Source organism: Adiantum capillus-veneris, chromosome 7, assembly GCF_014529385.1.
Source record: "Adiantum capillus-veneris isolate H3 chromosome 7, ASM1452938v2, whole genome shotgun sequence".
NCBI classification, from domain to species: Eukaryota; Viridiplantae; Streptophyta; class Polypodiopsida; order Polypodiales; family Pteridaceae; genus Adiantum; species Adiantum capillus-veneris.
In genome coordinates, this window is record NC_140937.1 from 135,194,010 (window position 1) to 135,266,098 (window position 72,089).

General features: G+C 42.8%; 1 protein-coding gene across 1 annotated transcript; it reads left to right on the top strand.

The window, feature by feature from the left end:
• Positions 1 to 7,094: 7,094 nt before the first annotated feature.
• Positions 7,095 to 38,393, top strand: LOC147454659 (GTP binding Elongation factor Tu family protein). Its single transcript, XM_086516533.1, has 12 exons — positions 7,095 to 7,370; positions 34,902 to 34,977; positions 35,218 to 35,310; positions 35,396 to 35,470; positions 35,701 to 35,805; positions 35,957 to 36,047; positions 36,135 to 36,340; positions 36,448 to 36,528; positions 36,605 to 36,667; positions 37,327 to 37,389; positions 37,502 to 37,742; positions 37,829 to 38,393. The coding sequence occupies exons 1-12, from the start codon at positions 7,183 to 7,185 to the stop codon at positions 37,897 to 37,899; spliced, it is 1,353 nt and encodes a 450-aa protein (XP_086372659.1). The 5' UTR covers positions 7,095 to 7,182; the 3' UTR covers positions 37,900 to 38,393.
• Positions 38,394 to 72,089: the final 33,696 nt, after the last annotated feature.

Genomic DNA, 72,089 nt, shown 5'->3' on the forward strand with positions numbered 1-72,089 from the left:
GGTACTAGAGCCTGCACATCCACTTGCCATTCAAGAAGCATGTACTTAATTAGCACATCATTAGGTCCCAATAGAGGTGGTTGTTGACCTAATACCGGCTGAGGTCTCTCCATAGCCATAGGTGGTTTCTATATTGGCCCCATGTTAGGCAGATACTTATACATAGGTTGTTCCTATTGTCTCATCAGTATGTACTAGACATTTTTATCATATTTAGGCTTGTAATATCACTTGTTTATTTCATGATTTGTCCATTTTTCCTCAATGGCACACCATTTCAACGATCTTGGTTGTCCCATAGGTTGTGGTGGACCCAGGCCCAGCCCTCACATCAACATCCTTTGCATGTTACTCATCATATCATTCATGCGTTTAAGCATGTCTTTGATAGCATTCATAGGAGCTTCCACAATTGGTCCAACTTGTGCTGGTACAGTTGATGTGGTCCGCTCACTCTGAGTATCCTTAACAGTGCACTCTTCATTGAAAAATTTACAATTATCCCCCAAGTCTATTGCATCCAGGTTGCACACTTCCCAAGTTGTATGTTTCTTGCTATACAGAACAACATGCAACTCCTTGTTGAGTAAACCTTCTAGGAATAATGAGAAGTCTTTCCTCGGTAGGAATTTTCAACTACGGGCATATGTCAATGTATTGCCACACAGTCTCTCACATTTTCTCCTTAATTCTATTTAAAGTAATAGATTTGTGCTACAGTGTTGTGTTTGAATCCCATTTTTTAACAAGCAGCTGCAAATCTTATAGCCAATGTTGATAGATCAGTGATTGATCCAGGAGGTATGGTCTAGAATCAAGTTAAGGCTTTACCTTCTAAAGTCATTCCAAAACCCTAAAATTGAGTATGGAAATCCATTATGTGCTCAACTCTTAAAACCTACCTGAAGCTTGTTAAATGGTCATCCGCTTTTTTTTAAAACCCATTTTCAAAAATCATATGGTTTGACTCTACAATTGTGCTATGCACCTGCCCTCTTGGCGGATGTTTCTCCCACTAAGCCTTCAAACCATTAGCTTGGTAGATGTGACTCATGTGGACCTCTTCTTGTCTTGATGTCACTCGTTCTTCTCCGATCAATGGTGGTTTCCGCATCTCTACCCCAATTCCCATCATTGAGGTGGCTACTTTGGGCCGTGCTTCCCCATTGATTGGACAAACTACCAAATGCTCTTTCTTTTGGCCCCAAATTATGTTCTTTTCCAAGTCTCATACCCATGATGATTTCTCGGATTGAGTATCCCTGGTACTTTGTCTATTCAACCTCCTTCGGAGTCATCATAACAAAGTTATTGCTATAATAGTCCCTAAAGAGATGCACGGGAAGGTCTGCTAGGCCTTTCTCCCTTATCTTGAAAATATACATAAGCTTCAAGTGTGTCTAATGCCCTAGTTTAGCATGAGCTATCCAAATCAAATCCGTAACATTGTTGTCCAATCTGTGGGTTGTCGGTAGGTATACACTTCATAGGTTTGATATCAATCACATCTCTTAACCTTTTAAGTTTAACACTAGAGGTCCCTCTTTAGTGGCCATGCTTGGAATTAGTGTATTGACTTCTAATACCCATCGATCTACAATGATCCCTAATCTTCAAGTATTGCACTCTGTCTCTGTCCATATAGAAGGTATCTTGTTTGTTAGCTCTAACCTCCTCTTTAAACTCAACACTATGGTCATCTACCCTTACCACATACTCCTCGTTGGGATCTAGATAGATATGAGCCCCATGCTTGTTAGTCTTATAGAAGGTCAAAATATGCTTAAGCTTGAGAGAGGTTCCAGTCCCCGATTGAGTTGAGAAGGAAGACATCTTGAAACTTGAGTCGAAGTAAGTGTCTGGCACTTCTTCCACTATAGTCTCTAAAGGATTCCCTTGGTTTACGCTCTCCTTTATAAATACTCTACTCTTAGTTTCTTTATTTTATCCTTGAATTGCGACAATATGGCATGACCTTACGTACATAAAGACTTGAACCACTCAATGGAAATGAATACATGGCCTTCAGTACCAATAGCAACCGGTTTTCGATGTTGTAAATCTAGTCTGGCAATTTCCCAAGATGATCTCAATCTCTCATGTGGAATCAAGAATAATTAAGTTAGTATAATGATCGGTAAGAATGTACAAGGATTCTTGGTGAAGATTTTGCTTCAATCATGTCAAAACAACCACAAGATCAATTTGCAACCTCCAATTCTAAAAATCTTGATTTCAAGTAGCAAACAGAATCCAAATGACTTCAAACTTGCTAGGGTAATTGCTTAAGGTTTCTACCAACTACATGGACCAAAAAATGTCAAAATGGAACTCTTTAGCTAGCATGAAATAATAAGCGTGCTTATTATCTATTGGGACAAAATTTGACAATTTTCACGTTTGTTGGTTCACACGTTTCAAGTATGTCTCCAATAAGCCCTAAATGAGGTTATTTCAAATTTTGGGTCAATTTGTTCTAAGTCCCCGGCAGTTTCCGTATCTGCCAGTTTCAACTACAAAACAAGTGATCATGCAAGTCAAACAATGTCCAAATTACTTGAAACTTCTTGTAAGCACTTTATTACTATCCTAGACCCAATTCCCTTTGAAAAAACTTGCAAAAGTTCAATTTTTAGTGCAAGAGATAATAAGCACGCTTATTATCTCCAAGTTCCAAATGAATATTTTTTTTAACTTTTCTAGCTTGCACTGGATGCACACTCTCTAATCAAGCCATAAATGAAGTCTTTCTATGTTTTTTTTGCTTGAAAAGTGCATCAATCCTTAGACTCCGACATTGTTCAAGTTGTCAACCACTTGAAAAGAACCTAATTTAAGCCTAAAGTCTCTCGATGAGTACGACTACTCCCAAGACACCTCTACACAATTGAAGCTGATAGACCTCAACCGTGTGGTTTCGAAAGGTTTTTTTTTGTACTCCATGTGAACCTAGAGGAAGTTTTTGGACAATTCTACTGAGCACTAAGGTTTTCCCTAGTTTAGGTCATTGGTCCCCTAGCAATGACACCAAAATGTGGGGCTCTTCAAATACCAAGCTTCGCTATCTTATTGTAGTGATAGTGAGAACCACGAACATACATGTCATACCATGGAGCGCAGTGGACTCGACTAGTGCATAGAGGCTACGAGAGGATATCAATATCTTGAAAAACACACTCAATCCTTATCTCACTAAAATATACACTCTACTACATGTCAGGCAGCATAAGCTATCTATGACACCGCAAGCAAATCTCATCGATTCATTAAGCAAATGTTTATCACAAGAAAGCCACAATGTCGCAAAGAGCTTTCATCTGTGAGCGCAAAGAAGCAGGCAACACTTCAAACGAACACTTCATGAGGGAGTTATGAGCTTGAGAAGAAAGCAAGAGAGTAACACAATGCTCTGAGAACTAGTTGTAACGCTTATTATAAAAAACCTCCCTTAGGTTTTACAAAAAATGGCTTTTGTACCTTAGCTAAATGTTATGGGTTCAAAAAGAGAAACTGTTCTAACCCTCTACAGCCTAGGATTTCCAATGATACAATCTGGAAGCATTTAGCCCCACTGTATCTGGTGCATAATCACATAATGGTTACAAATTATTTTTGAAAATAAAAGAATTACAAAGGCTTAAGGCTATGGGTGTCCAAAATGATTAAAAAAAATTGAAAATTCACATCATAGACTAGATATGTAGGCTCCAATGTTAGCTATGTGCTAACAACTCCAGAGAAAAGTACTTGGCTTCACCTAGAGGAGGAGGAAAAATGACAGGCTCCACCACCATAGACTCACCTTGCTTAAAAGATGGCAAATAGTCCGCTCCTCTATGGATGAAGATATGACCATGGCACAGATAGAGATGAAGAGTTGGAAAAAGAAGATGATGATGCTCTACAAAAAAATCTTGAAATAAGAACAAGGAAGAAAATGGATATAGCATCAGCCATGGGAGCCAAAAGCTAAAGTGGTAGAAATTGTGGCACAAAAGAAAGCTCGTTTAGACAAAGAGAAAGTCCATTCTCACGAAGCAAAGGGCTAGGAGATGAAAAGAAGAGAGTGAATAAAGTGGCTTATAATAAGAAAGCCGATGTGATGGTTGAGGCAATGAGACAAGAAGACAAGACTAAAGCATAGGAAGATTTGAGAAGATAAGAAAGAATCTTTTGAAGCTAGAAGAAGATTGGAAGAACAAACACAAAAAGAAGAGGAAGAAGTTCAATAAGAGCAACACAAAATAGCGGTTCAAAATATGGCAAGGCTGAAGAGGAAGCACCACTTAAGGTTGAGGAAGGATAGAGGCTGAGAGAGGAAAAAGAGGCAAGCAAAAGGGTTGAGGGGGAGGATCAACATACTAATGTGCCTATTCCATGACCTTCAAGATTGCAATCTCCTCCTCATACATGTAGCCTTCTTTAATGCCAATCTACTATGATATCATCAGGTCTGAGCATGGTCACACTTGCTGCACTTGTTTTGCTCTTAGCTCAAACTATACCAATTTGTACTCCTCTAATTCTTTGAATGCTGCATCACTTGATGGAGTGGCCATTATAGCTCCAAAATCTCAGACTTCCCTAATGCTTTTTAGCAAACCAGTCTATTGTTGAAGTCTCTCTTCCAATTGGGCCAATTGTGCATTTGGTACTCTACATGTGTATGTGTGCTTGGTTAATATAAACTAAAATACATAGAGCTAAACAAAGAAAACTACTACAAATGACAATTGAAAGTTAACTGCATCTGTGATTTTTTGCTTTGAAGGGTGGCTTGTTGTACCGCTCTTGCATTTCTTTTAATTGAGCATCTTGCTAGTCCAATCCTATTAGCAACATAGCAATAAACACAAGTAGCTTAGAATTATCCAAGTCCTAAATTGCCATGTTGCCTTGTCTGCTTTGGATCTCTTCTGTTAAAGCTTTCATAGATATCATTTCTTCCTTCAAGCTCTCTACCTCCTATACCTTGGTTTTTGCAATGCCTTGGCTTTCAAAAGTTTCCACTGTCTTGTAGTAGTGCATCTTCCAAGGCCTTCCTTATCTATCCATCCACTATTGCTAGTTTGAACTCTTACTGCAATGTTCCACATGCAAGATCTTTAATAACTTCTCTAGCCCTTTCCACTTGTGCTCATGGGTTATGGCATAGCATGAAAGTTCTGAATATCCATGGTAGTGGACCAATGGGTTTGTAAATCCTTAGTGGACGGCCCCAAGGTCTAGAAATTGTTGGCGGTGGACCAATAGGTTTGAGAACTCCTAGTGGTGGTTTGCCTAAAGAATCTGAGTGGAGGAGTCATATGCCTGAAGTATCTTTGCATTGGAAAAATTGGCTAAAGACCCTAAATGGTGGGAAGATAGGTCAAATAAATCTTGGATTGGGTAGAATGGTTTGAATAACCAACAAGGTGGGAAACAAGTCTTGAATAGTATGGGAGGTGACCGAAAAAGTGGTATGAGCATCCTTGACATCACCACTTATGTTGGCACTATAATGGAATCCCCTTGCTTTGATCTTGCCCTTGTCTTGATTCCACAGTTTAATTTGTATCTGAAACTTTGTCTTAATGCTCGGTGAGTATGAATGGAAGTCTTTATGGGGCAAGTGTGAAACCTATGGTGGTTTCAAATGATGTTATAGATCGGCCATTTCTTGATGCAGGTTTACAAGATGTAACTGATTAGGATAGATTAAAAAATGAGCAGGCTAGAGGTATGCCAAGATGGTTGGTGCAAACCTTGCATGATAGTAAATTGGGTTCATCTTAGTTTAGTTGTACTCATTTAAGTTTTTAGCATTTCTTTTATGCATGTTTACAAAATGTAACTGATTAGGATAGAATTGAAAATGAGCAGACTAGAGGTATGCCAAGATGGTTGCTACAAACCTTGCATGATAGTAAATTGGGTTCATCTAAGTCTAGTTGTACTCATTTAGGTTCTTAGCATATCTTTTATGCATTAGATTGTTATGTTTTGCATGTGCCTAGTATGTAAAAAATGGCACATGGTCTTTGTGTGACGCCTTCTAGAAAAAAGACCATTGGTACTACGTAGGGTTTCAAGTCAAAACATGAGTGTGGTGGGTACTATTGATTGCTATAAGTCTAGACTTGTAGCAAAAGGGTAAGCTCAAGAGAAGGGCATTAATTTTGATGAGACTTTTGATCCAACTTGTTCTATGGCTACCATTTATGGAATTTGTGCAGTGGCATCTCCCAATCATTGGAATGCACATCAACTAGAAATAAAGACTATGTTTTTTAATGGATTTTTATAAGGAAGGGTATGATGCCTTGTGGTTTAGGGCAAGGAAAACAAGGTGTGTACACTTAAGCAGGTTTTGTATGATTTAAAGCGAATGCCACTTGCTTGGTACAAAGAGGATCATGCTTGCTTGGCTACACATGGTTGATAGAGTTGTCCAGCATGTATTTCTAATCATTGTTCTCGCTCAACCAATTGAGGGAGATATTTGTATTTTTTATCATTGAACTTTAATATATTTTTAATGATTGTGCTCACTCGACCAAAAGAGGGACGTATTGCTGATTTGAATGCCTCTTTTGAGATGCTAGATTTGGGGACATGCTTTGCAAATTAGACAACGGAAACCTCTCCAAAGTGACAACCAAACCTTTACGACGATGATAAGGCCTCTATCAGACGAGGGCGGATGCCTTTCTCTGATGCGTCGTTGGACCAATCGGAGAAGCTGTCATAGCTTTCAACTGTCACACATGTCTGGAGGACATCTCCCTCAGTGCTGTGCTGGCGTGCCAGGTCATGGACAACAACCCATCACAGTTGGGTGACCCCCCCACTCCGCCTACGCGCGGCCAAGAAGGATTTCGACAGCTCTGATTCGTCAATTTCCTGCAGTGTCAATTCTTTTTATATAAATTCCGTCCGCCTTGTCTGACTGGGTACTCGGACATCCTTTTTCCACTGAAAATGGGCACCCGCCTCAAACGTGCCATGTCATGGATGGGTGCCGCCCGTGTGTGACACAGGCCTAAGTCATAAAGGTTCGTTAGTACTCTCTAAATTTTCATGTCTATGCATTTATGCATTTACACACTAGACAGACTAGTTGAAGTACCTAACTATGGTTTACTAAAACCTTGTAGTGCGGAGGAAGGGTTTTTCAGGGCGAACGAGTTTTGTAGAATAGCGATGGCAGCTGCTGCAATTGTGTATCGGTCATCTAGGGTCTCTCGGTGCTTTTCTCAGCCGCGACTCGCTTTTTGTGGGCTGTCCTCATTCGACTATCATGTCACCACTCAAAATGCCTGGTTGGAAGACGAGGTTTGTCTGCTGGGGCTCTACTCTTGGAGGCGGAATATGGCAACCTTCGCTCGCACGTAAGTCTCAAGCTGCATTTCTGGCTAGTTTTTGTGCTCATAGTGGCTGTCCTCTGTTGGGTTCTTGTTGGAAAAAAAGCGGAGGATCCATGGTTGATTCTCAACAGAAAACATCAACTAAGACATTACATCAAACGTTGTCCTCTTAATGACTTTCAATTGAGTGGGAGTGACTACATGCACCATCCGTGCTTAACTGAATTTATCTTTTCTTTCATCAGGCAAACAAGAAAGTCAATTTCACCCTGAGACTTTTGGTAATAAGCCTGCATATTAAAGTATTTCCAAATTATATAGATTCTAAATTCGTTTCTAGTTGACATTCCCGAAAGAAAAAGGTGTGAAATGGATACGTTAGTGGAGCTAGTGTGTATAGACAATCTCAGAGCAGGTATTAAGTTTCTCAAAGGTTTGGTTCTCTTTCCAATGCACACATAGGAAAAAAAGCAGCTCTTTTTCAAGGGCAGCTTAAATGTTTCCATAGAAACTTGGTTGTAGGCGGGACAACTTGTTCATAGATGGCTTGCAAGCAAGTTCATCTCATGGTATGAGCCTCTTGAGAATTAACTCTCATTCAATTGCTAGAACTTCATTGTAAAAGAAATTTTAAAAGGAATACAATCAATGTGAAGTCACATAACATGACTATGCAAGTATTTAATGTAAAAGCATGGGTTTGTCTATGCTATAAGTACTTTGAATTTTGCTTTCATCATAGTCATGGACGCCTTGTGTGTTGTTCTCTTCTTTTATGCCATTTATCCAACAATTGCTACATGTGACCTTCCAATGTTGGATATTCTTAAGAACTCATTCTCTTGAGATCACTAGTAAAGCCTCAAGAGTTGAGATTTAGGGTATAGCGGTTAAAACGTAGCTATCTTTGAAATTTGTTGTAGCAATTCTTCTACTTTATATTTGTGTATGAGTGTGGGTTAGGATAGCAAAAAAGAATTGGTCATTTTCGAAGTGTGTCTTAGGTATACTTAATTATCTATGTGGAGGCCTTGGTTTTCAACATGGGTTGAATGTGAAGCGCCCTCGAGGGCTGTCCGTACAGTTGCTGCCATGTGACCTGCTATGAACATAAAACGTGGAGAATGTCGTACAGTGCCATCACTGCCATGTTAGCGGTCAGCAGCGTAAAATGCGAAACTGCCATGTCATCATCTCTCATCGGAAAACACGGGCTGGGCAGTATTGGTTGCCACGTCATCATCAGATCTGGGCTAAAATTGCAAAACGCTAGCTGAGGTCTGCTGAATTTGAAAACGCTAGGCTGATCTGGTAGTAGATGGGGAATCTGGCAAGGATCTGCAACCAGAGGACGTGGGTTCTCGCGAGGCTAAGGCTAGGAACTGAAAACGCTGGTGGTAGTGGCTGAAGACGCTGATTGCTTGAGGCTGAAAACGTTGGGTTGATCTTGAGAAAACGCTGGGACCTATGGGTGCCTACTTGCTCTGTTGCGGGTGCCTGTTCTTTTGTTTCGTGCTTCTTCTCAGTGCCCAATGGTTTCTTTTATAGTTCTTTAGCAGTTTGCCCTACCTACTTTTCCAACAAAAGTCACTTATTAAAATATAAAAGTGAAAAATGTGTACTTTGGAAAACAGGGTTCTATGCTCTGAAAAATGCTCATGTTGAAATGATTGTACTGTGCAAGAGAGGGTATGCAACTATGACTGGTTTGGGCATGCACGTCCTGCTAGTGTCACAAACAGGAGCGCATAGCAATATAGAATATACTCGGATAAATAGAATTTCACTTAATTATGAAGCCAGAGGATATAGAGAGAAATAAATAGAGAGATATATAGAGAGAGAAGATCGACACGATACTGGGGACTAGAAGATGGGTTGGTCCCCCCGTAATAGTATCTTTATTATCGAGGAGAAGTCTATACAAGCACTTGATCTGAACGTATTACCACGTTCATTCTAGAATAAGACTTGATGGTTCCTGGAAGCCCCAACTTCCTATTCCTAAGGCAAAACCCTATTCCAAGGAACTTCCGTTCCTTATTCCAAATCCTTGAGAACCAAGGTTCTTGCCTCAAGATCTCACCTTCCAGACTCATGGCATGGCATCCGTGCAACTCTTTTCCGTACATAGAAAATCCTCTCTTCCAATCCTATACACAAAAGAGGTGTGTTCTTGGGTTCCTTCTCGTAAATCAGCCCAATGGTTTCGTACCCGAGTTTGGGAAGTAGATCCATGGATCCGAGAGTGGTAGACTCTCCAGATGTGATCCGGAAGTTGAAATTCCCTAGGGAAGGACTTTGTGTCCAGGAAAGCAGAGTTATTCTACAAGAAGAGGAATGTAACAAACTTGGACACTCCAAGTCAAGATTCCACCGCGACACAGCAAAGATTCACTTCAAAACAGTTCACAGTTCACAATTGATTCGACACGGCCCGGCGGAGTTCCGTGCTTAGAGATGTTGGCCCCAAAGATTGGCGCCCCTTTCGGTATTTCTTTTTGTATTAATCTGCAACTCAAAGTACAAGGAGTGGGAGGGGTCTCACTCTCAGACTCTGCATCCAGATGCTCTGTAGAGTGGGAGCCTTGTCAACTTATTTATAAGTTTACAAGGGATGCTAAAAGCAGAGCCCCAAAAGCTTCCATATTTTAAAAGCCTTTTTAAATAAAGCAAATAGCCCCAAAAGCTTCAAAACTGCCAAAATCAGCATTGCGTAGAATCTGCCCAGCTTTTGCGTGGAGAAAAGCTGTCCGTACAGCTGTCGCAATTTGTGCCGCTGAGCACGGAATTCCGTACAACATGCCACGTCAGCACTGAGCGTGAAATCCGAAAGTCTGCCACGTCACTTCCGCATTTCATAGGTGTGTGCCGGGTCTGTCTTCGCCACATGCCTAGGGCCATGCCACGTCACCTAGTTTGTGACATACCCCCCTCTTGAAAGCATCGTAATCGCTCTTGATTACGCTTGCAAAACAGACGGAGGCCATAAACTGTCTTAGTAGACACTGACTGTTGGTACCGACGCACTAGGAACAACACATCTAGCACATATACCAATCGACAGTCACATCACAGGACATCATAGGACATCACTTGACAAATCATATTCAAAATTCATTTGGATCTCAGACCATGATTAATGGGCAACGTATTTAGCAATCGCATCTAGATCCACTCGGGGGCTATGAGGCCCGATTAACTAATCCTTATTGCAATCACGTCTATCAAGATCTTTCAGACCGAAATGGTGCAGTCATTTCGTCTATTAGTTCGTGCACTTAGACAAGTCGAGAACAAATTAATATCATATTATCGGGAATTCCAGTTCATAAAGTCATACAGCAGAATATTGTCAGCTCACAGTATCCCTGAAACTTCAGTGACTTTAGTATCAAAAATTGCGGCAATCTGTTGACAAAGGAGTGGAGTGACTCCCCTCTTGTGCATACCCACTGCACCAAATTCCGCCCAGCTGAGTTTGGGATTCTATTTGGAATAGACTATGCTAAGCCAAAAGCTTCAAGGTAAAGGTTTACAAGTATCTGCCATGTCCTCCTGCTCCATCCACTTCGCATCCAATGCGGGATAGTTCTTGAATTTAACCAAGAACCGCCTTATCATTTTACCTTTTACCTTTCTATCTTTATGTGCCAGAATCTGTTATGGAACGAGTATCTCCTCGTCTTCCTCCACTTCGGATTGCTCATCAGGCTCTCCATCATCGGGCACATCGCCTTTAAAAGGCTTCAGGAGATTCACATGAAAAGCATCGTGAATCCTCCAAATATCGGGCAGCTTCAGTCGAAAGGAGACATCATTTATCTTTTCGAAAATCTGGAAAGGGCCATAGTATCTCATGCTAAGCTTTGGAAAAAGCCGCTCCTTTCCCTTTTTCTTTCTCAGGCATGCCTTCTCAAAACGTAAGAGCACCCAATCGTTCTCCTTTAATTTCAAATCGCGATGATGTCGATCTGCTGCCTTTTTGTGTCTTTCTTGCGATTTCTGCAAAGCCTCCCAGACCTTGGCAATAGGCGTGTCCAAGTCCCACGTGTACTCGTCGTCTTCAAAAATCTTATCTTTCGTGCTTAGGAAGAGTGGAACCTTCGTAGCACCTTCAATAATCTCAAATGGCGCCTTCCCCGTTGAAGAGTGAATTGTGTTATTGTAGGCAAATTCCACCAAAGGCAAATACTTTTCCCATCGAGTCTTTTGATCTGAGATGTAAGACTTCAATAAATCCAATATGACCGAATTTGCAATTTTCAATTGCCCATTTGTCTGCAGGTGAAAAGATGATGAGAACTTCAACCGCGTGCCAATGCTCTCCCAAATAAGCCTTCCAAAACAAACTCGTGAATCTGGGGTCTTTGTCGGAGACAATTGTCTCAGGCATGCCATGTAATCTGAAGATCTGGGCCACAAACAGTCTCCCTAAGTTGACTATTTTCTTCACTAGAATGAAATGAGCTTGCTTGCTAAATTTGTCAATAACAGTCTAGATACCGTCGTGCCCACTTTGTGTTCTCGGAAGATAAAAAATGAAATCCATTGCAATACTTTCCCAGGGGCGGGTGGGTATGGGTAAATGTTGTAACAATCCCTGTGCTTTATGCCTGCCAAACTTGACCTTCTGGCATACCAAGCATCTGCGTACAAGATCGTCCATGTCCTTCTTGAGTCTCAGCCAAAAGAAGTATCTCTCCACACCTTTCAAGGTGGTAGCAATGCCGCGGTGACCCGTAAATGGTGGACAGTGGCATTCGGTTATAACCTTTTCCCTCAACGGCCGTGCAACGCACAAAATGGTTTTCTTCAACAAGTAGCCATCCCGAATGGAATATCCCGCTACTACCTCCCCATTCCGTATCTGAGTGAAAATACCTGCAAAATCTGTATCTGTGGCATATTGATCGATCATATCCTCAAAGCTCCTATGATGTATCGCAGAGATAGTCAGAACCAATGGCTTCCGCGACAAAGCATCCGCCACTAAGTTCTTCTGTCCTTGCACATGGACAATCTGGAAGTGAAACTGTGACAAGATGTTGGCCTATCGCATCTGCTTTTCCAATAGCTGCTTCTGTGACAAGAAGTAGCGTAAACTCTGGTGATCTGTGAAGATCGTAAAATCAACTCGGAGTAGGTAATGTCGCCACTGAGTAAGAGCATGGATAACTGCCAAAATATCTGTGTTGTCAATTCCGGCCTTGAGAACAATCGGCTCTCGTAGGCAATGACATGGCCTTCTTGCATTAAGACCGTACCTAGACTACGACCACAAGCATCACAATATACTTCAAATGACTTCTGCAAATCCAGCAAAGTCAAAACTGGTCCTGTAGTCAATTTCTCTTTCAATTCTGAAATGCAGTCACCTCTGTGGGTCCCGACGAGAAAGGGACTTCTTTCTGTGTCAAGGTATGCAAAGGGGAAGCAACCTCTGCAAAGTTTCTAATGAACCGCCGGTAGTTAGAACATAAGCCCAAGAAGCTTCTAACTTCATGGACATTCTTCAAATCCTGCCAATCACGGATAGTCTCTATCTTGGCCGGGTCCATTTGCACTCCTGTCGCTAAGACAATGTGTCCGTGTATCTTTGGTAGGAAAAATCCACTCTTCTTTGCATTGATCACTAACTTGTGATCTCGCAATGCCGGAAAGACCTGTAGTATATGTGCTCTATAATGTCATCAAAGAAAGTGCCCACAAAAGATATGTACTCTCTGAAAATCCTGTCCATCGTTCGATTAAAAGTCGTCGGAGCATTGGTAAGCCCAAAAGTCATCACCAAAAACTCGAATAAACCGAAGGTCGTCCGAAAAGCTGTCTTGTAGACATCTTTTGGTGCGATTCGGATATGATGATATCCGCTCTTTAAATTGATCCTGCTGAAGCAAGAGGATCCTTGTAGTCAGTCTAGAATATCATCGATCCTAGGAATCAGAAATCTGTTCTTGATAGTGATTTTGTTGAGAGCTCTATAGTCAATGCACATTCTCCTAGATCCATCTTTTGTCAAAACCAACAACACCGGAGAGCAGTAAGGTGAAGTACTCGGCTGGATAAGACCCTTTTCCAAGAGGTCTTTCACTTGGTTCATAATCTCTTCATTTTGGGCTCGACTCACACGGTAAGGTGGCCGGTTCGATGGTGTGCTTCCAGGTATCATATCAATGGTATGATCCTCAGGACGAGTTGGTGGCAACTCGCGTGGCAGGCCCTTAGAAAAGCAATCGGCATGAGTGTGGAGAAAATCTTGGCGTTTTTTTTCTAGATCAAACATATTTGTCCTATGATCATCATTCAACTCTTTCAGAAAGATCGAGTAAACAAACAGATTGGATTTCATTAATTTTGAAACGGCCGAAGCCAATACAATAGGGACAGACTCGCCCTTAAGTTTCACATCAAGTATAATGGTTCGGCCTTTTTCTATAGTCAAAGTCGCTTTCTTTGCCCGATAATCGACCACGGCATTGTTCTTATGGTACCAAGGAATTCCCAGGAGGACATCACAACCTTCCAAGGGATTATGTAGAAGTCCTCGTCCCCCAAATACCCTTGACAATGCAACTGAAGTTTGCCAATGACATGTGTAATGGCTACGTCCTGTCGGGTGCTGCTAGAACTGCCTCTACTTGTGGCCCCATTGGATCGGGTGTAATTTCGAGCCGCGCCGCCAATTCAGGTGAAATGAAGTTGGCCTTGGCTCCTCCATCAAAGGAAATCAAGGCTTCTTGATCTTTCACTTTGCCCCAAGCTTGGCAAAGTTTTGTACTCTCATCAATCGTGCTTGGATCAATACCCATGCAATCTGGAACCAGTCGTGCTTTCATCTTGCCTTTCCGTCCACGTTCCTCAGTTGCTTTTGAACTCTCTGGCCTTTCTTCATCTTGTTCTTTATGTGCCTTTTTAGGGCACTTCACGGAGATGTGTCCTTGCTCCCGCATCCAAAACACTTCATCTCTTTGATGTAGTTGGCTCTCTCCCGCGGAGTGAGCCGCTGTTGTGCATCCTTATCTTTCTGATCTTGGGGGCTCTTCTTCTTTCTACTTTCATTTTTAGAAGTCTGTTTTGTTTTTTGTATCATGATCTTATTTGTGGGGTAAGTCAAACTGCCCGAGTGTATGGCAAAGCCCCGTTTCGCATGACTCATCAGTTCTTGAATAGAATCTGACTTTTGCTCTAAGCAGTGGTATCGGATCTCCGTAGGAAGTCCCAAGGTAAACCGCTCAATCTGTTCTTTAAACGAGATCTTCTTAAATGAAGAAGCGGGTAGAAAAGAGCTCCAAAATCTCTCGCAATATGCGTCCAAGGTATCTTTCTTGGTCATCCGGAGATGGTTCCAAGCAGTTCGTATGTCGCGTTCGTACTCCCGAGTCAACCAAGAAGAAACAAAAAGCCTTTTAAATTTTGGCCAATTAACTGGCGCTTTCTTCTTCAACAGAAGAGTGGACCACCATGTTCGAGCATTTCCCTTGAAGTAAGAGGTAGCCCTCCGAATCTTGGAGTGCTCTGAGTAATGCTCTCCAGAGAAAGCTACATCAAACTGTTGAATGAAGGCCAAAGCCCTCGAAGCATCTCCGAATCCAAAAAAAGTGTCAAATTTAATTGACTGTCCACCTTCTTTAAATTCTTGAACTTTCTTGCTTTTATCCTCCAAAAAGTCATACTGGTTGGATTTATAGAAATTCTTCTTCTTTGCATAAAATCTATGATCATCGGAGTCCGAACTATCTGAAGACGAGTCCTCTGTAGAACTATCAAAAACTGGGCGAAACTTAGCCTTTTTCTTGTCCTTTCCAAAGCTTTGCTTTTTGCTTCCTTTTTCCCTTTCCTGTCTTCTTTGCTCGAGTTAGAAGAGCTAGAAGAACTGTCAGAAGAAGAAGAAGAAGAAGAAGAAGAACTGAAAACTCCTTCAAATCTGACACGCTTCTTATGTTTTCTTGCCGAGGCAAAAGCAGATTGACGACCCAAACAACTCGGGAAGTCAGTTCCTTTCTTCTGCTTTTTGTTGTGCTTTTTGGCTTTGTTGGTTGCATCAAAAAGCTGGGTAATCCGTGTATCAACCACCTCTTTTAATTCTTGCTCTGTAAACATCCTCGGAGTAGGAGGTTTCTTGAGTGCCGGTTTGAGGGGTGGTTTTGTGGCCTTCCGCCATTGAGTGCGCACTTTGTCGAAAGATGTGTGTCAAAAATTTTGCAAATTTGGGATCCTTCGCAAGATTTATCATCATCTTTGTCGCATCGTCAACCAATCGTCGACGCTCCATCTCTTCAATCTCCGCCTGAATAGGCCGAGGCGGGCCATACTTGTGAGAATCTTCTTCGTGATCTCTTCTCGCATTCCCAGCTTCTGCAGAGGAATTGGTCTCTGTTTGAATCCATAAGTGTCGCGAGAAAAGGATCGGATATCTCGGTAGAAGAGAAATCGGCTACGCTTTGATACTACTGTAACAAACTTGGACACTCCAAGTCAGGATTCTACCGCGACACAACAGAGATTCTGTCACAAAGTGATGATATGGCTGCCAGAGTAACCCTAATCTGCAGAAACCTTAATTTTTGCCAGAGAAACCCTAATCTACAAAAACCCTAATTTTTGCCGGAGACCCTAATCTGCAAAAACCCCAATCCTAAATGCTGCGAGAAACCCTAACCCTAATTTTGGGGCATGACACGTGGCAGCAGTACGGACGCCCGCAGATTGCGGCGGAAATTGCGGGCTGATTTGCTGCGGCAGATTTGCTTTTTGACAGTTGTTTGGATATTGCTTTTTTTCTACGCAATCTGAAAGAGAGAACTCTTTTGCTTTTATTTTAGGGCAAGAGAGAGAGAGCTTTTGATTTTAAGCTTTTGGGGCTCTGCTTTTGGCATTCCTTGTAAATAAATAAGTGGTGTGGGCTCCCACTCTGCAGAGCATTTGGACGCAGAGTCTGAGAGTGAGACCCAACCACTCTTGTACCTTGAACTCAGATTAATACAAAAAGAAATACCGAAAGGGGCGCTAGTCTTTGGGGCCAATATCTCTAGGCACGGAACTTCGCCGGGCCAGTGTCAATCAATTGTGAACTGTGAACTGTTTTGAAGTGGTTATATGGTGCTGTCGCGGTAGATTCTTGACTTGGAGTGTCCAAGTCTGTTACAGTGGTATCAAATCAGTCGACTCCCTCTGCATCCAGAGATAGGGATCACAACGAAGATTCCGGCAAGGAGTATGGCCCGCCTCGGCCTACTCAGGCGGAGCGACGAGAGATGGAGGGCCGTCAATTGATCGGCGATGCAACAAAGATGATGCTCAATTTTGAGCGAGACTTCTTTTCAGGAAGTGCACGAGTAGTGGCAGAAAACCACAACACCATCCCCGAAACCCGCTCTCAAGAAACCTTCTGCTCACAAGAAATATTTAGAGAAGGAATTAGAAGAGGTGGTTGATGCTCGGATTGCTCATCTTTTTGACGCGCAAAACAAAGCCAAAAGCACGACAAAAAGCAGATGAAGGGCACTGACTTCCCGGGTTATTTGGGTCGTCAGTCGACATTTGAGAAGGCAAAGAAACAGAAGAAGTATCCAGTTCTTCTTCTTCTTCTTCTTCTTCTTCTTCTTCTTTTGATAGTTCTTCTAGCTCTTCTGACTCGAGCGAAGAAGACCGAAAAGGCAAAAAAGCGAAGCAAGAAACAACGCTTGAGAAAGGGCAAGAAAAAGGCAAAGAAGTCTAAATCTCGCCCAGTGAGTGACAGTTCTACAGAGCACTCGTCTACAGACAGTTCAGATTGTGACGACGACAACTTTTATGCAAAGAAGAAGAATTTTTACAAAGCCAACCTGTATGACTTTGTGGAAGACAAAAGCAAGAAAGTTCGAGAGTTTAAGGAAGGTGGACAGTCAATTAAATTTGACACATTTTCGGGATATAGAGATGCTTCGAAGGCTTTGTCTTTTGTACAGCAGTTTGACATCGCTTTCGCGGGAAGATGCTACTCAGAGCACTCTAAGATTTGGAGAGCTGCCTCTTACTTTAAGGGGAATGCTCGAACTTGGTGGCCCACGTTTCTTTTAAACAAGATTGCGCAAGTTAAATGGCTGAAATTTAAGAAGCTTTTTAGTTCTTCTTGGCTGACTCAAGAGTATGAACGTGATATACGAGCTGCTTGGAACCATCTTCGGATGACCAAGAAACATACAGTGGACGCTTATTGCGAGAGATTCTGGAGCTCTTTTCTACCCGCCTCTTCATTCAAGAAGATCTCGTTAAGAGAACAGATTGAGCGGTTTACCTTGGGTTTACCTACAGAGATCCGAGATCACTGCTTGAAACAGAAGTCAGCTTCTATTCAGGAGTTGATGAGTCATGCGAAACGGGGTTTTGCCATTCACTCTGGCAGTCTGACTTACCCCACCGATGAGGTCATGACACAACGAGCCGAACAGACTTCAGCGAATGAAAGTAGAAAGAGAAAGAGCAACCCAGAAAAGAAGGATGCACGATCCAAGCTTACTCCTCAGGAGCGAGCTCGCTTCATTAGGGAGGGGAAGTGCTTTGGATGTGGGGAACATGGACATATCTCCGCGAAGTGTCCCAAAAAGGCACAGAAACAGAATGACAAGGACGACAAAAGGCGTGAGAGTTCGAGAGCAATTGAGGAACGTGGAAGAAAAGGCAAGATGAAAACAGGACTGGTTCCAGATTGTGTGGTTACCGATCCCAACATCATGGACGAGAGTACAGAACTTTGCCGAGCTTGGGGCAAAGTGAAAGACCAAGAGGCCTTGATCTTCGTTGATGGAGGAGCCAAGGCCAACTTCATTTCACCGGAATTGGCAGCGCGGCTCGAGATCACTTCCGATCGGATGGGACCACTTGCAGAGGCTGTTTTAGCGGCACCCGACAGGGACGTAGCCATTACACCTGTCATTGGCAAACTTCGGTTGCATTGTCAAGGGTATTTGGGGCATGCGGACTTTTACATAATGCCTTTGGAAGGTTGTGATGTTCTCTTGGGAATTCCCTGGTACCACAAGAACAACGTTGTGGTCGATTATCGGGCGAGGAAAGCGGCATTGACTACAGAGAAGGGCAGAACCATTGTACTTGACATTAAATTGAAGGGCGAGTCTGTCCCTATTTTTTCGGCTTCGGCCATTACAAAATTAATGAAATCCTGTCTGTTTGTTTACTCGATCTTTATGAAAGAATTGAGTGATAAGGATAGGACAAATATGTCTAAACTTGATAAAGAACGCCAAGATTTTCTCCACTCTTACGCCGATTGCTGCTACTAGGCGAGTTACCACCTGCTCGTCTTGAAGATCATACCATTGATCTGATACCTGGAAGCACACCACTGAACCGGCCACCTTACCGTGTGAGGTGAGCACAGAATGAAGAGATTATGAACCAAGTGAAAGACTTCTTCGAAAAGGGTCTTGTCCCAGCCTAGTACTTCACCGTATTGCTCTCCAGTGTTGTTGGTTTCGAAGAAAGACGGATCTTGGAGAATGTGCATCGATTATAGAGCTCTCAACAAAATCACCATCAAGAATAGATGTCCGATTCCTAGGATCGATGATATGCTCGACAGATTACAGGGATTCTCGCGCTTTAACATGATTGATTTGAAGAGTGGATATCATTAGATCATAATCGCGTCGGGAGACGTCTACAAGACAGCTTTTCGGACGACTTTTGGGTTATTTGAGTTTTTGGTGATGCCTTTTGGCTTAACCAATGCATTTAACCGGATGATGGACATGATTTTTTGAGAGTACAGGCTATTTGTTGGCACTTTCTTTGACGATATCATTGTTTTCTCCAAGAATGAGGCAAAAAATAGAGATCATCTGCTTCAGGTTTTTCAGGCATTACGAGATCACAAGTTAGTGATTAATGCAAAGAAAAGTGAATTTTTCCTACCAGAGATACACTTTTTGGGACACATTGTCTCAGCAGCGGGAGTGCAAATGGATCCGGCCAAGCTAGAGACTATCCGTGATTGGCCCGATTTGAAGAATGTCCATGAAGTTAGAAGCTTCTTGGGACTGTGCTCGTACTACAGGCGGTTGATACGAAAGTTTGCAGAGGTTGCTTCTCCTTTGCATATCTTGACACAGAAAGGAGTCCCTTTCTCGTGGGGACCCACAGAGTTGACTGCCTTTCAGACATTGAAAGAGAAATTGACTACGGGACCAGTTTTGACTTTGCCGGACTTGTAGAAGTCATTTGAAGTATATTGTGATGCTTGTGGTCGTAGTCTGGGTGCGGTCTTAATGCAAGAAGGCCATGTCATTGCTTACGAGAGCCGATTGTTCTCAAGGTCGGAAATGACAGCATAGATTTATGAGAGAGCTTTTGGCGGTTATCCATGCTCTGACTCAGTGGCGGCACTACCTACTCGGAGCAGATTTTACTGTCTTTACAGACCATCTGTAAGGTGCAGCGGAATGAATGTTGAACTTTGCTCAAGATGAGTGCTCCAAACTGTGCTCAAGGGTTCTTTTTGTTCTTATGGAAGGGAGAGCCTTCCGTTCTTAATGAGAGAGTGCAATGAACACAAACAAAGTGAATGGACACTGTACGTGAAAGTGCATGAGACTGAGAGATAGAGAGAGAATACGACACCAGAGACGTAAAACCCTCCTCCGAAGGCCCCACGCTCTATGGCGAGAGCGGTCTACTTATGATTGCACAAATCTCTACAATGCTTGGACTTGCCGACGATGAGGACGACGACGAGACGGGCTGAAATCTGAAAACTCTAAGGGCTGAAATCTGCAAATCTTCTATCTGCTGAATTCTGACTCTATGTCGGTGACGATGTCGATGGCAACGATGCGACGACAACGCGCTGAAAACGCAGATGCTGAAATCTGCGTTTCCCAGGCTGAAACTGTAGACCTTGCGGAATCTGACCGTGCGGCGAGGAACTGCTGCAGGAAGGTAAGATCTGCGAGGTTCGGGGGTTCTTCTGCGAGTGCTAAGGGCTGAAAACTGAAAACGCTGGTGTTGCTTGAGGTTTTTTCACGGAGAATCTGCAAAACGTTGGGGTATGATGCAGATGCAAAAACGTTAGGGCTGAAAATCTATTGCTGTCGCCGGTTGTTCTGCAAAATGCAAAACGCTAGGCTGATCTGCTGTGTCGTGATGACGCAGGGGCTGATTTGCTGTGCACAAAACGCCAAGGCTGATCTGATGCAAAAACGCTAGGTCTTCTGTGGAGAAAATGCCAGAGTAGTCGCGGGGGTTGGTCTTGTTGAGAAGTTGCCTGTTGAGCAAGGTGCTCCTGCTACCTCTTCTGCCAAAAAGTGCTAACTCTGGTTTGCTTATATATTAACTTAGCCAAATTGCCCTACCTACTTTCCAACAAAAGTCACTTAAATTAATAAGTGAAAAATAGGAAAAATAGGTCAAATACACTGGAAAATTCCCCCGAAGGATTCTGATGGGAATGCTTATGATCATGCTGTGTGCAACCAGAGGATATGCATCTACACTAAGTGCCTGGGCATGCACGGTCTGCGAACAGACTCACAAAAGTGCCAGAACACTTCTAATCTAGACTGACTGGACTGACGGAACCCTTGTCGCGCTGTAGCTTGTCCACGGACATATAGGGTTGGATGTGTCACATGACACCATCAGAGTTTGCGCTACTTCTTGTCGTAGAAGCAGCTATCGGAAAAGCAGATGCGGTGGGCGAACATTTTGTCATAGTTTCACTTCCAGATTGTCCATGTGCAGGGACAAAAGAATGTAGTGGCAGATGCTTTGTCTCAAAAGCCGTTAGTTCTGGCTATTTCCGCGATACATCATAGGAGCTTCGAGGATATGGTCGACCAGTATGCCACATATACAGATTTTGCAAACGTTTTCACACGGATACGGGATGGGGAGAGAGTAGCAGGATATGCCATTCGGGATGGCTACTTGATGAGAAAAACCATGTTGTGCGTTACACAGCCGTTGAGGGAAAAGGATATGACTGAATGCCACTGTCCACCTTTTACGGGTTACTGTGGCATTGCTACCACCATGAAAGGGGTAGAGAGATACTTCTTTTGGCCGAAGGATGTGGAAGAGTTTGTGCACAGTTGCTTGGTATGCCAGAAGGTCAAGTTTGATAGGCATAACGCACAGGAATTGTTACAGCCTTTACCCATACCCACCCATGGGAAAGTATTGCAATGGTTTTCATTTTTGATCTCCCGAGAACACAGAGTGGTCGCGATGGTATCTGGACTGTTATTGACAGATTTAGCAAATAGGCTCATTTCATTCTAATGAAGAAAACAATCAAGCCGAATCACTTAGCGAGATTGTTTGTGGCCGAGATTTTCTGATTACATGCCCGAGAGGGACCCTAGATTTACGAGTTTGTTTTGGAAGGCAATTTGAGAGAACATTGGCACGCGGTTGCAGTTCTCGTCATCTTTCCACCCGCAGACTGACGGGCAATCTGAGATTGCCAATTCAGTGGTTTTAGATTTATTGAAGTCTTATATCTTGGATCAGACGACTCAATATGAAAAGTACTTACCTTTGGTGGAATTTGCCTACAATAACACGATACACTCTTCGACGGGGAAGGCGCCATTTGAGATTGTTGAAGGTGCTACGAAGGTTCCACCCTTCCTAAGCACGAAAGATAAGATTTTTGAAGCGGATGAGTATACGCGAGACTTAGACATGGCTTTTGCCAAGGTCGGCCAGGCTTTGTAGAAATCTCAAGAACGACAGAAAAAGGCAGCGGATCACCATCGTCGTAATTTGAAATTGAAGGAGGATGATTGGGCGCTCTTACGTTTTGAGAAGGCACGCCTGAGAAAGAAGAAGGGAAAGGAGAGGCTTTTCCAAAGCTTAGTATGCGATACTACGGACCTTTCTAGATCTCTGAAAAGATCAATGATGTCTCCTTCTGACTGAAACTGCCTGACACTTGGAGGATTCACAATGCATTCCAGAATCCATGTGAGTCTCTTGAAATCTTTTAAAGGTGATGTGCCTGATGATTGGGAGCCTGATGAGCATCCCGCAGTGGAAGAAAATGAGGAGATCCTTGTTCCTGAACAGATTTTGGCACATAAGGATACGAAGAATAAAGGTAAAGACCGAAGGCGGTTCTTGGTTAAGTTCAAGAACTATCCTACATTGGATGCGAAGTGGATGGAGGAGGAGGACCTAGCAGATACTCCTCAGATTGTGAAACTTTATCTCGAAGCTTTTGGTTTAGCATAGTCTACTCCAATGGAACCCAGAATTCAGCTTGGCCGGAGATTTGGTGCAGTGGGATGCACAAGAGGGGAGTTACTCTGTCACAAGGCGCGCACCACGTGCCAATAGAAAAGAACAGACTTAACAGACTTTTAGCACTTCAATAACAACTGAACTGAAAGAGAGAGAGACGACATGCGACACGGAGTGGCGGAATTTCACCCAGAGAGTATTGGCCCCAAACCTTGGCGCCCCTTTCGGTATTTCTTTATATTGCATCAACTCAGTACAAGCCAGTACTCCAGACTCTACACCTTCTCTAGGAAGCATGCTAGAGAATGAGCCCTAACCTCATATTTAAAGGCCCTTGGCTTGAAAAGCAATTACAGTAAAAAGCCTTTAAAACTCAAAAGCTTCTGGTCCAAAAGCAAAGCCAAAAAGTTGCCAGCGTAAATCACGGAAATCCGTACAGCATGCCACGTCATCAACCAGCGCAAAGCGCGGAAATCTCCCCTACTGTCCTTAGGGTTAGGGTTAGGGTTTTTGCAGTTTTAGGGTTTCCGGCAGCAGAATTAGGGTTTGCAGGTTTTAGGGTTAGGGTTTTCAGAATTAGAGTTTGCAAGTTTTAGGGTTAGGGTTCTAGAATTAGGGTTTCAACAGTTAGGGTTTCTGACAAAAATTAGGGTTATGGTTTCTGCACTCGGGCAGCCACGTCATCACTTTGTGACAGTTTAGGCCCCTCGGCCACATCTGTAAGTTGGCTCCATTCTTTAGGCTTTGACACTTCAGTAGTTTGTTACATACTCAGCTCCTTTGTCAACAGATGCCTCGATTTTGATACTAGAGTCATTGATGTCTCTTTGAGCTTCAGGGATACTGAGAGCTGACAGTATTCTGTTGTATGACTTTATGAAATGGAATTCTTGAATATGAAACTAATTTGTTCTTGACTTTATTTTAAGTGCAGGAACTGATAGACGAAATGACTGTAGCATTTGGGTCTACTTGATCTCGAATAGACATGGTTGCAATAGGGGTTAGTCAATCGGACAACGATGAGGTCCCGCTTGGATGTAGATGCGATTGCTAGCTACATTGTTGATAAATCATGGTCTAAGATCCGAATGAATGTTGAATGTCATGTGATGTCCTGTGATGTTTAGTGATGTCCTGTGATGTCGTGTGATGTGACTGTCGACTGGTACATGTACTAGATGTGTGTTCCTAGTACATAGGTACTAACAGTCGGTGTCTGCTAAGACAGTTTATGGCCTCTGTCTGTTTTGTAGGCGTAATCGAGGGCAATTACAATGCTTTCAAGAGGGGGGTATGTCACAAAGTGATGACGTGGCTGCCAGAGAAACCCTAATCTACAAAAACCCTCATTTCTGCCAGAGAAACCCTAATCTGCAAAAACTCTAAATGCTGCCAAAAATCCTAACCCTAAATGTTGCCAGAAACCCTAACCCTAATTTTGGGGCATGACACATGGCAGCAGTACGGACGTCCGTAGATTGCGGCGGAAATTGCGGGCTCATTTGCTGCGGCAGATTTGCTTTTTGATAGTTTTCTGGATATTGCTTTTGTCTACGCAATTTGAAAGAGAGAACTCTTTTGCTTTTATTTTAGGGCAAGAGAGAGAGAGCTTTTGATTTTAAGCTTTTGGGGCTCTGCTTTTGGCATCCCTTGTAAATAAATAAGTGATTTGGGCTCCCACTCTGCAAAGCATCTATAACAGACTTGGACACTCCAAGTCAAGAATCAATCGCGACAGCACCAAATAACCACTGCAAAACAATTCACTGATCACAATAGATTTGCACTGGCCCGGCGGAGTTCCGTACCTAGAGTTATTGGCCCCAAAGACTGGCGTCCCTTTCGGTATTTCTTTATGTATTAAATCAATGTCAAAGTATAAAGAGCGGTTAGGGTTTCACTCTCAGACTCTGTGTCCAGATGCTCTAAGAAGTGAGCCCTAAACCACTAATATAAAGGTTACAAGGGATGCCCAAAAGTAGAGCCCCAAAAGCTTCAGAACAAAAGCAGTTTCTCTCTCTATCTCAAGAGAGTGCAAAAATAAAGCAAGTTCTCTCTTTCTCTCAAAGCGTAGCCAAAAAAAAGCCCAAAAGCTCAATTTTGCATTGCCCAGCCAGCTTTTTTTCAGCTCCGCAATTTCTGGGATTCCGTACCTGCTGCCACGTGGCATTGGCGCCAGATTTTAGAGTTCCAACCACTTAGGGTTTCAGCCAGCAGTTAGGGTTAGGGTTTCCAGAAATTAGGGTTTCTGGCAGAAATTAGGGCTTGCAAGATTTTTAGGGTTTCTGGCAGAAATTAGGGTTTTTGCTAGTAGCCACGTCATCACTTTGTGACATACCCCCGTCTTGAAAGCATTGTAATCGACCGCGATTAGGCCTGCAAAACCGACAAGAGCCATAAACCGTCTTAGCAGACACTGATTGTTAGTACCTACGTACTAGGAACACACATCTAGCACATGTACCAAATCGACAGTCACATCACAGGACATCACTAGACATCATAGGACATCACATGACATTCAACATTCATTCGGATCTTAGACCACGATTTATCGGCAATGTAGCTAGCAATCACATTTAGATCCAATCGGGACCTCATTGATGTCCGATTGACTAACCCCTATTGCAACCATGTCTATTCGAGATCAATCACACCAAAATGTTGCACTAGAAGTCAAGAACAAATCAGTATCATAATCAAGAATTCCATTTCATTAAAGTCATACAGCAGAATACTGTCAGCTTTCAGTATCCCTGAAGCTCAAAGAGACATCAGTGACTCTAGTATTTAATTTAAGGCATCTGTTGACAAAGAAGCGGAGTGACTCCCCTCTTGTGCATCCCACTACGCCAAATCTCCGGCCAAGCTGAATTCTGGGTTCCGTTTGGAGTAGACTATGCTAAACCAAAAGCATCGAGGTAAAGTTTCACAATCTGAGGAGTATCTGCTAGGTCCTCCTCCTCCATCCACTTTGCATCCAATGTAGGATAGTTCTTGAACTTAACCAAGAACCGCCTTCGGACTTTACCTTTAGTCTTTGTATCTTTATGTGCCAAAATCTGTTCAGGAACAAGGATCTCCTCGTTTTCTTCCACTTCGGGTTGCTCATCAGGCTCCCCATCATCAAGCACATCACCCTTAAAAGGTTTAAAGAGACTCACATGGAATGCATTGTGAATCCTCCAAGTATCTGGCAGTTTCAATCGGAAGGAGACATCATTTATCTATCAGTGATCTGGAAAGGTCCGTAGTATCGCATACTAAGCTTTGGAAAAAGCCTCTCCTTTCCCTTTTTCTTTCGTAGGCGTGCCTTCTCAAAATGTAAGAGCACCCAATCATCCTCCTTCAATTTCAAGTCGCGGCGATGGCGATCCCGCTGCCTTTTTCTGTCGTTCTTGAGACTTTTGTAAAGTCTCGCGAACCTTGGCAAAAGCCGTATCCAAATCTCGCGTATATGCATCCGCTTCAAAGATCTTATCTTTCGTGCTCAGGAAGGGTAGAACCTTCGCAACACCTTCAACAATCTCAAATGGCGCCTTCCCCGTCGAAGAGTGTATCGTGTTATTGTAGGCAAATTCCACCAAAGGTAAGTACTTTTCCCATTGAGTCTTCTGATGAGAGATTTAAGACTTCAATAAATCTAGAACCACTGAATTTGCAATCTCAGGTTGCCCAATAGTCTCTGCGGGTGGAACAATGACGAGAACTGCAACTGCGTGCCAATGTTCTTCCAAATTGCCTTCCAAAACAAACTCGTAAATCTGGGGTCTCTGTAAGAGACAATCGTCCCAGGCATGCCATGTAATATGAAGATCTGGGCCACAAACAGTCTCGCTAAGTGATCCGGCTTGACTGTTTTCTTCACTAGAATGAAATGAGTCTGTTTGCTAAATCTGTCAATAACAGTCCAGATACCATTGTGACCAGTCTGTGTTCTCGGGAGATAAAAAATGAAATCCATCGCAATACTTTCCCCGGGGCGGGTGGGTATGGGTAAAGGCTGTAACAATCCTTGTGCCTTATGCCTGTCAAACTTGACCTTCTGGCATACTAGGCAACTGCGTTCCACATCCTTTTTGAGTCTCGGCCAAAAGAAGTATCTCTCTACCCCCTTCATGGTGGTAGCAATGCCGCGGTGACTCGTAAAAGGTGGACAGTGGAATTCAGTCATAACCTTTTCCCTCAACGGCTGTGTAACGCACAACATAGTCTTTCTCATAAAGTAGCCTTCCCGAATGGAGTATCCAGCTACTGTCTCCCCATCCCGTATCCGTGTGAAAATATCTGCAAAATCTGTATATGTGGCATACTGATCGACCATATCCTCGAAGCTCCTATGATGTATCGTGGAAATAGCCAGAACCAACGGCTTCCGAGACAAAGCATCTGTCACCACATTCTTCTGTCCCTACACATGGACAATCTGGAAGTGAGACTGTGACAAGATGTTCGCCCACCGCATTTGCTTTTCTGAAAGTTGCTTCTGTGACAAGAAGTAGCGCAAACTCTGATGGTCTGTAAAGACAATAAAATCCGCTCTGAGTAGGTAATGCCGCCACTGAGTAAGAGCATGGATAACTGCCAAAAGCTCTTTCTCATATATCTGTGCTGTCATCTCCAGCCTAGAGAACAATCGGCTCTCGTAAGCAATGACATGGCCTTCTTGCATCAAGACTGCACCCAGACTACGACCACAAGCATCACAATATACTTCAAATGACTTTTGCAAGTCCGGCAAAGTCAAAACTGGTCCCGTAGTCAATTTCTCTTTCAATGTCTGAAAGGCAGTCACCTCTGTGGATCCCCACGAGAAAGGGACTCCTTTCTGTGTCAAGACATGCAAAGGGGAAGCAACCTCTGCAAACTTTTGTATCAACTGCTTGTAGTACGAACACGGTCCCAAGAAGCTTCTAACTTCATGGACATTCTTCAAATCGCGCCAATCACGGATAGTCTCTATCTTGGCCAGGTCCATTTGCACTCCAGCTGCTGAGACAATGTGTCCCAAAGAGTGTATCTCTGGTAGGAAAATTCACTTTTCTTTGCATTAATCACTAACTTGTGATCTCGTAATGCTTGAAAGACCTGAAGCAAATGATCTCTGTGTTCTGCCTCATTCTTGGAGAAAACAATGATGTCGTCAAAGAAAGTGCCAACAAATAGCCTGTACTCTCGAAAAATCCTAACCATCATCCGGTGAAATGTCGCAGGAGCATTGGTTAAGCCAAAAGGCATCACCAAAAACTCAAATAACCCAAGAGTAGTCCGAAAGGCTTTCTTGTAGACGTCTCTCGGCGCGATTCGGATCTTATGATATCCACTCTTCAAGTCAATCCTGCTAAAGCACGAGGATCCCTGTAACCTGTCGAGTATATCATCGATCCTAGGAATTGGACATCTGTTCTTGATGGTGATTTTGTTGAGAGCTCTATAATCGATGCACATCCTCCAAGATCCGTCTTTTTTCAAAACCAACAACACTGGAGAGCAATACAGTGAAGTACTAGGCTGGACAAGACCCTTTTCCAAGAGGTCTTTCACTTGGTTCATAATCTCTTCATTCTGTGCTCGGCTCACACGGTAAGGTGGCCGGTTCGGTGGTGTGCTTCCAGGTATCAGATCAATGGTATGATCTTCAGGACGAGCAGGTGGTAACTCTCTTGGTAGGCCCTTTGAGAAGCAATCGGCGTGAGAGTGGAGAAAATTTTGGCGTTCTGTATCAAGTTTAGACATATTTGTCGTATCCTTATCGCTCAATTCTTTCATAAAGATCGAGTAAACAAACGGACGGGATTTCATTAATTTTGAAATGGCCGAAGCCGATACAATAGGGACAGACTCACCCTTCAATTTAATATCAAGTACAATTGTTCTACCCTTTTCTGTAGTCAAAGTCGCTTTTCTCACCCGATAATCGACCACGGCGTTGTTCTTGTGGTACCAGGGAATCCCTAAGAGAACATCACAAGCCTCCAAAGGCATTATGAAGAAGTCCTCATGCCCCAAATACCCCTGACAATGCAATCGAAGTTTGCCAATGACAGGTGTAATGGCTACGTCCCTGTCGGGTGCCGCTAGAACTGCCTCCACAAGTGGTCCCATCCGATAGGTAGTAATCTCGAGCCGCGCCGCCAATTCTGGTGAAATGAAGTTGGCCTTGGCTCCTCCATCAAAGAAAATCAGGGCCTTTTGATCTTTCACTTTGCCCCAAGCTTGGCAAAATTCTATACTCTCGTCCATGGTGTCGGGATCGGTACTCACACAATCTGGAACCAGTCTTGTTCTCATCTTGCCTTTTCGTCCACGTTCCTCAGCTGCTCTCGAACTCTCAGGCCTGTCGTCGTCCTTATCATTCTGTTCTTTCTGTGCCTTTTTAGGGCACTTCGCGGAGATGTGTCCATGTTCCCCGCATCCAAAGCACTTCCCCTCCTTGATGAATCGAGCTCGCTCATGAGGAGTAATCTTGGGTCGTGCATCCTTTTTCTTTGGGTTGCTCTTTTTCTTTCTACTTTCATTCCGAGAAGTCTGTTCGGCTCATTGTGTCATGGCCTCATCTGTGGAATAGGTTAGACTGCCAGAGTGAACGGCAAAGCCCCGCTTCGCATGACTCATCAACTCCTGAATAGAAGCTGACTTCTGCTCCAAGCAGTGATCTTGGATCTCTGTAGGTAGACCCAAGGTGAACCGCTCAATCTCTTCTCGGAACGAGATCTTCTTGAATGAAGAGGCGGGTAGAAAAGAGCTCCAGAATCTTTCACAATAAGCATTGATTGTATCTTTCTTGGTCATCCGAAGATGGTTCCAAGCAGCTCGTATATCTCGTTCATATTCTTGCGTCAACCAAGAAGAAATAAAAACCTTCTTAAATTTCAGCCATTTAACTTGCGCAGTCTTGTTTAAAAGAAGCGTGGACCACCAAGTACGAGCATTCCCCTTAAAGTAAGAGGCAGCTCTCCAAATCTTGGAGTGCTCTGAATAGCATCCTCCCACGAAAGCGATGTCAAACTGCTGTATAAAAGACAAAACCTTTGAAGCATCTGGGTATCCTGAAAAAGTATCAAACTTGATCGAGTGGCCACCTTCCTTAACCTCTCGAACTTTCTTGCTTTTATCTTCGAGAAAGTCATACTGGTTGGCTTTGTAAAAATTCTTCTTGTTCGCATAAAAGTTTCTCTCATCGGTGTCTGAGTTGTCTGTAGACGAGTCCTCAGTAGAACTTTCAGTCCAGGGCGAGATTTAGCCTTCTTTGCCTTTTTCTTGCCCTTTCCGAAGCTTTGTTTCTTGCTTCGCTTTTTACCTTTTCTGTCTTCTTCGCTCGAATCTGAAGAGCTAGAAGAACTGTCAGAAGAAGAACAATTGGGTACTCCTTCAAATCGAACACGCTTCTTCTGTTTCTTTGCCTTGTCAAAAGTCGACTGACGACCCAAATATCCCAGGAAGTCAGTGCTTTTCTTTTGCTTTTTGCCGCGCTTTTTGGCTTTCTTTTGCGCGTCAAAAAGCTGAGCAATCTGTGCATCAACCACCTCTTGTAATTCCTTCTCTGAATACTGTTTGTGATCATAAGGTTTCTTGAGAGCGGGTTTCAGGGGTGGTGTAGTGGTTTTCTGCCATTGCTTCTAGAACGAATGTGGTAATATGTTCGGTTCAAGTGCTTGTATAGACTTCTCCTTAGTAATAAAGATACTATTAGGGGGGAGGGGGGACCAGCCCATCTTTTGGTCCCCAATATTGTGTCGATCTTCTCACTCTCTATATCTCTCTCTCTATTTATATTCTCTGGCTTCAGAATTAAGTGATAAATTCTATTTATCCGAGTATATTCTATATTGCTATGCGCTCCCGTTTGTGAGCAATAAGTGCCAGGCTTAGTCCTAAGCTAAGACTTATGCTAGACTATGGTAGAAGCATGCCCACGTGGAGCAAGTGAAGTGTGCACGTGACATCCCTCCCTGTTAAAAGTGAGGCACAAACTAATATCTGTACTTAATGTGCCAATCACTGAGTATTCCTAATTGGATGAGATTGCTTGGGTATGTAATTGTAGTGCATCAAGACACTCGTGGAAGATCAATGCGGTCTAGGTGTGATGGCTAATTTTACTATGTCGGAATATCAAGAGTTCCGATCTGGACAAAAGGAGAAGCCAACTCCTTGATCAAAAAAGCCGAAAGGAGAAGCCAACTCCTTAACAAAAAGAGCAAATTGATTGTTCTCGGAATGTCCCTCGGAAATTTTTCAGCTAACTTGAGTTGTTTTGCAGATATGCTGTAATCGCGGACGATTACTTACTTTCAAGAAGGGGGGATGTCACAAATTGCTGACGTGTCAAGCCACTGAAGAACGGAGTCGATTTGCAGATCCCGGCCGAGGGGCCTAAACTCTAGAAGAAGCAGAAGAAGAATTGCGTGGAGAGCTGATAACGTGGCAAAGCTATATGGAATCCCGGATTTCACGTTGGCATGTTGCTGCGATAGCTATACCGATTTCCGCAATTTTCACTGATAGTGCTACCGTGGCAGTTGTATAGATTTTCGCGTTTTACGTTGATGATGTGGCAAATGTACGGATTTTTGCAAAACGCGCTGGCAGCTTTTGGCACTTTTTGACTAGTTGCTTTTGAGTTTGAAGCTTTTCACTGTAACTGCTTTTCAGGCCAAGGGCCTTTAAATAAGTGCAGAGGGCTCAGTCTTTGGCACGCTTCGGTGAGAAGGTGCAGGGATTGCAGTATTGGCATTGTACTGAGTTCAAGTAATATAAAGAAATATCGAAAGGGGCGCCAAGGTTTGGGGCCAATACTCTCTGGGTGGAATTCGGCCAGTCCGTGTCACGTGTGCTCTCTCTCTTTCAGTTCAGTTGTTATTGAAGTGCTAAAAGTCTGTTTAGTTTGTTCTTTTCTATTGGCACGTGGTGCCCGTCTTCTGACACATTAGTGTTCTCACTGAGTGCATTCACAGATGATGTGGATTTTGTGGGTTCTTTAGGGTCTTCCTTAGGACAATCTCGTTTAATGTGACCTTTAGTGTGACACTTAAAACATCATTTGTCGTGCATTTTCGGCTCGTTCTTCAAGAGTTAACCTACCTCCTAAAATTCCTTGAGCAGATTTTTCATCATGCCAACTTAGGGGTTTCCTGAGTTTTAGCCTTTCCTTTATCATTGTGAGAATTGTGTGCTCTAGGTGTAAAAGAAGATAGAGAAGAAGAATTATTGTCATGCTTACCAATGGTCTTACCCTGCTTACCATTCGGTTGGTCGTGAGAAGCACTCGACTTGCTTCATTTCTTGTGCTAAGGCGATTCTGACGGCATCATTATAGTCATTTGGTCTGAAAACATGCACATCAAACTTGATGTACTCGTCTAACCTAAAGAGGAAAGCCTCCTTGGGATCCTCATTCGACCAATGCAATTGAATGCCAATCTCCAAAATACGGTTAGAAAAAGACATAACAGGGGATCCATTTTACTTAAGATCACGCCAATCTTCTTTTAGCCGATCAAGGTACTGTGGTCGCATGAAGCGAGCCTTGAGCTTGTCTTGGAAGTCGACCCAACTAAAAGAAGGGGTACACCTTCCTCGCACGCTCAAGATGCTCAGCTAACTGTGAGTATACCAATTAATGGTGCTAGATACATGGCAGCAATCAAAACTTTACTGTTGCTTGTTTTCTTGTTAGTCGCGAAGTAAGCATTAAATTGATGCAACCAAGAATGAATCACAGATGCATCCATCTTACCATCATACTTACTAAACGTCAACTTCTTAGTGACTGGATTGTTTCCATCTCTTCAAGCTCCCCCTGAGTAGGCCAGGCGGGCCGTACTCGTCGTGAGAATCTTCTTCGTGATCTCTTCCCGCATCTCCAGATGCAGAGAAAGTCGATTGATCTCTGTTTGAATCCATAAGTGTCGCTAGAAAAGGATCGGATTTCGCGGTAGAAGAGAAGTCGGCCGCGCTCTGATACCATTGTAACAAACTTGGACACTCCAAGTCAAGATTCTATCGCGACACAACAAGAATTCACTTCAAAACAGTTCACAGTTCACAATTGATTTGACACGGCCCGACGGAGTTCCGTGCCTAGAGATATTGGCCCCAAAGACTGAGCCCCTTTCGGTATTTCTTTTTGTATTAATCTGTTGCACAAAGTACACTGAGTGGTTGGCTCTCACCCTCAGATTCTGCGTCAAGATGCTTTGAGAAGTGGGAGCCCAACTGCACTTCTAAAGGAATTACAAGGGATGCCAAAAGCAGAGCCCCAAAAGTTGTCCCAAAAGCTTTCCAAAAATAAAGCATTTTCAATTTCCTCTCACAAGCCCGCTTGGGGAGTTAAAGCAATTCCCAAAAGCTCCAGCATAGAGAGTTTCCAGCCCTGCGTAAAGAAAAAGCAGATTTCCGTACGTTGCCTGCCATGTCATTAGCCTTGCGATTCGCGCCCCATTTGTCGGGCCAGTCCGTACGCTGCTGCCACGTCAGCACTGCCCTGCTGTTCCGGGACTGCTGCCAGCCGGGGGGCAGCCACGACACCAGTTTGTGACAGAAGCTCTGTTGTGTCACAGTAGAATCTTGACTTGGGGTGTCCAAGTTTGTTACAACTCCAATCAATTTAGGATCAGCCTTTGAAGGGTTGACTACGAACTCCACTCCTGTGCAAGGGCATTTGAATCGGAAGCGTGTACTTAATACTCTAAAGCTAATTTCACTTTTTCACAAAAGATTCTGCACAAGATTTTTATGAGAAAATGACGTAGAAAAGGACACAGCACTAGGGACCAGAAGATGGGTTGGTCCCCCCCCCCCCCCCCCTTGCTACAAACGGAAACGCACGGAGCCCTGCAAAACATGGCAAAGTAACATGCTACAAACAATAAACACAAAGATCTGCATACTTGGCATACCGTACACCACATGATCAAAGCTATGTACAATATTTTGAGAGAAACACACACACACACACACACACACACACACACACACACACACAGAGAGAGAGAGAGAGAGAGAGAGAGAGGATGCACCTCCTAAAGTGGAGTGCTACACCGGCATGGCGAGAGAGAAGAGAAGAGAAGTGAGGAGAAAGACACAAACATTAAGTGCTATCTCCCCCCATGCCTAGAGTGAGCTGGCTTCCTCTAGGCATGTATTTATATTAATTGATAAAAAAGGGTCGGCTCACAAATGAGGCTATTTACATCATAGTAACAGGGGACGCCCTTTTTCGGGCTTCCCGTCCCCACTTTTCCGTCCCCACTTGCCGTCCCGCTCTCTTTTTTACACTAAAAATCCATTTCAGCCCCGTCCCCCGTCCCCCGTTCCCCCGTCCCGGAATGCGTCCCTTGTGACTATGATTTACATTCCACTTTGGGGATAAAGCAACTTTATTGAACTAACTAAAAAAGCCTATGTCTTATTTGATTATTCCATGTCCTGCTAGCTGCTGTCAGCCACTTGCCCATGACTCAGCTGCCTAACTCTAGAATGAAATTAATTTGCAGCTTAATTGGGGCTTCCTTTCCAAGGGTGGAGGCTAGTTAGACAGGCCCAATGATTGGTTGCCGCTCCATTTGATGAAGGAACTCTAACACTCAAACTATAACAGATAGGCTCAATAGAGTGCCAGGTAAGATGCCCTAATCTTTCCTAGTGTGTAGGTGGCTCTTGGGCGTAATACATGTTTACGTAGTGCACAGGGCCTATCTGCACATTGCATGTGGCATGCTTTATTGCTACAGATTCGCTCATGGTGCTGTAGCTTTTTAACATTTCTTCTTAGTGAATTATGTTCTTTTGTCAAAGTGAGCCTTCTGGCTATTGGCTTTCATATTGCCCCGAGTTTGTGGATAAGCTTGAGTCAGAAATCTCAAACTTACTGCAGGTGGCTTGGGCTTGAAGACATGAAGCACCGAGCCATCCATATGAACTTGGGGCCCAGGTTGCGATGACTCATGAGCTCTCATCTAAGTCGTTTCTCCCTAGTACATGTCTCTGTCGAGAAGTCACCTTTGCTGAGTCGCCCTACTAGAGCCCATATAGCCAAATGAGATCCAATACACGATGGAGCACATTACATACATTTTTGCTACGCAGGAACTTTGTTAAGAAATTTACAAAAAAGTGTACTCATGTTTTGGGAAACAAATGTAATCTGTAATAGTAATTTGTGGAAAACCTCACAAAAGGCACCATAAAAACTTGGGAAGTATATGATAGAAGTGAAGTTGAGCACATGTGCATGTGTATGCCTTTTCTTTGATTATCAAAACATAGCTTTGAAAAAGTTGTACTTACGAGTTGGACCTTTGACAGAAAGCCACACATGAATATCGGAACTATCGGCCATGTAGATCATGGGAAGACTACACTGACCGCTGCTATCACTAAGGTAGTATCATCTTTATGGTTTTCCCAGCGCTGATGTTTGTGTTTGATTGCAAACTGTGCTTTTTGTTGAGCATTGGCATTGTTAGTTTATTTAAGTATTGATTGTTTATGTTTTTTTGTACGTCAATTTGGATGGTATGAACAACAGTTTCAATGCATTGAATGGTTTTTGAGTGTAATCCGTTTTAACGTTCCTTCCAAATCCTACATCCATCTAGATTCTCTTGGAAGTGGTTTATAGGTTCTTTCTGATGAAGGCAAGGCCAAAGCAGTTGCTTTTGATGAGATTGACAAAGCTCCGGAGGAGAAGGCTCGAGGCATTACTATTGCTACGGTATTAATCTCCCCACAATAATTTCCCAGGGCTATTTGTCTATTATGCTTTGGACAGTGTTTTGACACAAAATGGGTATGATCAGGCTCATGTAGAGTACGAGACAGAAAAGCGGCATTATGCTCATGTTGACTGTCCTGGCCATGCAGATTATGTTAAGGTTAGTTATCCTTTGTGAAGTCTCTTTTTGCTGCAAGTATGCGGAAATACCAGCCATTTTTTGTTTTTTTGCTATGGAGTTTTGCCCATCTTCAAGCAATTACATTCATACTAGGAAGTCTATTCGTACATGTCAATTGTAGTGGTCAATTCATTAGTTATTTCAGTGCCTTGGCCTTCAAAAATTTGAACAAAACTGACAGTCTTACGTACTTTTCTGTGGGTTTGAAGAATATGATCACAGGAGCAGCACAAATGGATGGTGGCATTCTTGTTGTTTCTGCACCTGATGGGGCGATGCCTCAGACCAAAGAACATATTCTTCTAGCTCGCCAGGTTAGTTGCTGTCGAGTTTATCAAATGCCTATCTAGGTAGGAAGCTGGTGATTGTTGCCTTCTTTCTTGTCCATGGATTATCTCCCCTCCTCTCTCTCCCCCACTTTTACCTTGTCCCTTTGCGTCACTTATTGTTTCTCTTCTGTATCAGGTAGGGGTGCCGTCGTTGGTATGCTTTCTAAACAAAGTAGATGCTGTTGATGATGAGGAACTTTTAGATATTGTGGAAATGGAACTGAGAGGTACTTCATACTGTATTGTATCATGTCACTTTGTATTTCCAAGTAGATTGTGATAGCAATGACTTGTTACTTTTTGAATTGGTGCAGAACTGCTCTCTTTCTACAAGTTCCCTGGAGATGACATCCCCATTGTCAGGGGCTCTGCCTTGCATGCGTTGAATGGCACAAATAATGAAATTGGGAAAAATGCTATTTTAAAGTTGATGCAGGCAGTAGATGACTATATTCCAGAGCCCACGCGGGTACTTGATAAGCCATTTTTGATGCCTATTGAGGACGTATTTTCGATTCAGGTGACGTGATGGAGAGTTTGAGATGACTCTTGAAAGTGAATCTGCTCCAAACATTCAACTTGTGTGTTAGTGCTGATAGACACAAGGTACATTGGTCTGTATGACAGGGTCGTGGGACAGTTGTCACTGGCCGTGTGGAACAAGGGATCATAAAGCCTGGTGATGAGGTTGAGGTGGTGGGCTTGAAGGTAATATTTTCAAATGGAGGCTGTTTAGCATGCTCTTTTGAGGTCCACTAACTTTGCTTCCATTTGTGAATAACAGAACAACTTGAAGTCTACCGTGACAGGTGTAGAGATGTTTAAGAAGAGTCTAGACAATGGTCAGGTATTGTGCTGTTTAGCTTAACCTTAGCTGCCATCTCTACAGTGTTAGTCTTTTGAGATATTCAGCTATTAGCTTTTTTTAAACTGCATAGTGCCAAGCAAATTATTGCGCGTAGCCATTCAAAAGTTTGTTAAGTTTGTAAAGTATCTTTCACCTTGACACAATCACGTTGGGGTGTCGAAAAGTTAATCAATATCTTCCCCAGGATGTGCCAATGTCAGTTCTACAATGCAAAGAGGCTGGATAAAATTTGTGGCCAGTTGCTTGGGAGAAAATTGAGCGACCACTCAACGTGGATTGCAAAATACATCTGGAGAAAGCATGTCATCTTCAGTTTGGATTTTGAGATCCTGTAGGGTAGTGTTCTAAATCTGAGCGATGTGCATTGGAAGGTTCCATTGAGTATATTTTTAAAGCAGCCTTTTTTTGATCCCTTTGATGGAGCTTTGTGGAGAAGTCTTGACAATCGGTCAAAATCTTCAAGGCGGTGTTTTATCCTCAGAAATCTTGCATTGTTGATGCAAACAACTTAGTATCTTCTGGAATACTTAAATGTATTTCAAACCTAGAGAATCACTCCCCTGAAGCAGAGTTGCTTATAATTCTTTTGCCAGCCGAGCTGTTCAAATAAATTTTTTTCTTCTGTTTTTGAATTGCAGGCTGGAGATAATGTTGGGCTTCTGATGCGTGGATTGAAGCGTGATGATGTGGAGAGGGGTCAGGTTAGATAGCTGTTATTCTCATTGTGCCTGCTGTCAGATTTTGAGCTTATCCTGCATTCATTTAGATGATGTTTGCACGCCCGCATTACAATCCTCTTTTGGTGTTGTGAAGGTTGTTTGCAAGCCTGGAACTGTCAAAACATATAAGAAGTTTGAAGCAGAGATTTATGTGCTTACCAAGGAGGAGGGTGGCCGCCACACTGCATTTTTCTCAAATTATCGTCCTCAGTTTTACATGAGGACGGCAGATGTGACCGGCAAAGTTGAACTTCCAGAAAATGTGAAGATGGTCATGCCTGGAGATAATGTGACAGCTACCTTCGAGCTAATTACTCCAGTTCCCATTGACGCCGGTACTTGTCGAAATTTTCTTGTGAAAAGTTGTGTACTCATTTGCCCCAATTATTTAATGCTTTTACTATTTCATGTAACCCTGCAGGGCAACGTTTCGCACTTAGAGAAGGTGGCCGGACAGTGGGGGCAGGAGTCGTGTCAAAGCTAATCAGCTAAACCCAGAGCTCAACATAGGCAATTTTTAATATCCTCCTCTAAATATGTCTAACTTTTGCCCCTTTGAAGCATTGAACTCTTTGAAGCAGCGAAGCAAGGGAAGTGCTGAGAGTTCAGTAGGTTAGTTGGGCGCGATTTTTGTAACAGCTGGCGCAATGTTTCCTAGTCGAATAAAATGAGAATGCGCGTCACATGCCCGTCCAATTCATGGGCGGGTGTTGGATGAGTGTTGCCTGCATTCTTTTTCAGAGGGCATATGACAAAAAGATTCTCTGCATTGTTTATCCATTTTGTAGAAAAGCAGAGTATCCCTTATGGGAGGAAATTACAGGTTCTTTCTTTTGCTGGTGCTGAAGTAGTGGCTTGAGCTGACATATTCTGTTATGGAATTCAGGAGCATTCTCATTTTCTGGAGAATTCTATTGTTTCTTTCGGCGAGGTTTATAAACATTTTTATACTTATTACAATAGTAGTGAGGTATTTGCAAATGTTACATGTAATTGCCATATACAGTTTTTTGTCTGATTTTTGGTCATTGAATTCCATCGTAGAGGGAGTCTTTTTTATCCCGCTAGCTGCCCCGCTTTTGGTCATTGGTCTTTTTTGCTGATTTTTGGTCATGGAATTCAATTGTAAGGAGTCTTTTGTATTCCGTTAGCTGTTTAATATAATGTGAATGCTTGATATATTGGTATATATTATTGAAAGATGTGGGTTCATGTGTGTTGTGTGTATGTGCATGTTTGCTCTACTCAATACATCTGTAAACCCACCTCTATGAGAGATGTGGATTGCAAGTCTTGTCATGCAGAGATTGCTATGAATTGTATCCTCAATCTCTCCGTTTAAAGCATGGCATGGAATGGAAACTTGTAATGCATATTTATCAGTAACTCACTCTTAACTATGCCTCTATCATGGTCATGTAAGCCAAGCCATGAGGCACAATAGATCTATGCATAGAGGTTTGCAGTTAGGCCGATTTTGGCCTGGTTGCACAACTAGGCGGTAAACAAACCGCCATGAGCCTTCACTTTTGTCAGCAATCATCATAAACAATAAAAAAATGGCAGCACGCAATTGTATTGAGAATAATCTCTTGCTAACAAATTTTGCCAGTCGCCCTCTCTCTCTCTCTCTCTCTCTCTCTCTCTCTGATTGTGTGCATGGGAAAAGCTGGCCCATGTCTCCCTATGGCCTTCACAAAGTGGCTCTAGTACGTGAACCTGCATGGGACCGTAGAGCTGTTCATAGTTGAACAGTTGCCCTTATCCTTAATGAATAATGAAATTTCTTGTGGCCACTAGTACGTGAACCTGCATGGGACCGTAGAGCTGTTCATAGTTGAACAGTTGCCCTTATCCTTAATGAATAATGAAATTTCTTGTGGTAGAGGAGGGTAGCATCACTTGTGTTCAACTTGCGCCAAAACTCTCCGACAGCCTTGAGAGTCTTTTTTAAATTTTTTGGCCAAAAGTGTTAGTTACATGCATGTGTGCGTAGCCTATGGTGCGTATTCGTGATTTGTCACCAAAAGCCAAGCACCCATTAATATAACAAGAACAGTAGGCTTGCCCCTAATGCATCTTTATATGCAAGTTTTAACATGAGCTAGAAAGCAAGGTTAGCAATGATTTTCAAACTTTTTAAAAGTGTAAGCTTCAATGGATTCTTTTTCTATAGAGGGTCTGGTTTGGCATGTTGCAACACATGCCATGGACTCTTAATAGAGAATCGAATTAGGAAGTTGGACGAACAACTTGAAGAGTTTTGAATTTAGGCTCCACATCTTGCGTATCTTTGATAGAAATTGTAAGTTAGCACTCGTGCTAAGTATCTTATGAAGTATTAAAAGGATCCCAGATATGCAAAAATTTAAAGGAGCAGCTGATCCAGATCTTTTTTGAGAGGTGGTAAAAGTTTGCTAACCCTCATCTCAAGTCAGCAATGAGAGTGAAAGTTCTGCTGAAATTTGACTCAAAGACTTCTCTTTTTGGAAAGTTTCTAGAAATTTTCTGGCATTCGGCAACTTATGTACCATGCTCTAGACACGCTCTTCATGATGTCAGGATCTTTGATTGATGTCACAAAAGAGCCAATGTCCAAGGTTGTTGAGAAAGAAGCTTCAAAAGGAAAGTAGAAAGCCAAGAAGTTAGTACTGAAAACAAATCCACATCATCATAGCTGTTTGCCTAGTAGATGGCGGAATATTACAAGCAAGAAAAATTCTTCGGGTGTGGTGAAGTGGGGCACATCTTAGCAAAGTGTCCTAAGAACCTGGAAGACAAACCAGAAAAAGCAGGAGGTTTTGGGGTAAGGCATACTTCCTTGTCCAAACACCCCCTTGAAGCCATCCACTTACCAAATCCACTAACCATTCTATCATTCTTCATCCATCAGAAGATACGGACCTAGCATTGGATGCAATGATTGCGGAGCTATGCTCGTACGGTCTGCCTTCTCTTACACACACTCTCTCTGTGCACTCTTCCATCCGTGCAACAATTTACAAAAATGTTGCATTAAAATCTCTTCTTAATCCTTTGCACAATCCCAAAGAATCCATCTTTTAATAATTAGTGAAAGTGTTATGCAAATCTTCTTAACGCATTTTTGACCATCTGGCCGTGGATTTTGTATACATGAATAAATGTTGAAATGTGCTCCAAGAACTATTCGAGCCCAAGTTTGGCTATTAAAAAGTGATGTTCATAGGTAGTTGGGTTAACCTTATGGATAACATTCTTGAGTATCATAAGACCAAGCACAACATAAGAAATTGGGACCATATATCAAAAGGAACCCATTGCAAATTTTAAAGCTAGCAAGCTCGGGTTGACCATACAAGTGTGTTACTTAGACCTTTTTTAAAAGGAACCCACTGCAAATTTTAAAGCTAGTAGGCTCGGGTTGACCTTGCAAGTGTGTTACTTAGACCTTTTTTAAGGTGCTTACAAGTTTTCGAAGCATTTAGATTGTGATTTACTCAAATTATAGGTCTTGAAAGTGTAACGTTTTTCTTAATTTTGGATGTAGCTATTGATTATTCTTGGTGTTTGATGTGACAATCATGCTTGTGAAGACCTTTGGTACCAAAGGCATCACTAGTTGAGAAAATAAATTCATCAGCGGAATTTTGAGGTAAGTTTTTTGCCTTGTTATGTCTGTTAGCAATACAAATTTTTATTTTTGATCCTGTAAGTAGGAAAATTTGTAGTGCGCAACAAAGGATCAAGCGCATCTTCTAGAATATCAATGGATTCCTCTATCTTTGTGATATTTTTATGTATTACGTTCTACATTTTGTCAGATCTCCTTCTACCCTATACAGCCTTATACCCTCATGCACCCTCTCAGAACCATTGCCCACCTATTTTGGTAAAAATTTTCACCAAAATAAGAACCAGTACGCAGATTCCGAGTTTGGTAAGCAATGGTTGCAGGCTCTTGCTTCCCAAGGGCCTAGCAACTATCTCATTCGTGATGGTTTGTTGTATTTTCATCACCGTCTATGTGTGTTGTGCTCTCTCAGGACAACCATATTGCACGATGCACATGACTCTCTCACGGGTGGGCACAGGGGAATGAACACGACTCTGGAAAAAATGGAAAGATTCTTTTATTGGCCTAAAATGCGGAAGGATGTGTTTCATTATGTCACACAGTGCAATTTGTCAAAAGGTAAAAGCTCCTCGGGGTAAGCAGCAAGGCCTCTTGCTTCTGTGGCCTATTCCCGATGGACCTTTTCAAGATATTTCAATGGAGGCCAAAATAGTGTATGCAACAATCATCTCAATTGTTCTAAATTTGCACAAGGTGGATGTTAGGAATACAGATGTAGCTAAGTAGAGATAGTGGTTCACTTAATGAAGAGAGATAATTTTCACACACGAGAGAGAGAGAGAGAGAGAGAGAGAGAGAGAGAGAGAGAGAGAGAGAGAGAGAGATGCGTGGCTTACCCAAGTCTGGGCTGCATCCACAGGAAAGCAACCACTCAATGACTTTGCACTTCAAATTAGAAGTAGATTACAAAGGGATTAGCAACCCTTTATGGAACTCCCACCTTGTTTCACTCTCTTGCACCACCTCTTTACACACTTCACCACCTTGATCATTTTGTGTGTAGAAGAGGCCTCGTTTTATAGGCCAAAAAGGCTACCCTCTCTCATGAGAAACAGCCATGTGTAGCCTCCCTTGTGTTGAAAAGTTTAAGTAGTGTTGGAATTAGGGTTGCAGGAAAGCACACACAGCTTGAAGAAGATGAAGGAAGCTCGAGGCACACAACAAAGAGTGTATTACTTAGTGTGCAATGGAAAGATAGATAGCCCTAGTATGATCAGCGTATATAAAAAAACCTCCTAATGAGGGAAAAAATGCCCCGGCGGTCCTAAGTGTGTTCACACACATCACTACCACATGTATATGGTAACAAATCCCCCCTGGAGTGATGTGGTGAACGAGACCTGACACATGAGTAAAGGAAAATGCCATGCCTTGAGGACATGATCACTTCACAAAGGGGAGTAAGCCCAAAGCTTTGCGAAAAGCTTCGAACTTCTCACGAGACAATGCCTTTGTGAAAATATTTGCAAGGTTGTCCTGTGTTGGCACATAAGCCAAGCTAATCTCTCCTGCTGAGAGCCTCTCCATGACATAATGGTAATGCACCTCAATGTGCTTTGTACGAGCATGAAAAACCGGGCTCCTCTTGCAACTGCCAATGTGCTCAAACTGTCAGTGTAGATAGTGTCCTGTCCAACACCCAAATCAGCCATAAGGCGTCTGAGCTATACACACTCAAACGTAGCTGTAAAGACTGCCCTGTACTCAGCCTCACAACTAGATGCGGTCATAGCAGGTTGCTTCTTGCTCAACCATCATATACATGAACTGCCAAGCATGAAACAAAAACCACTTGTGGACACTCGCGTTGCCAAAGAGTATGAAAAAGCATGTAAGTTTGGCGGCAATGATCCCCCCTTGGGATAAAACAAGCCAAGATGTAAAGTGCCACTCAAGTAGTGAAAAATCCTCTTGACAGCCTGCCAATGCTTAGACCCTATGCTATACATAAATCTGCTGACCTGTGAGACTGCAAACTGAATATGTGGCCTCCTGTTGCATACATAAATGAGGCATCCAACAGCACTTTGGTAAAGAGTGACATATGCATGATCACCAGCATCATGAAGACTCAATTTCAAACTTGTTTCCATGGGAGTGGCAATAGATTTGCAATCCTCAAGTCCAAACTTACATAGCAATGTCTCTATGTAACTTTTCTGACACAAGGCAATGCCACCATCACGCTGCTTAAATTGTATACCCAAGTAATGATGCAACAACCCCAAATCTTTCATCTTGAAAGTAGCATTCAAATCAGTCTTAAATTCAGCAATATGTCTCTCATTTGGTCCAGTGATCAACAAATCATTCACATATAGAATCACAATGAGAAGTACATCACCCTCACGCTTTACATACAGTCTGCTTTCTGTTGGACTGTTACGAAAGCCTCATTTGACCAAATGAGTGTAAGCCTTTTCATACCAAACACACGGCATTGTTTCAACCCATACAAAGCTTTGTTACATTTGCACACCTTATCTTCTTATCCTTTCTTGACAAAACCGCGAAGCTGTGTTACATAAACTTCCTCAAACATGTCTCCATTCAAGAAAGCAATAACAATGTCTGACTGATGTACATGCCAACCAAAATGAGCTGCCAATGCACATAGAAAACACACAGTAGTCATACGACAAGTGGGAGAAAAAGTTTCTTCATAATCTATGTCTTTTTGCTGTGCATAACGCTTTGCAACAACTTGAGCCTTATAGAGATCAATCTCACCATCCCGTTTGCGTTTCAGCTTGTAAACCCACTTCGTACCAATGGCATTTTTGCCAGGAGGCAAATCACATAAAGTCCATGTGTCATTTTCTATAAGTGCATCGTATTCTGATTGCATGGCAGCCATCCAAATTTTTGAATTCTGTGCTTCATCAAAAGATAGAGGTTCCTCAACATCATGTAAGCTAGACACAACCAAAGCATAACAATCTGATGCATAAGATGCATGGTGAGAGCCTGAACGAGTGCGACTAGACAAATGTGCATCCAATTTACTGTCACGCAAAGTATGCACCAACCATTTTGGCATACCTCTAGCCTGCTCATTTTCAACCCTTTTGTAACATTTAATGGCCTAAAAACTTGTGTGTAGCGGAAATTAGCATGAACATAGTGAGCATTTCATTAGAATAGATTCCTAATGAGAATTACAAGAGTGTTTGGGTGGAGAGAGCAACAAAAAGCATAACACCTAGTTAGATAGCATGAACAATACTTTCAAAAGAGAGAGAAATTAAGCTATTGACAACAATTGAGGACCGGATTTTCATGGAGCCGGTCCCCCCTCCAAAAGGCTTTGTATTATGGTTTCTCCCATCAAGAGAGACATTGTACAATACAATTCTTTGTGTTCCTTCAAGACTAGCTAGTGCAATGAAGATGAAAGCTTCATGCACTAAGCAAAACACTTATCAAACACAACATCAATTCTCCCCGGTCTCAGACCCAAGACCTCACACACCTTCGAAGATGGTAAGAGCAAGCAGGGTATGAGAGTAGATTGAGAGGTTACGAGAAAGATGTACATCTCCTTACATAATCACTCATATTAGCATAGCTTAGCTTAGTAATTAGCATGGTAGAGGAGATGAGCATGCATTGAAGCTTGGCTCTTGGTTGGATTTGCATCACAAAGCCAAGAGTTGTTGATGTAGGCCTCCCTTCTCACAAGCTTGGAGTAGGTGATAAGCTTTCCATTAAAGCTTGAGAAGGAGAGAGAGTCTTCTTTACTTCACACATGAGATTGTGTGAGTGTGTGTGTGATAATGCCTTGCAAAAATCAGCCCCCCCTCTCTCTTGGTCGACCCCTGTTGCTATTTGCTCATGCTACCCTCTCATTGGACCCCCCTAGGGCTAGCCAATGACAATTAAGCAACATAAGTGATAGCCTTCTGACATGTGACCCCCTTTCCCCTTTTGTGAGAGCTTTAGGTAATTTAATAATTCAACTAAACTCTCATTGGCCCCCTTTGCCTCCTGACCAATAGGAATTAGGCAAGCCATTGGGCTGCTGAATGCTCATTGGACCCCTTGGGAGACTGTCCAATAGTCTTCTAGAGGACTTAATTCTCATTGGTTCTTTTATTAAGTGTTTTTAAATTAATTAAACTAGATTTACTCTAGCATAATTCTCATTGGTCCACCTCCAAGGCCATCCAATAGGAATTGGGTACACCTTGTGGGCATCTAGGCTAGGGAGCTGACATGTGTCCCTCATTCCCTTTGCGTAAAGGGAGTTTGTGTGGGTGTGTGTGAATTTCTCTCTCATCCCCTACAAGCAAGGCTCGCCCCCTCCTATGTAGGGATTTGTAAAGACTTTTGGGACACACACAAAGTATCCAATTCCCCCCATGGTTGACCTTTGGACACAACCTTTGAATTTTGGAACCTTAGCATTTTGGAAGTCTTAATGGGCTGAACCTTAGGGTCGTTTTAGCCCATTGTTGCACATGGCTCTTTTGCAGATGGACCCCCCCCTTTGGATCCCTATTTTCCCTCCTTTGGATCCCTACTGTGGTGGCCGGTCTGCTAGCTTAACCAATATTCTAGCTTTTTCTCCCCTGCCACTTCCCCATATTAAATGATAAGTTTAACATGAGAAAACCATTTAGGAGAATTAGATATTGATTATTATGACATTACCTCTCTCTTGAAATCATAGTCGTCCTCGACTATGGTGTAGAGAAGATAAAGCATATTTATGAGTCCTTTTCTTAGCGGGTAGAGGATCCCTATGTTACCCTACGACATCATTCCACAATGGATGACTAGTCCATTTGGTGCTTGAGAGCCTGAGACTGCCGCAAGCATGTCTGCACATTAATCCTATCAATCTTCCATAGTAGAGTGACAAGCTCTACTTGGTGTTTGGGAAACGTCGTCTCCGCAAACTTGATCTAAGCATGCATACTACTTCCTTTTTGTGCACAATAAAGAAAAAGAGAGTCTTATAAGACAAAAACTTTGTTCATTTTGAACATTTTGTACATTTTCTTACTCTTGGGAAGCATTGTAAGCATTGAAAAGGTTTAGGTTATCCTTAAATTGTATGCCTTGCATCCATCTAGCATCTTCAAAAGGATAATTCTTAAACTTAATAAGATATCGTCGGATAGTATTACCGCCTCTTAGTACCTTGTCTTCATGTCGGAGAATGGACTCGGGCTGCAGCACCTCCTCTTGGTCCTCAATCTCCGATGGGTCTTCAGTAGTTGGTTCTTGAGGTGGCTCTCCTTTGTAAGGATTCAATAGGCTCACATGGAAAGCATTGTGTATGAGCCAATGATTGGGCAACTTGAGTTGATAGGCCATCTCATTGATTGGCCTAAGAATCTGGAAGGGACCATAGTACCTTTTTGCTAGTTTAGCATAGTACTTTTGGTGTCCCGTAGGATTCTTGCTTGTCGTGTGCCTTAATCGAGCCTTGGGGAATTTTAATAAGACCCAATCATTTTTTAAAAAGGCTTGGGATCTTCTATGCTTGTCACAATAGCCTTTTGCCTTTGTTGCGAGATAGAGATAGCATCCTTAATCTTTTGAAAAGATTCTTGTAGGTCTCGGCTATACTCATCTGCAGCAAAGATCTTCCCATGTACCTTAAGTAGCAAGGGACTTTTTGATATTCCCTCAATTACCTCGAAAGGTGCTTTTCCCGTGGAAGTACGTACAGTGTTATTGTAAGCATACTCCACTAAGGGTAAGTACTTCTGCAATTGGGATCTTTGATCTACTTCCGTTACATAGGCTTTTAGTAGATCGAGAATTGTTAGGTTAGCTATTTCGCTTTGGCCATCCGTTTGTGGATGATAGGTTGAAGAGAAGTTTAGCCTTGTCCCTAAATTCTTAAAGAGACCCTTCCAGAAATTACTGGTCATTCTAGGATCTCTATCCGACACTATGGACATTGGCAAGCTACGGTACTTGAAAATTTGTGAAATGAAGAGGGTTGCCATTTGATGGGCTGTGATAGTCTTTTTGACAGGTATAAAATGAGCTTGTTTACTGAACCTGTCTACTATCGTCCATATTCCCGTATTCCCATGGATAGACTTAGGCAATCCAAAGATAAAATCCATGGATATGCTCTCCCATGGTGAATTAGGGATTGGCAAGGGTTGAAGCAATCCAAGTTGCTTCCCTCTATCAAATTTTGTCTTTTGGCATACGACACATTTAGAAACATACTCTTGTATGTTCACTTTCATGGTAGGCCAATAGAAATATGTTTCAATTCCCTTTAAGGTAGACTGAATCCCTCTATGCCCCGCATATGGTGGAGCATGAGATTCATACATTACTTTCTCACGTAGTGAGTTAGTAACACATAGTCTATTGCCATAGAGAAGATAACCATCTTGTAAAGTAAATGGTTCTTCTTTCTTCCCTAATGCAAGGGCTGAAATCACATCTCTAAAATCGGGATCAATAGCATATTCATCTATCATTGAAGATAGATGATTGTGAGTTGCTATGGAAACCGCATTCACTCTCGGCCGTCTTGAGAGTGCATCAGCTACTTGATTATGCTTGCCAGCAATGTGAGCAATATGAAAATGAAATTGTGAAAGAAAATTTGCCCACCTCATTTGTTTGTCGGAGAGCTTGGTATGCATCATGAAGTACTTAAGACTTTGGTGATCCGTTCGCAAAATGAAAGGAGTCCCCAATAAATAGTGCTTCCATGAGTCTAAGGCATGTAGAACTGCAAGGAGTTCCTTTTCATATATGCCTAGAGCTTGCTCAACAGGGTCGAGCCTTCGACTTTCATAGCCTATGGCATGCCCTTCTTGGAGCAAAACAGCTCCAAGGCAATCACCACAAGCATCACATTGGACCTCAAATGGTTTTGAGAGATCCGGTAGTGTAAGCATAGGTTGAGAGATAATATTTTCTTTAAGCTTTTCGAAAGCATTGTTCTCCTTAGCAGACCATGTATACCTAACTCTTTTCTTTGTTAGGTCATGTAATGGTCCCGCAATTTGTGAGAACTTTTCTATGAAGTGTCTATAGTATGCACACATACCTATAAAGCTTCTTAGTTCATGAAGATTCTTTGGTTTAGGCCATCCTTTTATTACCTCTAACTTTGATGGATCCATTTGGATGCCATCTTGAGAGATAATGTGACCTAAATACTGAATCTCTTGCAAGAAAAATTCACTTTTCTTTCGATTAACATAAAGTTTATTCTCTCTTAAAACTTGAAATATTACCTGGAGGTGTTGCTTGTGTTCGTCTAATGAATTAGAGTAGATGATAATATCATCAAAGAATACTCCAGTGAAGGTTCGATGAGGCCTGAACAACTTCTCCATCAAGCGGTTGAATGTGGCTGGTGCATTGGTCAAGCCAAAAGGCATGACAATGTATTCGTAAAGACCAAATGTGGTGCGAAATGCGGTCTTTACAATGTCTTGATCAATCCTTATTTGATGATAGCCACGTTTTAGGTCAATCCTAATGAAGTAGGTTGATCCTTGTAGCATATCAAATAGGTCTTCTACCCGTGGAACGGGAAACCTATTCTTGATAGTGATCCTATTTAGTGCTCTATAGTCAACACACATACGATATGTGCCGTCTTTCTTTTGTACTAATAGCACAGGTGAGCAAAATGGAGATGAGCTAGGCCTAACCATGCCCTTCTCAACTAACACATGCACTTACCGCATAATCTCCTCTTGTTGAGCTTGAGAAACTCTATAAGGAAGTTTGTTAGGCGCTAAACTTCCTGGAAGAAGTTCAATTGTATGGTCATCATTACCTCGTTTAGGAGGTATCTCACAAGGGATGTCGTCAATAAAAACATCTTGAAACCCCTTGAGAAAATTGGATAACTCTAATTCCTTTTGGTTGCTTTTGTTTTCTTTTGCTAAAGCATTGGGTTCATTTTGAGAATCTTTAACAAAATTTAATCATGTACACGGAAATAGAGCTCTTTATTGACTTGTTGAAAGCTGGTGTATGTACAATGGGGATAGTGTTACCCATTTCCTTAGCATTTATATACATGTCTTTTTCCCTGAACTTAAAGGAGATTCTCCTTTCAGGGAATTTAACATTGGCAGCCAGGCGATCAAACCATGGTGCCCCTAGGATTACATCCTCATGCTTGAGAGGAGAGATAAAGAAGTCCTCTTTGTCCACATAGCTTTGGACATGAAGCCTCAATTTCCCGATTAAGGGAGTGACTGAAGCTTCTTGCCCCTTGAAAACACTGTCTGCGGGTAGAACATCTCCCATCTCATAGGCTTGTATGCCTAGCTTGGTGGCCAACTCTATAGATATAAAATTGTGAGTACAAACAGGGTCAAAGAGAATAAAAGCATCATGTTCTCTTACCTTTCCCCAAGCATGGCATAGAGGAGATCCTTTGTGGTGAATTTGGTGAGTCTCCTCCTCTTGGATTTCAACCAAGGTAGCTCTAGGAGGATCTTGGCGGTTGTTCTTTTGGGGACAAGCGCGGTATGCATGCCCTTATTCGCCGCACTTGAAACACCGGTTATTCTTGCGATAACGCTCAAGCTCTTAAGGAGAGAGTTTGTTTTTACCTTTGTAAACTCCCTTCTCTTTAGCTTTATTGGAGTTGGCCTTAGGAGACTTTTGGACATTGTCCTTCCCCTTAGGCTGGTTGGAACCCTTGTTTTCCGTGGGCTCATTATTTCTTTTAGCCCCCGTTTGGAAATTTATTCGAGAGGCCACCATAGTATGGTGTATAACCGCCGATATGGTACGTGGCCTTTGGGAGTTGACATACTCCGCCATTTCTTCGGTTAAGCCCGCACAAAATTGTTGCTTTTGCTCTCCAAAATCCAACTTTTTGAAGACAGTGGCTTTGAGTTGTAGGTCCCAAAACGTGTCTACATATTTGTGGATGGATTCATAGGGAGAGAGCTTTAAGCTTCTCCATTCGGTGAGTACTTTGTCTTTGGCATCGGTGGCCAAAAACTGCTTCATAATGGAAGCTCTTAAAGCTTTCAATGTTCGTGGAGCTTCACCGTTGGCTCGTAGGCTAGACCACCATTGCCTGGCGGACTTTTGAAAGTGCATAGCTACATGGCGTAGCTTAGAGGACTCCGTGAAGCCATTACAAAATAGTTGAAATTGATATGAATCTATAGAAATACTATAGAAAAATTTATTGGTAGCTGAAAGGCACAATCTCTAGAGGGGCTCTTAGTGCATTAAAGATGAATGGTGTGCACACTTGTGGTGATGCTTGCGATGGACTTCCTTGAAGACTCAATGCAATAGGCTAAAGGCGTACCTCTTCTATACTTATCACTATTGACTACCCGCTTTTTTTTTGATGTTGTTGTTGCATCAAGTACTCACAATGTTTGCCAAAAGCATTTTTCCTATTTGAAGAAAATAAGGACACACTTGAAACTTTTTCAGTTTTTGGCCCAAATTTGAAGCATTTGCCGATGTCACACTAAACTTGTAAAATTTTGTCGATTTTCTTGATGAAAAGCTCAAAATATAGCCAAGATTTTCTTGAGAAAAAGAAAGGTAGACAATGCACACACTAAGCCACACATCTCCATCTTTGGAAATGGAAGAGGAGCGAAGCATGGGTGCACCCAACTTCCTCTCTCTCTCTCTCTCTCTCTCATGACACACACTCACACACATGACCTCTCACATCCACACACACATTAATAAAATTTTCTCTCTGTCAACCCCTCTCTCTCTCTCGTCACACACACACACATCAATAAAATACACACACACACACACACACACACACACACTCTCTCTCTCTCTCTCTCTCTCTCTCTCTCTCTCTCTCTCTACTCAATTGGCGTTGCACTTGGGCTACATATTCAAGCTAGTTGAGTGAAGAGCTGCATCTCATGGGTAAACAAAGGTAGTCGACATGATGACATTCCACTCAGTCTATTGCATGCTACCAAGCCAGTAAATAGGACAACCCACAATATTATAAAAAGCCTTGCCACTCTTGGCACTAGTGAATGCTCATTTCCCATCCCTAGACTTGCTTGCTCGACTCATGCATGATGGATTGAGCACGTGAGCATTGGCCATGCTTACGAGGGAGACCACCCAGTGTCTGAATGGTTCCTACCCGAGCTGTTACTCTTTAGAATCCAGCTTAATTCCATGCATCTCTCTCTCTCTCTCTCTCTCTCTCTCTCTCTCTCTCTTTGTCCCCCCCCCCCCCCCAAACACACACACATAGAGGCTTCGATTGACATGTGCTATCATGTTTGCAACAATTGATGCCGAGTAACTTAGTCTCTCTCTCTCTCTCTCTCTCTCTCTCTCTCTCTCTCTCTCTCCAACTCCAAGAAGGCCAGGAAATTGTGTTAGATTCTCCAAGTTCGTGCTACCATAAATCGGCTATGTGCATGCGCACGTTCGAGAGGTGCTCTATTCTTCAACATGTGGCATGACTAAGAGCTTGGGAATTTCTTGAGCTCCATAAAGAAATAGAATATATAGATTTAATTTAAAATTAGTTCTATAAGAAAAAAGATGTGGCACTCTTTTTAAGACCTCTCTCTCTCTCTCACACATACACACACATGCCCTTCCATTTTGAAGCTATTCGAGATCGGTATTCAATTAAAATTGAGGTTTAGTGTATTAATTGCAAAATCCTAGTTAGATTTCAAGTCTTCCTTAAAGTAAATCGGGAAAATTTTGATACTGTACATACGAACAATTTTTTAAATTTTGAACTTTTGTGGCCATTGGCTTTCCAAATTTGAGCCACCCTTCAATTGGCTTTTAAAAGGAAAAGTAAAGTTTCAAAAGCTAGAGTCAAACCTCTTTTAATTTTTACTTGAATGTTAAACATTGAAAGTTAAAAAGGCTCACAAATTTCAAGCTTCATAGGAATGAGACATTTTGTTTAGTAAAATACAAAATGAAAAAAATGTCTCATTCCTATGATTATGGTTGAGATTTGGATATGGGATGCTATGGTGAGTTTGTGGGTGTCCTGGCCCGGTTTGGGCATGGCATGATTATGTAATTTTTGGTTTTGTTAATATATATTTACTTACAATTATGAGTTCCGACAAAAAAAAAGGAATGAGACATTTTGTAAGGTTTTCTTTAAAATGAAGCAATGAGTGATACTTCGATGCCCTCTCCTTCTTTAAAATTTTTAAGCTGCATCATATATAGTATAGAAGTGTAGATGCCGTTCAAATTGTTTCAATGTTATTAACATGGCTTTTAAATAGCGTCTGAGTTGCTTTATGCCTTGTTAATGTCCATCTCTCTGCACTACAATAGAAGTCTCCTGTATGTATCAATACTATACATCAACAAAGGCCCTTGATGATAACACATTGGTTAAAATGTCTTAACCAAGCATGACTAGTTCAAGTTTTTCTCTAAATATTTTGGTCAATCCTTGCTCTAAGTTGCTCTTGGTTTTGTGAAGAGACACATGAGTTGTGCGAGGGAACAAGCTAGTCATGTGCAATGTGCATTTTGAATGGATAACTTTGCACTCGTGAGCTGTAAACAAGTCCTGATGTTGGAGTGGGTGGAGGCAGGGGAGCAAGCATGGCAACACTTTCAGGAAATCCCAAAAAAAAGGAGAGCCCAACATCAGACTAGCTACTAGAAAGCTTCAGTGTCTGCTCAAAGAGCTACCATGGCCAACCTGGCTCCTCATACAACGCCACCTCTTTGGGTTGCTTCATAAGCCACCCCCCCACCCTCCCAACTTCCATATGCATGCAATGCCCTCTTCTTGTTGTGGGTTCTGCTCATAATCATCTGCTTCCACAATGCCATGAAGGCCCCTCAACGACTGCTAGAATAGTCATTTTGGTGACCTGCGTTCGTCTCTTTACAAGCTCGGCTCCATATAATGATAAAGACACGGAGATTTGGTGTTCCTCTTCTCCCTGGAATGGGCAAAGTTGGATGCATCTCTGCATCAGATCTTTGAGAGTCTGTCGGATGCCGTCTTCTTAGAGCAAGCAAGCAGAGATGTGCAAAACCTGGTCGGCTCGACTAGCATGCTGGTGGACCATCTACAAATCACCATGACTCGGCTCCACCATCAACTTGACTCCATTGCTGCATGCCTCATTGACATGCAAATATCCTTTCTTGATTTACCTATGTCTACCTAGTGGATAATTGTGTATACTCGTAGGCAAAGAGAACAAGTGTATGAGTTGTTAACACACACCACCGATGTACATCAATGAATATACTCTTCTTTTGAACTTTAGCATTAAATGGGTTTTCTTTGGTCTTCACGATTTTGTGCTAGGAGGGACTACTCTCACACACAACGATCTTATTAGTAAATCATGGGTAGAAATGATAGTTTGCATGTAATCTTGTAGCATTGCTGGTGAGTACATCCCACATCCTTACTATGTGAAATCTTAGTCATAATTTTTGTTGTCATAGACTGATTGGGTTGTAAATAGTTGTGGATGTTTGTCATTAACTAGCAAAACAACTCCGACAACTTGATTTTAGATCCCTCAGTGTATACAATTAGTCGTTTGACATGTGTAGTTGTCTTACTCACTGACATGCACACTATAAGAGGAGTAATCTATAACCAGCATTGCCGCGGAAAAACAAAGAAAAATAGAAAGAGAAAATATTGCGTACGCGTCAATAACCGCGATTTAAAAATGCGATAGTGGTTTACTAGCAATAATCGCGGTAATAGCTGCGGGTATATTCTTGCAATTATTATCACGTTGCTTGTCGCTGCTATTATCGTATTTATTATCACTAGTCACCCAAAAATAAAGGTGCTCATTTGGGCCACCCAAAAATTAACTAGAGTAAATAATCACGATTATTTACATCTACTACAAAAATTGATAATTTTGCACATTTGAGTATACCACAAGGTCAAGCATATCAAATAGACCACACAAATCAATTTTTGTGAAATTTGGATCACAAAAGTGAGACTTAAGCCAGATTCTTGAAATCAAAGTCTGTGGACACGAAACAATGGCTAAACTTGAACAGATTTTATCCAAACTTAGTGAAACTTGTCCAGGGACCTTAAGATTGGGCCACCCAACAAATCAACATCTTTATTTTTGACCTGCATAAAACAATGAAACATCAATTGTTTTTTGAAAGAGTATACATAAAAAACAAAAAATTGAAATTGAATTTACTTTACCTTGACAATTTAATGTGCAAAAGATCAACTATATAAAAAAGTTACAAATAAAATGAAAATAGTTGTATATAGATTGTGCCACATTGGGACTTTATGAAATTTTGGACAAATATTTTTCTATCTAACCCTCCTCCTCCTCCTCCTCGTCCCCGCAAGCACGTACGTTTGATCACCTTTACTCTACATAAACCCAAACCAAAGTAAACAAATATCAACAGCTCAAAACAATTGATACAAAATTATTTGTTTAAACTTACCGCTTGTAGTGATCCAACCGCTACGTTGGAGATGTGGTTGTTCTCAAACAACCATTGCCAAGTATCAAATTCTGTATGCCACTTTCGAAACTTGACCATCTCTCTAGTTGGTCGACTAAGAGTGATATATTCCTAAGTTAGCAATAACAATAACAAATCATCAACTATCAACTATAATTTTTATAATCACCGATTTAAGTTATAATTTAATCAATCTTACATATTTGTCCTTCCATGTTGCTTTGCCTCCCAATCCATAGTGTGTGGGAGTTTGTCTAGTGTGAGCTTCACGTTGTTGTGTGTAGGATGAACCCGTTGCAGCTTGATCGCTCTTTCTTGCATTGCCCACTCCCACTCCGCATTTGCCATGTTGTCACCACTATAGCTCCTGCTTTGATCTCTAACTTGGTTGGCCGATGTGCGCCGTATACGAGATTTCTTTTTTTCAAAAAAGTTTTTATGTAGCCCTCCAACCACTGTTGTGAAAAACGTTGATCGGTGGAATTTGGAAATCTAGCATGCAACATGTCCTCAATGTAGCGTGCATGATTGGGAAATTGGTCTCTAAACTTTACAAAACAATTCTTATATGTTGAATGTATAAGAATTTGAAGATGGCATCAAAACTCCATGCCATGTGCTGTACCAAAGTCCACCTCCCGTCATATTTTACCCTCTAGTAGTACCCATGCATGTCTCACACGGTTGTGTCAATATCCTCGTCCTCTGCATCAGGGGCGACACACCCTGAAATAGGGGACTCCATTCCCCTCCACTACCAAAACAAGCAAAGCCACAAGATCCCCCGCCGCATCGTCTCTCTTGGCGCTCGATGCCTTGAAACGAGCGTCGGTGCGCGCCGCTAGAAGAAGTGCATCGACGGTGTTCTGACAAAGCATGAGTGGAATGAAGTGGCGTGGGACCCTCTGATGCCATGGGAGTGGGACCCTATGATGGAAGGAGAGTAGGATGATAAGAAGGGACCGTAGATTGAGGTGCCATCGATGCGAGGCTCTGGATGTAAGGAGTCCCTCCCTGACTCCCCCATGGTGTGGACTACGTAGAAAGACCATAGGTCGCAAGCTGCTGCTGCTGCTGAGTATAGCGGCCAAACAATCTCTCCGTCCAACAGAGGTACTGGTCTCTTAAAGAGATAGCCCGCTATAGGTCTAGATCTACGACCGATGGAGGAACCTGAGTAGAGTAGGTGTAGGACGGCCATACCTAAAATTAACAAAAATAAACATATAACAACCATGGTTTAGGATTAACTAGCCACAAATAATATTTATTTCTTTGCTTGTTCTCATCGCCTCAAGACTCGGGTCCACTGGAGGCGATGTCCACTCCGGGTGGGAGCCCACCTGGAATGTGAACCAACCAAAAGAAGATCCAGATGGCTGGTCCCCACCAGATGGTCTCTCGTCTGACATCTACATTACAAAGAGCAATATGAGCCCGGTAATGAACCAAACTGGATTGGAAGGATCATCTACTACTCTGTCTCATTAAGTTGAGCATTGGTATGGTGATTGGAGATTATTGGAGCAACCCTTTTTTGGAATGTAAGATGATCCGCCTTGCCGTGGACATTCCGTTTGTTTAGCTTTCCTCCCCTACTCGCTCATCTATATGTATGTACACAAGTATATATGCACATAAGCACGTAGATACATATACATACTAGTAGATCTAAGTAGGGGCTAGTATTGCCAAAGGTCAAGTGTCACCTCTTTAGATATCATCACAGTCTCAACCGTGGTAACACCAAAGGTACATTGCGATAATCCATGCATGAGTAGATCAATGACCACAATGCCACGATCGAAAAACGACTATACCAAAGATGAAGCGTCTAACCTTCGGGTGCTATGCTCCTGTACTTAGTGCCTACAAACATGCATAAACAAATATATACGTACACACAAAATTAGTAAATATAGACATCGTTTTAAGTAGAGATAAAGAGATATGGATGTAAATGTAGCCGTTGTGCGTAGTGCAAGAGTGCTCTTGCTTCTGTAGAGTGCTTTGAAGAAGAGCTTCTTTATTGTGCTTCTTGCGCAGCATCTCTTCACATCACCTCCTTTTTCGAGGGAATACTGTGCACATTGCATGCCTGCCTCCATTCTGAGGTACATTACCGTTGAAAACAGTCCAACCTAATGTCGCATCCATGGGAAGAAAGAGAGGGAGAAAGTGAGAGGGAGATACGAAGAGAGAGAGAGAGATAAAGATAGAGAAGGTAAGGAGAAGAGAGTAGAAAATAATTTCTAAATTCCATCATTTTCACGTAAAGAAGGTCTTTCAAAGCACTATACAGAAGCGAAAGCATACGGGCCCACTGTGCACACCAAAAAATGGTTGCTTTGCCTACAACCATTGCTCTTTATCTCCTTGTAAGCTCACATGCACATACATCTCTCTATTGCTCTCTCTCTTTCCCTCCATCCCTATTTCTTTATCGCCATCCCTTCCTCTCTCTCTCTCTCTCTCTCTCTTTCCATCCCCCCTCCTCCCCCCCCCCCCCTCTCTCTCTCTCTCTCTCTCTCTCTCTCTCTCTCTCTCTCTCTCTCTCTCTATGTCCATCTCCCTCCCTCCCTCCCTCTCTCTCTCTCTCCATTGCAAATTTGCGACTCTCATCACCACAATTTTGGAGCATCGAGAGTCATTCATCAGTTATACACATACTATATCACATGTAACTTTGGTCCCATAGGTCATATTTGACCTCCAAGGATGATAATAAATCTATCTATCTATCTATCTCTGTATCTCTCTCTATATCTCTCCCCCCTCCCCCCCCCCCCCCTCTCTCTCTCTATTTCCCTCTCTCTCTCTCTCTCTCTCTCTCTCTCTCTCTCTCTCTCTCTCTCTCCATCTCTTCCTCTATTTCTCTCTCTCTCTCTTTTTAGCGTATTTTTATTTACTTCTCTCATAATCCATTTCCTAACAAATCTACATCTTACATTCATTTATAAACAAAGCTAGCATATTACAAGAAAGCATAAGAAGATTGCATCTACTTCACTAAGAAACCTGCGTCAAATGAATGAGTTATGTGCACTTCTCTTTCTCCTATTGTTTCTATCTTTATGCATGTAAATGTGTGTGTGTGCTTGTTTGTATGTGTGTGTGTGTGTGTGGAGTAGAATACAATAGGGAAAGGAGGAGGGGGGAGGGGGGGGAGGGGGAGATGTTTTATGATTACCTTAAGTTGTAGAATGATTGACCATTAGTTTGAGCATTCTATGACAACTTCGGTAATCCCTCTTCAAAGACTCCATCACAAATAAACCAAAACTCCTTTGCAAATGAACCAAAATATGTGTGTGTGTGTGTGTGTGTGTGTCTGTGCGCGTGCGCACGCACGTGCTCATGTTTGTGTGTTTGTGTGTTTGTGTGAGGGAGAATGTGGAGAGAGATCTCTCATTGCAAAGGTTAAATGACCAAGTGGGTGGACTTGTGGACAATGGAAAAGGCATGGCGTTTGCAAGAGAGAGAAGCATGGAAACAAGTACATGGAGGAAGGAGGGCACCACCAGTGCCTAGACACCTTGCATGTTTCCCATGGTCAAAGGGTTGTCACTTTTGTACGTGCCACATTGACAAGCGTAGAACCACTATGGACTATGGCATCATGGGCAACTTTGACACAGATGGTGATGAAGCCAAGTATTGTGGAACTATTGAAAAGATATCAAAAATTAATTTTAGAACCTTTCATACCTTCATCTTCGAGTACAAGTGGTTTTCAAATGTGTCTAGATGACATGAAAATGGTCTCTACATGTGGTGGACTCTAGTGTGCATCACACAGGGAGGTATGACAATTTTGTTTTTCCACACAATTGTGAGCAGGTGAGTGACTACTTTTTTTATTCTTATTTTCTTGTAGCATTAATTATACCAATGCTACTCACTTTGAGCTTCTCTTCTATTGGTGGTCATCTATATCCCAGAAATCCACCAACCAAAACTTTGGTTCGAATTCCCGTAACACCTCGAGGAGAACCATTTTTTCCACTAATGAAGTGGAGACCATCTTCCACCCTCTTCCACCTCCTACTTTGGATTGAGGGGGATACAGAGGAGAGGGAGGTGGATGAATCATGTCCGACAGCCTCAAGTCTTAGCGAGGAGATGATGAAGCCAATGCATCCATAAACGACAATTGCATTTCTCTCTTTATCGATTTAGGAGCCATGGGTTTAGAAGTGGATGATGCTTCTTGTAGGGATCTTTTGGAAGATGATTCATAAATATTTTGCATACTTGAAGTTATGAAATTTTTTGGTCATGTAATCCATTCATCCCCCCCCCCCTCCTCTCTTCCTCTCTCTAATTTGTGAAACATCCTAAATTATGTTAATTAAGTGATAGTGATTAGTTTAGCTGTAACCAAGTGTAATCCTAGATAGCTAACTATTGTTTCATGTTTTCATATCTCTTTTTATAAAATTTGAAAATTTTATAAAATGTTCTTTCATTTTTATTAAGAGGAGGGAAACACCAAAATTTGTGAGGGGGGGGGGGGGGGGGGGGGGGGGGGATGTTTAAGCCAGAATTTGAATGTTTAGGTGCTAAATCTTGCCACGGGAATAAACATGGTAATAATAGAGGCAATAAGGGAGGTAAATATCACGGTAATAATAGAAAAAGTACTTGCGGTAGTATTCGAAATGCAACACCCCCCCTCTCTCTTCCCTCTTGAGCTGATTTTGGACCTTCTCTCTACAAAATACGATAAAAGACCGCGGTAAACAATTAGAGATTTTCATACTGGCTCTTTTATCAAACCAGTCAATTTACTAGTTGTGTGAGCTTTGACATCATAGGACAAGGTACACCAGTGTGTACACAAATCTTTTCTTTAAATCACCATGGCGGTTAGGCCAATTTTCATTGCCACCTGCAAGCATTGGCTACATCACTTTCAAATTCAGTGTGGTGAAGACAATATTTGTTACTAGAATTAATTGTACTTTGGAGCAAGTCACACAAGGGTAAAATCCACTTGATTTTTATTGATTACAAAATTGACAGGATCATGATCTTTTATTGAATACAATCAGTAACTAGATTGGATGATTGGGATACTAACAAGTAGTAGCAAAACCCTAAAGAAAGATTTGGTCATAGTGGTAGTGCGGGGAGAGATGAAGCCATTGAAGAAGAGAAAGGTATCAACCCTCTCCAACATCATCAAACAATTTATTGGCCTAGTTCTCAAATGAGGCAACTTCGAGGGATGCCAACAAAAAGCCTAATGAGGACACTACTGAGGCATCATCCACCGACTCGTTTCACAAAGCGAGTTCTCAGGTGGTGTCAAACATTTCCCCCCAACCGTCAACAACCCAACTGACATGCCTAAATGTCCAGCCCAACAATCCCCTCATAAGGATTGGTGTGATGTAAAACGCCATAAAATAGGTACATCATCATTGATCTAAATTTGTTAATAAGACAAACATAAAAATAAGCAGCATGCCTCCAGAATTTTGGACCTCGCTAGCCGACATATGATAAACTGTGATTTGAAGCCAACTCTAGAATACCACAAATTTTGGTGTGTACAAGAGGAAAAAAATTCTTGGGATGTCAAAAAATGACAACGGCTACTGTAGAGCAAGCCAAGAAATAAGCTGCCAAAACTAAGGTAGCCACTTTAATTGCAGAGGAGAAAGAGTGCTAAAGCAGTGGCAAGGCACAGTAACATTTGCCCAAAGTGCCACATATCAAATTTGACCTCTGTACTAAAGATGTTGCCACAAGCACTAAAGATGCCATAAGAGTACAGGCAACATAGCTACCAAACTTATTGAATCGACATGTAGAGGAAGTAATGAGCTTGGGGATCCACCTTAAAATATGTAACCATAACACGTAAGTTCATCAAAAGGATTTTTTGATTTCAAGAAATTTACACGTTTTCATCGACAAAAGGAGCCTTAAAATTCACTTTTGGAAAAAATCTACAGGTTTTAAATGAAGCGGGTCCATTTAATTCATGAAAATATGTATGTAAAGACAAGTTATTTAAATGCTACTTGAACACACATGATATAGAGGCTAGGGCTTTCTCATAGTGGATGCCTTGAGGTAAGGAAAGATTTGATCAAGTATGGTAGATTACATGCAACTACATCCTACCTCTAACATGAAATTTTTTCAAGGAGCTTCGAGATGATGAGAAGATGATGACAAACAACAAGTACCAAAGAGAGCCACAACAGATTAAACAGCTTATGTGCAGACTATCAAAAGCAAGCAAACATAAGAAAATGAAGATCAAATCATGCCTAAACCTGGCATGACATTTAAACAGGGTCGAATTACCAAAAGCACTTGGGTATGTGCAAAACCAAAGTCATACACATTGAGAAACAGAACATAGACAACAATATTGACGCTCTACAAACGACGTTGAAGACAACAAAGCTTACCCCTTGAGCTGCCAAAATGACAATTGTATGCCAAGGACCCTTTTGCAAGAGATGCTTCATTGCACAACATAATTGCAAGTACTAGTTGAAAATGCTTTGGTGGGGCATGAACAGGTGCAAAATCAATGCAGAGAATTTTTCGCGTAGAAGGGAGAGATGTTGAAGAGCGAGAAAAGACAATAGTGGAGCAATAAGAGAAAATAGAAGAGCTTACAAAAGGAATGAATAATCTGCAAGTAAAGAACAACAAGATGCAAACAAATCTTGAAAACATTAGAAATACACAGGTCCAACAAAAAGAAAACACGAAGCTTGATTCAAACACAAAAGATTGTGACCAAATCACGAGCAAGGCCCTATAGCAGCACATGAAAATACTCCAAACGAGTGAAGAGAATGCCAAAAATGTGTTGACCATAGCAATTCAAGGATACATTGTTGACAATGATGAAATGGCACATATGAGAAAAAAAAAAGAAAAAAAAAAAAAAAAAAAAAAAAAAAAGAAAAAAAAAAAGAAAAAAAAAAAAAGGCAAAGATCTCTTTTTATCACGAACATTGGCTATCTCAAAGAGTTCTACCAAGAGATCCTAGAACCAAGGAGCTAGAACCAAATTTAAAAACTTTTTCTCAACCACACCTTACCTCACAATTAGCCTTGCACCCTCTACAAACAAGATTGGTGAGAGATAACTAAGGCTCTACCACCATCACCTCCACCATTTGCACCAAAAAATGCTAAACTTGAGTTGGATGACCCAAAAGTGGTAGAATGCAACACAAAACCATGCAATAAGTAGTGTATTTTTTTTTTTGGGGGAAACCCTAAGCCTTTTGCTCAATTGTTTGACGATAAACTATAAAATTTTGAGCAAAACCGGCAAATTTTTGTCAAGCTTTATAATAATATTAGAAACAAAATTAGCTTCTCAAAACTATGTAAGTCAAAATGATTAATAAGCTTTAGTATGATTTTCATTTAGAGGAGGTAATTTTCTAAATTTTAACATAATTTTTAAACTTACAATATATTTTCTAGTTAAAGAATTACAAATCTGGCTAAAAACGTTTATAGATAGTATGTAAAATTGTAAGATAAAGATGGTGTCTTCTTTTATCTTCTTTTTCTATATGAAGATTCTATAAATCATCGTTGTCGCAATTTGATTTCCTTCCTAAAGCGTGGTCTCAACAATAATTTTGAGAGCCCACGAGTTGTCCATTGACCACCCAACCATGCTCTTTTATGGATCCCCCCATGCATGCATGCCTGAAATATGGTAGGGCCATGCCCCAGGGCCTCGTATCCACACAATCATTGACTCCAAAAGCTCATAGGCCCCATGTATTGACATTACTCCTCTGTTGCAGAAGCGTTTTTGTCCTTTAAAAAAAAAGTGGTATATGTCTTCTTAAGAATACTAATGGATTCCAAGGTGGAACCTTCTTTAGGTTGATTCTTCCACTTGACTTATGCTTCGTGATGCACATGAGAACGAGTTCATAAATTATGATAGTTGAGAATACGCTCGGGCTCATGTAGCTATATTACATGAAAAACATGAAGAGGGGAGTGCATATGTAAAGAATGTGTGCAAACCATATCGTCAAATTTCTTGAGGATTTTGAATGGACCACAATGGTGTAGGAACAATTTTTAGACTGTTTAAATGCTTTGGAACACATAAGAATAACTTCTCTCCCTTCCATGAAGGTGATGTCTGACATTTCTCATCAACATACTTTTGTATTGGTCAGGGTTGCAGAGAAACGGACACAGCTTGGAGAAGATGAAGGAAGCTCAAGGCACACAACTGAGAGTATGTTACTTAGTGTGCAATGGAAAGATAGATAGCCCTAGAGTGATGGGCGTATATACAATGCACGGGGAAAAAAACCTCCTAAAGAGGGAAAAAATGCCCCGACGGTCCTAGTGTGTGTTCACACACATCACTACCACATGTATATGGTAACACAGTGCCCGTGAGGGTCCCCCCATACAACACCACACATGGGGACGGGGAGAAAAATCCATAGCTAAGGACTCCCTCTCCTTGATGCCTTATGAAGGGCCAAAAACTTTTCTTTGTAACCCAAAGAGTTACTCCTCGTGAGTACATCTAGGATGAGTCCCCTTTCCACGTTGGTGCAGCCAAAGTTGGTCCGCGCTATAAAGTGTGCTATGCAGTGCAAAGGGTGCTAACAGGTGCATGGTAAAGGGCTAAAGCCAGTGTGGGAGACCTCAACAGGACAGTGGCAACGGAAATGCGTGCTTAAAGGGGTTTTAAAGAACAGGGGGGCCTCCGAAGTGGGCTAATTCGGACGGCACGTCAAGTGTTCGAGATGCATGGAATGTGCCCCAAAATGTGGTCTTCAAGATGCTCTAGAAGCTCGTCCAGACGGCTCGTCGAACGGGGCTTCGGTGTGAAAGATATGTCATTCAGAAGTTAGAAGGCTTCGCAGGTCCCGACGGGCAGGGCAAGTGCAAACAAGTGGCGAAAAATGGGATCAACGGATACACGTGTAAAGCTCAGACTGTCGATCATGCCGGTCTTTTCGGTTCACCATTCGGAGCTCAAACGAGCAAGTTATGGCCTGTGGAATATTTGTCGGGGGTCGGGTATGTGCTCACCGGGCCACGTTAGTAGGCTCGTCGACAGGCATGTTTTTAGGGCTCGCCAAGATTCTGGAAAATGGCATGCAATATGGAAAGCCAACCGGAGTTTACGGCTCGTTGATCGAAGTCATGGTCAGGAGGATATGTACACTTCAAGTTGACAAAAGATTGAGATGGTGACGAGTTGAAGGTTTTTTCCCATTTTTCGGACACGGGATCTAGGGCCCAAGGACGGTCGGGATGTAGTGGAGTCCGAGGAGTTTGGAGTCGATAAAGTGAAGCTCCGTTGTGAAATAGCACGACGAATATCAGTGAGCTCGAGCACGTGGAGCACCGACGGCACATGATCAAATACTTGAGCTTACCTTGTTTTGTAAAGGTAAAAAGAAAACAGTGGCTGGACTCAAGGGGGAAATAAGGAAAAAGTGAAGTGAAAGACTAAATTTAAAGGGTAACATTGAGCAAGGGAAAAAAAGAACCCAAGGGCAGTAGAGGTAGCGTCCATAAAAGGAAAGTTTTTTTATTTCTTGGCTTGAGGAAAAAACTAACAGGAGGAAAAAGCTCACGAGGAGCAGCGGTTTTCTTTTTTGGGTGGGCTCTTTGGCTTCTCTTGGGAAGAAAAGGAAGAGAGAAGGAGGAAGATCTTCCTAGGCTCGGGCTCGATAGTCGAAGTCGAGAGGCTTGGTCTGTGAAGCGGTGTGAAAAGAGCAATCACCTTGCAGAGGAAAAGGCCTTCGAGGGCTCGCTCGTTAGAAGCTAGGAAAAGCTCACGAGGAGCAGGTCTTATGGGAACCTTTGTGTATGGTTGGAGCGGGGTTCGCTCTTGTGTACTTTTTTGGTGCTCGCCGGTTGCGGCGTTGATCGTGGACTTGTGATTGATGCTAGTAATGCAGAGTTTACCCCATTGCATTGAGTCTCTTGCATAGTCTCGTCCACCCTTTCCCCCCTTCTCTTTTGCTCTCGTGTGTGTGCGTGCGAGCGTGTCGGCAAGTGTGTGCCGCCCCGACGAAGTGTTGCAGAGAGAGAGAGAGAGTGCGTGTGGCGTTTTGAGCGTGTGGGAGAGCGTAAAAGCTACTTCATTGAGGTGCGCGGGTTGTGTGAGTTAGTGTGTGTCTATGTGAGCGCGTGTGCGCACGTGGTTTGGTGAAAAGAGCGAGTCGAAGGTGCTCGTAAAGTGGATTGGGGTGCAGTGTGTGCCCTGGACTATAGGAGGCATTCCGTGTTGGTGCGCTAGGCGTGCTCCCCATTCCCCCTCTCCATCTTCTGGTGCCCCCACTGAGGAGCACACTGATGAGTGGATTGCAGACTTTGAGTTGTATATGCTGTCGTTGCGCATGCCGAACGAGGACAGCAAGATGCAGACATTTCCTTTGGTGGTGCGCGGGAAGGCAAAGATATGGTATGAAGCTTTAGAAGGTGAGCCGAGGCATGCTTGGCCGGCTCTGCGGGCGCGTTTCCTACATGACTTCCGCAAAGAGGCGTCCCGAATCGAGATGGATGCCAAACTGAAGGCGCTCAAGCAGGATGTAAGTGAAGAGTTCAGTTTGTTTTTGGATCGTTTTGAAGTGTGCTGGGCAGAGTTAGCGGGTGCCATGCAATTGGTCAATGGCGACTACTTCAAACTGGATAAATTCATGGCATGCCTGCATCCTAAAGTGAGGGAGAAAGTGGATTTTGAGAGCCCAAAAAACTATAATGGTGCAGTGGCCATCGCAAAGGCAAAAAGCAGGAAAATAAAAAAGAAGATTGAACAAGGCGTGTCAGGCTATGAAGCAGTGGTCCAAGCTCAGGGTCCGAGGGGTGTTGTTCATGATGAGAACCCTGCAAATCGAGGTGTAGCCGTTGTGCCACCAAATTGGGTGCGAACCGTGTAGGATTTTTCTGAGCAAATGCAAGAATTGCGGCTGAGCGTGATGGATAGAGGTCAACCGAGAGGAGCAAGGGGCAGGGCAAGGCCACTGCCTGGCCGGTGTTACAATTGTGGTGAAGAAGGACACTACGGACCGGATTGCCCTCATCCGCTAAGAGAAAGAGGCGGTATTTATCCACTGTTCGGCAGAGGTAGAGGCCAAGCACAACTCAATGACTCGAGGGAGCAGGTAGTCGAGAATCAGGTGCCGCCAGCTCCTCAGGATGGTGGTAAAGTCCCTAGGGTGAATATCATTGAGTCGATAAGCAGGATGTTGAAGTTTTGGCCAACAAAAGAGTAAGGAGGGAAAGAGAGACAGAAACCGAGCGGGAGACGAGAGCCCATAAAGGTAAGGAGAAAGTGTATGAAGGCAAGGAGCAGCCGGAAACTAGCAAGAAGAGGAGGCGTCGCAAAATCAAGCAAGCAGACTTTCAGCTAGGGCGCGGCTACCCGGAATATGACTTGGTAAGCGATGTTCAAAATCAAAAGGCTAACATAACCTTTGGTCAACTGTTAGCTTTAAATCCCAAGCTACGAAGACAGTGGTCTACAAGTGTCAACACGAGGCTTCCAAAGGCTAAGGGAAATGTGCATGCAATACAAAACATGGCATTGAGAGTGGGTAGTCCAACGGATGTCCTTCCTTTAGTGGATGCGGTCATTGAGAAGAGGATGTAGGTTCAGGCCTATATAGACGGTGGAGCACAAGTTTGCGTCATGACGGAAGCTGCAATGAAGGAAACAGGGGTTAAAGCAGTAGCTAAATCAAATGTACGCATGAGGATGGCTAACCATACCAAAGCAAGGTGTTTGGGCGTGGCTCAAGACGTAAGAGTGACAGTGATGGGCATTGAGTGCCTGATCGATTTCTTTGTGATGAAAGCGGGTGACAATGCTTATCCAATCATCTTGGGTAGGCCATGGCTACTTGCAATAGGGGCTAAGCAGGATTGGGGGAGCAGGGTGTTCACCTTGCCTGACAAGGAGAGAGGGAGACATGTGGTGCTTGATTTGAAGACCAAAGAGAGCCGCTTTCACCGTGTGGTAGAAAAAGACAAAGATGATACGACAAGCTATGAGTATGAGACCGAGACAGGATATGATGAGGGCTACATAGATACTGAGGAAGAGGAAAGTGAGGATGATATGCTAAAGATAGATGCCGACTTGTTTGGGGTCACTATTGAAGGCTCCCATGTAAAAGGAAAGGTGCAACCACAGGTTGGTGGCATAGGTGTGGAGGAGGTAACTGCTATGCTAAGCAAAGATTTGACCAAGGAAGAGAGAGAAGGCTACGTGGAGCTGTGTGCCTCTTTTCCGAATTTATTTGCGACGAAGTACGAGGATTTACGAGGAGCGAAGGGTGTAGAGCATAAGATAGTTCTTAAAGAAGGATGCAAACCAAAGGCGCACAAGCTAAGGAGGTTAGGGGAGATTCAGAAAGAGGCTCTTTGGCAGGAGATTAACCAATTGTTAGACGCAGGTATCATATACCCCGTTAAGGAGTCGGAGTGGGTTTCTCCAGTGGTTATCACCCCTAAGAAGAATGGAAAATGGCGGGTGTGCGTCGATTACAAGCCATTAAATGCGGCAACCAAGAGAAACCACTTCCCGCTGCCGTTCCATGATGAAATCTCAAATCAAGTGGCGGGTCATGAGAGGTACTCTATTGTGGATGGATTTTCAGGGTACTTTCAGATAGGGATTGTGCTTGAAGACCAGCTGAAGACGACATTTATCTCTCCATGGGGATGCTTTGCCTATCGTCGGGTGTTTGGTCCCTACTTGGGCAGGTTTATTAGGGTTTTCGTGGATGATATTGGGTCTTACAGCTCAAGGGTGGATCATCTGTCAGAGCTCCGAATGTGTTTTCAAAGGCTGGACGAAGAAGGAGGTCAATTAAACCCTAAGAAGTGCAAGCTAGCACAACCTCGAGCACAATTGCTGGGTCATGTGGTGTCACAAAATGGGATTGAAGCAGATCCAGAAAAGGTCAAGGCGCTAGTCTTGATGGAGCCTCCCTCTAGTGCACAAGGCTTGGAGTCCTTTGTACATAAGCTAAAGTACTTGTCACATTTTTTCTGGATGCTGTCACAGTATGTGTATCCTCTCCAAAAGAGGGCTCAACAGGTGCGTGGTTTTAAATGGGATGGAGATGCTCAAGAAGCTTTTGACAGGGTGAAAGAAATTTTGTGTCAGCTGCCAACGGTGTGCCCTCCAAGCCAAGAGGATGATTTCTATGTGTCAATGACGGTAGGTACCGTGGCTATTGGGGCGGTGTTGTTGTAGAAGGTAGGAAGGAGCTATAAGCCTATCTACTTTGAAAGCAGGGTAATAAGTCCTGGAGAAGTGGCTTATACTGAAGCGGAGCAGTGGGTCATGGCATTGGTTTTTGCTTGTAGAAAGTTCAAAGTGCACCTCATTGTGCGTAAGTTTTATGTGTTGACGGCTAACAATCTGTTGCTTGAAGTGGTGTTACACTTAAAGCCAGGAAAGCGGATCATGAAGTGGGTGATAGAGTTGCAGGAATTCGAGTTTGAGTTCAAAATTGACCACACAAGTAGGTCCCATTTGGCGGACATTTTGGTCAGCAAAGCAGTGGATTTGCCAATTTATCCAAGAGTAGTACGAGATGAAGCCAAAGAGGAGCCTGACCTGATTGGAGCTTTTACCATGTGGTTTGATGGTGCATATAGGAGGGTGATGAAGAAAGCTGGTGGAGATGTGGTGATACACGATCCACACGGCAAGGTAATCTTCTCAAAAGCCTATGATTTAGAGGATATCCATACCAACAATGAAGCATAATATCTTGCCCTCCATCTAGGTTTGAAACAATGCGTCGAGTTTGGCATTTCTAGGTTGGTGGTCAAAGGCGATGCGTTATTGGTCATCAAGCAACTGCTAGGCCAATGGCAGGTAAAACGAGATTCCTTAAAGCATTGGTTCTTTGCCATCAAGAAGTTGTTGAAGTTCTTTAGAGAAATCCAGTTTAAGCATGTGAAGAGAGAGCACAACCAAGAGGCAGACCAACTAGCAAGCAGTAAGGTGCATGTACATATTGCAGGTATATATGTGGCCCCGGCCACATATACAGGTAGGGAGTCATTGAAGGAGGTGGAAGATTTCTTGGATATAGGGAAGTGTCCCCAAGGTTTGTCTAAACTGCAAAGGAGGATGATAGTTCAGAAAGCACGCAAATTTACACTAGTAGGTGAAGACCTAATGACTTACGGCAGAGACGGGGTGCTAAGGAGAGTGCTCTATAAAGAAGAGATTAACTTGGTACTGGAGAAATGTCATGAGGAGAGCGGACACCAGGGGAAAGGTCAAGTGCTGTTTCGAGTGTTGAGAGCGGGTTTTTGGTGGCCTTCAGTAGTGAAGGATGTGCACTATTGGTGCAAGACCTGCCATGAATGTCAGACTATAGGAGAGAGGCGTTTGACAGCTGAGTCACAGGGAGCGATTATTGCTCAAAATTCTTTCGAAAAATGGGGTTTGGATGCTATCGGTCCACTCCCTAAGTCTACAAGTGGTAAGAAGTATGTCGTGGTTGCCATCGACTACCTCACAAGGTGGGTCGAGGCCAAAGCTGTAAAGGAGGTAAATGCATAGGTTGTGGCGCACTTTGTTTTCGATAACATTTGTTGCCGTTTCGGAGTGCCGTGGGTACTCATTTCTGATAGAGGGCAAGGATTCAGAAGCAAGCTTATGTAGGCATTGGTGGAAAAACTAAAGATTCAGCATCTGTTTTCCTCGCCTTATCATCCCCAATGCAATGGTTTGGTGGAGAGTGCCAACGGACAAATCATCAAAATGCTCACGAAGTATGTGTATAAGCAGGAGACAGAATGGGAGATCAATCTAGAAAAGTGTCTATGGGCCTACAGGACGTCCTACAAAGTGGCGACCAACTTTACTCCATTTGAGTTAGTTTATGGTAAGGAGGCAATGCTGCCAGTGCATGCACAATTGGGTGCTTTGAAAGGTATGTGGCGCATCAATGCCACTCCCCAAGCTGTCTTACAAGATAGGATTGTCGGCCTTGAGGCATTGCAGATGGATAGAGAGACAGCAATAGACGACTATTGAAGCAGCAGGAAAGGAGAATGGCCAAAGTCAATGAGAGTCTACCACAGAAAAAGATAGAAGAAGGGGACCTAGTAATGAAGTATGAGAGCTACTTGGACGTCACCTTCTAGAAGAAGTTCAAAAAGAAGTGGATGGGTTCGTACAAAGTGCAAAAGGCCTTTCCGAATGGGATCTATCAGCTGGTGAGAGCCAATGGTAAGCTTCTTAGGCACAGGGTAAATGGTGTACGGCTCAAGCTGTACTTTGATAGGGGAGTGGTACCCGATGTACATCAAATGGTGACCAGGGGGTTTGGGCAACCCACTTGAAGGGACTCAAGAGTAACAGACATGCAATTTTGTACATATTATACATACTGTACATATGGTGGTGTGTTTTCCAGCGTGCTTGGGTGTTTGCAGCGTGTTGCAAGTTTCAAGTTCAATAAAGCTACTTTTGGTTGAACATGAATTTTCAACAGGGGGGTGGGCAATGATGGTGCAGCCAAAGTTGGTCCGCGCTATAAAGTGTGCTATGCAGTGCAAAGGGTGCTAACAGGTGCATGGTAAAGGGCTAAAGCCAGTGTGGGAGACCTCAGCAGGACAGTGGCAACGGAAATGCGTGCTTAAAGGGGTTTTTAAGAACAGAGGGCCTCCGAAGTGGGCTAATTCGGACGGCACGTCAAGTGTTCGAGATGCGTGGAATGTGCCCCGAAATGTGGTGTTCAAGATGCTCTAGAAGCTCGTCCAGACGGCTCGTCAAACGGGGATTCGGTGTGAAAGATATGTCAGTCCGAAGTTAGAAGGCTTCGCAGGTCCCGACGGGCAGGGCAAGTACAGACAAGTGGCGAAAAATGGGATCAATGGATACACGTGTAAAGCTCAGACTGTCGATCATGCCGGTCTTTTCGGTTCGCCATTCGGAGCTCAAACGAGCAAGTTATGGCCTATGGAATATTTGTCGGGGGTCGGGTATGTGCTCACCGGGCCACGTTAGTAGGCTCGTCGACAAGCATGTTTTTAGGGCTCGCCAAGATTCTGGAAAATGGCATGCAATATGGAAAGCCAACCGGAGTTTACGGCTCGCTGATCGAAGTCATGGTCAGGAGGATATGTACACTTCAAGTTGACAAAAGATTGCGATGGTGACGAGTTGAAGGTTTTTTCCCATTTTTTGGACACGGGATATAGGGCCCAAGGACGGTCGGGATGTAGTGGAGTCCGAGGAGTTTGGAGTCGATAAAGTGAAGCTCCGTTGTGAAATAGAACGACGAATATCAGTGAGCTCGAGCACGTGGAGCACCGACGGCACATGATCAAATACTTGAGCTTACCTTGTTTTGTAAAGGTAAAAAGAAAACAGTGGCTGGACTCAAGGGGGAAATAAGGAAAAAGTGAAGTGAAAGACTAAATTTAAAGGGTAACATTGAGCAAGGGAAAAAAAGAACCTAAGGGCAGTAGAGGTAGCGTCCATAAAAGGAAAGTTTTTTTCTTTCTTGGCTTGGGGAAAAAACTAAGAGGAGGAAAAAGCTCACGATGAGCAGCGGTTTTCTTTTTTGGGTGGGCTCTTTGGCTTTTCTTGGGAAGAAAAGGAAGAGAGAAGCAGGAAGATCTTCCTAGGCTCGGGCTCGACAGTCGAAGTCGAGAGGCTTGGTCCGTGAAGTAGCACGAAAAGAGCAATCACTTTGCAGAGGAAAAGGCCTTCGAGGGCTCGCTCGTTAGAAGCTAGGGAAAGCTCACGAGGAGCAGGTCTTAAGGAAACCTTTGTGTATGGTTGGAGCGGGGTTCGTCCTTGTGTACTTTTTTGGTGCTCGCCGGTTGCGGCGTTGATCCTAGACTTGTGATTGATGCTAGTAATGCAGAGTTTACCCCATTGCATTGAGTCTCTTGCATAGTCTCGTCCACCCTTTCCCCCCTTCTCTTCTGCTCTCATGTGTGTGCGTGCGGGCGTGTCGGCAAGTGTGTGCCGCCCCGACGAAGTGTTGCAGAGAGAGAGAGAGTGCGTGTGGCGTTTTGAGCATGTGGGAGAACGTAAAAGCTACTTCATTGAGGTGCGCGGGTTGTGTGAGTTAGTGTGTGTCTATGTGAGCACGTGTGCGTACGTGGTTTGGTGAAAAGAGCGAGTCGAAGGTGCTCGTAAAGTGGATTGGGGTGCAATATGTGCCGTGGGCTATAGAAGGCATTTCGTATTGGTGCGCTAGACGTGCTCTCCATTCCCCCTCTCCAACATTGCGGCTATAGGATGCCACCGCTTCCAAAACCTCCATAAATTCTTTGAGCTTCCCAATTTTTTTTCCCATGGCCTTTTTGGAATCCTTGCTATCCTCTGCTCCCTCAACCAATGGAAATCCTATAAAATCCATTTGAAAGCATATGCTTTGAGCTTTGACCCCCAACAACTGCTCCACGTTTTGGCATTCACGTGACTTTGAATTGGAAGCCCCAAAGTTAAAAAAAATCCATTTGGTTGTTTCTTTCTTCTATAGTCTACTGACTATGACCAATTATATCTCAGTGTTTTCAAGGTGGTCAATCCCATGCAAAACTGGCCCCTCATCAAAACTTTTTTAGCCCATAACTTGATCATCCGGACTCCAATTGTAGA

Excerpts from the sequence above, each read along its gene's own strand:
- LOC147454659 (XM_086516533.1), top strand. The coding sequence starts at position 7,183 with ATGGCAGCTGCTGCAATTGTGTATCGGTCATCTAGGGTCTCTCGGTGC. Across the intron at positions 35,471-35,700 it reads GCCATGCAGATTATGTTAAG|AATATGATCACAGGAGCAGC; the intron begins GTTAGTTATCCT and ends GTGGGTTTGAAG. Across the intron at positions 36,048-36,134 it reads TGTGGAAATGGAACTGAGAG|AACTGCTCTCTTTCTACAAG; the intron begins GTACTTCATACT and ends GAATTGGTGCAG.